Source organism: Stegastes partitus, unplaced genomic scaffold, assembly GCF_000690725.1.
Source record: "Stegastes partitus isolate 25-593 unplaced genomic scaffold, Stegastes_partitus-1.0.2 Scaffold311, whole genome shotgun sequence".
In the NCBI taxonomy this organism is placed as follows: Eukaryota; Metazoa; Chordata; class Actinopteri; family Pomacentridae; genus Stegastes; species Stegastes partitus.
The window spans coordinates 275,651-342,141 of NW_007578042.1; the positions used below are offsets into that span (position 1 = coordinate 275,651).

Genomic DNA, 66,491 nt, shown 5'->3' on the forward strand with positions numbered 1-66,491 from the left:
CAGTAGCAGGAGAGGGCATCTGACAAATCACATACACATTTAAAACACAGGACAGTAAACACAGCACAAACCACAGATATTGACAAGTACTCACAGGCTCACTGAACAAGATTATAAGCAAAGTAAAATAAAAGAACTACTAAAATGCCAATATAAAAACCTGTTAAAAGCATGACACAAAGAGACAATAAATAAGTAAAACCAGGCTGCGCTTCAGTTAAATAGAAATAAGTAATAAGATAGACCTTTAAAAAAAAAAAAAAAAAAAGTACACTAAAACTTATTTAAAAGAGAAAAAAAAAATCAATAGATCACAAGTTACTGTAAGATTTTTTAAATTACAAAAGACATTTAAAAAGGTAATATATCTTTGACTTGTCTTATTAAACCTTCCCTTCATAGGTGAGCTGAAATTTTAAATGGATTCCTGTTCAGGATGCCCCTGACTATCTTCATGTCAACTTTCATTTGATTTTACTGTTTTTGAGAAATCTAATAAATCTACATAAAGCCAGCTCAAATTCTAATGTAATACATTCATGTTATAGTAAATTTATTAACCGTACAGGGAAGCACAGAACAATTGTAACATAAAAAATTCATCTCATTTTTATCCAGATAGTTAATTACATCAGCTGAGATGGCACAATTAACAAATGTGCATTTCAAGGCAATGAGAGGAAGTGGCATTCCACTGATTTACATGAATTTGGTGTCGTCTGGAAAGATAGTCTAAGAACATGTTAAAAAATCCCTGAATAACGACTGTTTTCAGCAGTAACCGGGCTGACGGGGTCACAGCTCTGTTGAGCCTTGAATCCCTTAAACTCTTAGTTTTAATGACTTTATGAGCTTCTTTACATGTGCAATGGTGTCACAATTACGAAGTGATGCTGAAAAACTAGTCCATGCATTTGTAACCTCTAGCCTGAACTGCTGAAATGCTGAACTGGGACTCCTCACACCTTCTCTATAAACTGTTTGAACTGCTACCATCAGGCAAACATTTCCGGTGCATTGAAGGAACAACCTCCAGAATGATGAACAGCTTCATTCCACAAGCTGTCAGAATGGTGAACTGCTGATCCAGATATGCAAACACTTTTTTTTTAAAATTTGCTTTAAGTTATTGAATCCTGAAGAAACACTCTTTCATCTTGCCTGTACTACTGTGTATATACAGCAAAATGACAATAAAAATGATTGGATTCGATTTGATTTGTAACTTTTCATTATCAGGATGTCCCAATAACTCTATAGAAACCTCCAGCTGATGCAAAATGCAGAGTTCTAACAGAAACCAGTAAGAGAGATCATATGTCTCCTCCGTTAGCTTCTCCTTAATGGTTTTGTGGGGGGAAAAAATCCAGACTAGGGTTTAAAATTCCTCTTTTTTAACATACAAAGCTCCATTATATTTTAAATAGACCATTGTGGCATATTAGCCAACAGAGCACTTTACTGTCAGACTCTCCAGGCATTTATATGCCACCATTGTATGTCATTAACTCTGTGTCATCTGTCTTCTGTAGCTTGAGCTTTGCCCTCTCTGTCCTTTCTCTCCTTGTACATTTCTGCAGGTATTCCTGGCTCCAGAACTGTATGTTTCTGATCTGCAGTAGGCCTCACCAACCTGCTCAGTCTTATTTTTCAATAATGTTAATTTTTCATTGTTTCTCACTGCTTAATCTTTTCTCTCTTCGCTCTCCTCCCAACCTGTCGAGGCAGACAGCCGCACCCATCAGTGTGATTCTGTCTGAGGTTTCTTCAAAAATCAAAATCAGTTCTAAAATGTAGCCCTGCAGTGTCATAGCATAATGATATCCATTTTCTTTGTTTCAGTGAAGACTCAAAACTGCATTCTGAACTGTTTTGGCCAACTCCACTTGATGCAGATGTAGTAAAGGGGGAATTACAGCAGTCTACACTGCTGTCTTTGGTTGTATTTCTTAGATTTAGAAAAAACTGTTTTTAATGTTGTGTTTTAACTTGTTAAATAAGAATTAAAATTTTAATCAGTCTAAAACCATTCCCTTCTAAGTTTGTGATTTGTTTGTTAATTAAAAAGTAAGAACTGCAAGTATGAAGTAAAATAATGAGCTCATTATGGAACAAACATCTTTATCTGAGATCATAACAACTGGACCATTTTATTTTCAGATATAGACACAAATGTTTGTGCACACAAACACTGAGAGGAACATATGTGTGCAAGGACACACGCGCATAACTAAATGATGACACCATGAAAGCAATTTGCCCGGAGACAAACAGGCAATTATTGGGTCTGCACTGGAGGAATCCCAGTTTGTGTGTAAAACCAATTACACAAAGTCAAGAGCTAATGCACTGCCAGATTTATATGTGTGTTTGTGTGTGTGCACTTGTATTACTCATGTTGTGGGGACATAAATCTGTTTACAGCATCTCATTGTGGAGCCCTGCCTCCCTTTGGCAATAACAAGCCTCATAACAGATATCACCAAATGTTGCCATTTTATGTGAACATAGAACAGGTTTTACAACTAGATTCAGAAACCTTGGTTTGACTTAACTAATTGATAAACAGCTTTGTGTGATTGTAGTTAGGTTTAGTGAGGTAGAGAACAAAAACAATTCATGGGTATGCTGAACTGGTTTCATAGCACAGGTCTCTGGACTGGACTGATGTCTTAAGGATGCTGGGATCTTTGGGCTGACATATTGCTGTGACTCTGGTTTTTAAAATGAAATAATAAAATTAGTTTTGTGTTAGATCTTTGTGCATTGCATTGTGAGACTGTACTGTCCATTGGCAGCACACTGAAAAAATCAGGTGCACTGAGTCACTAACAATTGTTTTTTTTTGTTAGTGTTTTGTCTATTTTGTACATTTTTTTCCAGTTCAATCAGTCATTTATTCTTTGCTTCTGTTTGCTCTTCAATATCTCCATTAACTGTCCTGACAGTTCAGATTCAACAACTCCCACCTACCGTGCACTGACCCCAGCCCATCACCTGCTCACCTGTTTCCATTTCCTCAGCAGCCTCATAGGAAAGGCCTATCTCCATCCATCCATCCATTATCATCCGCTTATCCGGGGTCGGGCATGGGGGCAGTAGGCGGAGCAGGTCGTCCCAGACTTCCCTCCCCCGGCGACACTTTCCAGCTCTGCCTGGGGGATCCTGAGGCATTCCCAGGCCAGCCGAGAGATGTAATCCCTCCAGCAGGTTCTGGGTTTGCCCCAGGGTCTCCTCCCAGGTGGACGTGTTTGGAAGACCTCCAGAGGAAGCCTCCCCAGAGGCATCTGAATCAGATGTCCATACCACCTCAGCTGGCTCCTTTCAACGTGAAGGAGCAGCAGCTCTACTCCGAGCTCCCTCCGGATGTCCAAGCTCCTCACCGTATCTCTAAGGCTGAGCCCAGCCACCCTGCGGAGGAAACTCATTTCAGCTGCCTGTATCCGCGATCTCCAAAGCTCGTGACCATAGGTGAGGGTTGGGACGTAGACATAAATTGAGAGCTTCGCCTTGCGACTCAGCTCTCTCTTCACCACGACAGTCCAGTACAGCGCCCACATTACTGCTGACGCCGCACCAAGCCGCCTGTCCATCTCGCACTCCATTTTCCCATCACTTGTGAACAAGATCCTAACATACTTAAACTCCGTTGCATGAGGAAGCAACTCCCCCCCCTCCACCCAGAAGTGGCAATCCACCAATTTCCGGCAGAGAATCATGGCCTCGGACTTGGAGGTACTGATCCGCATCCCCGCCGCTTTGCACTTGGCTGCAAACTGCTCCAGTGCATGCTGAAGGTCATGGTCTGACAAAGCCAACAGTACTATGTCGTCTGCAAAAAGCAGAAACACGATCCTGAGGTCCCCAAACCGGACACCCTCTTCACCCTGACTGCGCCTTGAGATCCTGTCCATGAAAACCATGAACAGGATCGGGGACAAGGGGCAGCCCTGGCGGAGTCCAACACCCACTGGGAACATGTCCGACTTATTGCCAAAAATGTGGACGCAACTCGCACTTTGGTTGTACATGGACCGTATGGCTTGTAGCAGCGAGCCCGGTACCCCATACTCCCTCAGTACCCCTCACAGAGTCCCTTGGGGAACACGGTCATAGGCCTTCTCTAGATCCACAAAGCACATGTAGACTGGCAGGTCGAATGCCCATGCCTCCCTCAGCAGCTCCGCAAGGGTAAAGAACTGGTTCATTGTTCCACGCCCAGGACGGAATCCGCATTGCTCCTCCTGAATCCGAGGTTTGACAATTGGTCTGAGCCTCCTTTCCAGCACCCTAGAGGAAACTTTCCCGGGGAGGCTGAGAAGTGTGATACCCCGATAATTGGCACACACTCTCCGGTCCCCCTTTTTGAAAATGGGAACCACCACCCCGGTCTGCCACTCCACAGCCACTGTACCCGATGCTCACACGACATTGAAGAGACGTGTCAGCCATGACAGTCTGACAATGTCCGACAATGGCCTATCTCATTTCTCCAATTTATGCCTCCTTGTTTCTTCAGTCCTCCATCCTCCTGCCTGTGACTCAAAAATCAATCTTAGGTCATCATCTTGAAGGATGTCTTAATTCGTACGATGCATTTAACGAGAGTGAAGCGAGAGAAGAGAAGGTTTGCCAGTGGAACAGTGATTAGGGATGTGCATGTGCATCTCCGAGCAAGTGACCATCAGGCCTTGAAATTGATCTTTGAAGCAGAATGTGCAGCATAGAGATCAGAGAGTCTTTGACAAGGTCAAATTGTGATATGGAGACAACTTGATCAGAGCATCTCCAAATTGGCAGGTTCTGTTCCCACACTCTAAAAGGTAATACCTATGCTTACTTGAATCACATTAGTGTACTTTACTTATTTCTCATTGTCCTGTTCATTTAACTCATGGACTGTGAGTATGTACTCATTTTTCCTTGAAGAGTTATAAAACAAAGTATACTTGAGTAAACTGGCCTTGAAACGTTCTGTTCCTAGAATGAACACAGAGCTCAGCAGTGCACATGTGCAGTAGAGAAGTGCAGAAGTTTCCGGAAACTTTACGGGGAGGCTGTGGCTCACGTGATAGAGCGGGTCGGTCAATGATTGGAAGGTTGCCAGTTTGATTCCGCCCTGTAACCTGTGTCATGGGCAAGACACTTTACCCATGTTACCTGGTGTGAATGCATATGAATGGATTGTTTGAGGTGGTGGTCGAAGGAGCGGAATGGCAGCCACGCCTCTGTCAGTCTGCCCCAGGTGTGGCTACAATCGTAGCTACCACCACCGGAATGAATGCATGTCAATGAATAACTGACAGTGTAAAGCATCTTTAAGTGTCTAGAAAAGCGCTATACAAATCTGATCAATTATTATTTAAGTTTCTAACCTTTGGAAAGATAAAGTTCATTATACTTGCAATTTCTAAGTTCACAAAATTAAGTAAATACAGCAAAATTGTAAGTAAATTTTGCAAGTAGATATGAAGTAAACTGAATTTAAGACTAATGGTTATATTTACTTACCTTTTTTGCAACTGGTTTCCTTGATTCATTTAAGTAAGATCAACTTTTCACATTTTACAGTGCAGTATGCAGCAGTGGGTACCTACAAAAGTAGCCCAAGGAAGGACAAGCAAAGAACTGATAACAAGGTCCAGATCCACAGAGGAGCCACTGCAAAACACATTGCTGAAAACCTTAATACTGCTATGACAGAAAGGCATCAGATCCAACGGTGCATCACAGCTTGCTGCATATGGGGCTGTGTAATTGCAGACCTGTCAGTGCCCATGTTTAACTTTGCCCACTCTTAAAAGTGCCTACAATGAGCATGTGAGTGGAGAAGTGTGAGAGGGTGGCCTGCTCTGATAATTCATATTTTCTTTCACATTATGTGGATGGCGGGGTGCATGTGAGCTGTTAATCTGGAGAAGAGATGGCAGCAGGATGCACTATGGGAAGAAGACAAACCAGTGGGTGTCTTTGTTCCCTTTGTTTAGGTACCACCTACCTAAACATGGTTGCAGACCACATACATCCTTTCATGGCAGCAGTATTCCCTGATGGTAGTGTCCTCTTTCAGCAGCTGGGACCGTGCAACAAAATGCTAAGGAATTGTTTGAGAAATGTTCCCACACTTCAGTCTGATCAAGCATCTCGTGATGTGCTGGAAAAGGTCTGACCCATGGAGGCCCCAACTCACAACTTCCAGGACTTGAAGGACCTGCTGCTCATATCTCAGTGAATTCTGAAGGTGTTCTGTCTTAGTGTCATCGCCCCCACAGGAGGCTTTAAGGTGAAAGTGGTGTTAAACTAAGTAACAGATCAGTTAAGTCTGGGTTTTTCACTTCCTCAGTGATATGAAAGTATGGCAGGTTGAGCAATGTTCACTCTTGCTGTCTTCTTTTCAGTAAATTGCCAAGCATTTTTATATTTCACTATTTACTCTATAGAATACAGGGACCATCAAGTAATATGAAGCAGCAGAATGACCCTCAGAAAAAATCTTCTCAAGCTTCATCAGTGCAGTAACTGACAGTGTCCAGCAGAGGGAGGTACAACCCCAACCACTGGCCTACAGCGTTGATGCCGCAGATATACACCTGCATATGCCAAGTGTTGAGAGAATCAGTGTGGACTAACACAAAATAGGTGTGTACTGGTTGATCTCTCACTTTTAAACTGCTCAATGTAACATTCACTGGTTTTCAAATTTATAATAGTTTCAGATACCAATGAAAAAGCAGAGATTTGTTTCCTGAAACGTTATTTATCTCTCAACGCCTCTGTTTAAGAAGTAACTACACAGACAAGGTGACTATGAGACTGTATAAATAATGACTCAGCAACTGGATCTGGGACCTGGAATGTGCATTTGTTTTAAAGGCTCTGCAGCACCTTTGAATAGCTTTCTATCTTATATCATGTGTGGATGGTGCAAACACATGTTTAACTGACAGAGGACAGAACAACTACACGAGTAATATCAGAAACCACTAAACAGCTTTTTAACAGTGTCTCTTTTTAAGGTGTTCAGAGGAAGACAGGTGAGTAATTCAATGATGAGCAGACCTTCCCATGAACTCTGGAAAAACTTACTCTCTACTTAGCAGTCAGACACTCCTTCCGTCTTGTCTCAGCCTGAGAAAATACAGTATGATAAAGTGGAGTAAAGATTTAGTCTCAATGATAAGTTTTGTTGTTGCTGTTGTTTTTTAAGTTGTGTAAATCTGCTATGTTCCATGAGATTCCTGTAAAAGAGAGTTGTGTCAATCCAACTTTGTTAACCTGCTGCTCATTACCTGTCATTGATCCTATGATTTGCAAAGAGGATGGCAGCAGATTATTAAAGCCTTATTTATTGTCAGATTTCTTTCTTTTGTTTCAAACTCAAACACGTTATGCAATGTTGTGATCTGATACATAGTTTACAACTGCAGTGAACACACCTTTGTGCAATCTTACTTAAATGTCAAATGATTCTAAATCACCTTCTCTGGATCTGGATCACCTTACAATAGTTGGATTGTTTCCAACAGCATTACATATTTATTCACAAGAACAATCATAAACAAATACTTTGCAAAAACTCAAGGGAAAACACAGGCCACAAATTGGACACACCTGTGAACACTGACACACAACTTAGAAAACCTGTGATCACTGAAACCAAATGGAGTTCACCTGTGATTTCGTGTTATTCTAACTGTATGAACATGTTTCTAAAATGAGCTTTGAAGATCAGAATGCTGATCCTGATCCTTGTAAAAATGACCCCATGGACAGTGCACTACTTGGACAATGTAGCTCTGAAAAACAGATGGCAGGAGCTTCATTTGGTACAGGGGCTGCCGGTGGAAATCAGAGGTTCTGTGACAACTCAGACAGTGTGAGGAACATTGCATACCATGAACCTCTATGGACCTCTTCAGCACACAACTGCAAGGAGGAACTTTAGTAAAGAACATATATAGCTTTTTTAACAGCTCTCTCCATGTCTTCGTTCTCCCTGTACAGATTTAAGTCTAAGACGTTAAAACAGGATCATATTTATTTTTATAATTGAATTAAACAACTAAGTCTTCACAACAGTTGGTAGAGGTTCAAAAAATGGCTGAACATGAAGAACATAAAGTTGAAATAAACCCTGATCATGATGGGATCAGTGTATTCTTTTCTAAGGATGAAATGAAGCATGCAATATCACAAGGGTATAATATCAGTCCTGGGAGATGTGGCCTGTGTAAGTATCCAAGTACAAATGAGATGAATAAACAGATAAATGACCTGGCACTGGAGGAGATGATATCCGTCATGAATACAGTACAGCAACAAGGTGTAATCCCAACTGAGTGCAATGGTGATACTGATTTGGAAAACTCTCCATGAAGTCGACAGTCTTGGATCATACAGGCCAACTGCCTGTACAGCAATTATTTTTAAGAAATACTCCATATATAGTTGATCCCCACAAGGTCAACAGCAGAGGACAAGGCTCAGTGACATTCTCAATTTGGACAGGAAACCTGTACAGGAAGCAAGGGAAAAAAGTTCCTAGAGGATGGATTTGACAATCTTATCAGAACAAAGGAAGACAGGACAAAAAAAGCAGATAAAGAAAAGCACACAGACTCAGTCTTATCTGCAATAAATTATATTTAAGATCCTGGTCGGGGAGCAGTGGATTTCTCGCTCCATTAGTGCAAAGCAGAATGCACCGAAGGAGGCCACAACTACATTTGCCTCCACTGTGAGTGACTGGTGGGGGTGAGTAAGTGACTGATTTGTTTTGCCTACTTGTGTTGTTTTTATGATTTTAACAATTATTATTTCTACTAGTTGTGGCCTCCACCTGTGTTATTATTGCTGTTTGTAACTGCTGTCCAATATTTTACAAACTGACCATTAACTGCCGTCATGAATAAAATAAAGTACTGAAGTTGAATGTTGTTGTAGAATGTGAACTTTGTTGAGGTATTTTAAATTTGATATGAATTGGTTTGGCAGCTTTCCAGCATCACAGATGGGTCACAAAATGGCTCTTGTGCTTATTAGCTAATAGTGGAAAATATGACCGATGTATACAGTACACAACAGAAATGAGTGCACTCCTGGTCAGTATCACCTCAATGTCAAATGCCTGAAATGAAATGTTGCTAAAGAACACGAACAGAAGCCTGATGAATATTGGGAGCACATTCTTTGATCACACGAGACCAAGATGGATTCATTTGGCTTAGATGGATTCAGCACGTTTGATGTGAACATGGTCAGGACTACCACAGTGAATGCACAGTCCTAACAATGATACACAGAGGTGAATGTGTGATGATATGGGGCTACATCAGTACAAAATGTTGGAAAGAAAACATGTATACATGGTACCATGAAAAAGGAGACGTCCTGCATGTTACAGACGGCTGTAGTGGAAAAACGCTGCCCCTGGATAGAGGTTGAGGATAGAAAATGTGGATACTGTGGATATACCAAAATACTGGCTGACAAGAGGACTCCTTGTCTGCAGAAGCTTGACAGAGGAGGAATATTCCAGCAAAACTGTGACCTGACCAAGTATGTCACCTGAATTGAATCTAACAGAACACCTTTTGGATATTTTAAAGAGAACAGTAGAGCAACACTAACCCTTCAGGCAAAGAGCAGCTGAAAAAAATGGTCTGTGAAGAATGGTAGAATATCGCAGCAAAGCCTGTTCATATTACATTTTAAATAAGATAAGATTTTAAATAAGATCAAATATTCTAATGTTTAACACACATAGGATCATTTGACATTCAAGGAATATTGCATAGTAGTGTACTCACTGCTGTTGTTTACTGTCGATATAATTATTATTTATTACTTTTAGTAGACAAACAAAGGGAATATAAAAGTAGAGAGCCCTCAGTGGAGGGACATAGTTGCCCAATGTATGCATGTTTACCTAAGTCTGTGTTTTACTGTACACCTACTTGAGGATGAACTTTCCTTGATTTTGCCTTAAATTGATACATAATGTAACAAAAGCTTAGTCTGTCATGTAACACAGATATTTTGCATGGAGGGGAAGTTTCGCTGTAATTTACACCTGTGGCTAAGCACCTAAGATGCATGACCTTTTCATCCAAGGTCAAATGTCACATCACCAGTATGGGTCTGATTGTAATAAGAAACTATGTGTTTATCTTAAACCTTTCCACGTTATAATGGATTTAAAATATGTGATGATATAAGACCTTCAGTGTGACCTTGACCTTTGCCTCAGGTCTATCAGGGCGAAGGCAGGGGACACCCTGGACAGGTCGCCAGTCTATCACAGGGCTACACTTAGAGACACACAACCAAGCACACTCATATTCACACCTACAAACAAGTTAGAATCACCAATTAACCTCAACATGTTTTTGGACTGTGTGGGAGGAAGCCGGAGAACCCAGAGAGAACCCACACTGTAGACTCCACGCAGAAAGATCCCGGGTGTCCTCAAGGACGACCTTCTTGCTGTGAGGCAACCTTACCACTTTGCAGCCCTAGACTGTTAACAGACAAAAAAAAAAGAAAAGAAAAAACACGCACACACACAAACACACGGGCACGATTACGCTATAGTTGCCCATCGATGGGCAACTATGAAAATCTCTTTGGTAAAAAGCAAAAGGTGTTATAATTGTCCTCGGTTTACCTCTTTAAAGACACATATCCAGCTGCAGGTGTCTGAGGCAGCAGTGCGGGTGCTGCTCCAGTGGGGGGCAGCAGAGAGCCCCGCCCAGTCTGCTGCACACAAAAATACGTAGACGATGAGGAAGACGGACAGCATGGCGGCGCCCTGTGTGGACATGGATGGGGCAAAGCTTTAGGAACAGAAACTTTCCCAGTGTCACGACTGACACCTCGGACACATTTTAAAGTGCTGCTATGTGGGGCTGTCGGAGCGCAGGAGTCCGCCTGAAGCTGCTCGGCCTCCTGCAGCCCTGCTGGCTCCGGACTCGGTGCCGAACACGAGTTGTTGTTAACCTGCAGCGGTTCTCTACGTCTCTGGCTTCTTCACCCAGACCTCCGTGGAGGGTCCTGTTTTTGGGCACAGATCAGTTCGCTGTCGAGTCTCTGAAACTTCTCACATCCAACAGGTGCGACTTCTACACAGGGAAGCTACTGGGACCTCCAGGGACACACTCACATCACACCTCACACACAAGGCAGCAGGTAGAACCATCCAGGTGGAGCTGCATCAGAGCAGGTGTTTTACCGCTGCTGACAGTGTGATAGGATCATTGCAGCTTTACATGCTTTTATTTAAATCAGTCATACAAAAATGATCTGTCTTTGTCTCTGCATTATGCTGCTGCTCTGTGCCCTTCATTGTAACCTGTTCTGTCATTTTGAACAGTTCGACTCAGATCATGCACTTGCCACAAAGTGAATGCATTGTGAAATGTTTTAATTGACTTGATTCCGGTCATATAAGTCAAAGTTTAAAGGTCATGCCCCTTCAGATAACTCCAATGTAAAATATAAAAGCCATGTGTGAATTGTGTTAATTACAGTCGAGTATCCAGATATTCAGGATATTAGACGTGTCAAACACATAAAGCATTAAATTCAGCAGCAGACGCTATAGTACTGCTTATAATCACCCTAAAACATCAGGCCTGGTTTGGCTATAAACTGCATTTCTTTGGTCACAATAATTCAGCTGCAACAAATGTTAAAGTTTCACAAAGACACAGTCTTACTGTTACTACAGACATAAAGTTGTGTGTATTTCTGTGTTGTGACTGACCAGATAAAAGTAGCTGGAGACGTTAACAACCTGAATGATATAAACCATGTGCTCCCATCAGGTTTTGGTACTACACCAGTTTTCCTGGTGTTTATGTTACCTGATTGTTGAATGACTGGAGATATTCCTGTGTGGGTGGTTATCAAGGTGATCTTACAGTTAAGCCCAGGATGAGTCATAACTATACCAACTTTAGATTTACAGTGACTTTATTTGACTGATAGATTTCTTCTGGCAAGAAATGACACAAGTCGGTGACAACAACATTAAAGCGTTGTGTTAGAGATGTTATTCATACTATTTCATTGATTTGTTTTGCTTGGGTTTTTTTTTTCTTTCTTTCTTTTTTTGTTTACATTTCTCTCACAGATGTCATATCCAAAATAATTTAAATTGCCTGAACTTGTCGCAAACATTTGAGAAAATGTAGCCTCTACACCATTCCAATTGGTCCTGGTAGGTTCTACCATGTTCTAGAGCAGTCAAATCATGGCAACAGTAGGAATAGTTTTAGGCTTGACTGTAGGTTCTTGTTGAAATCACTGCAAAAGTCAATAGACCATTTGCAAAATGTTTTTGTCAGTGTTCACTTTTTTCTCACATATCACTGCTACTCTGATTTGAAGTCGATTCAGAAGCATTCAGCATATCAGTAAAGCTTACAGTTTAATATTAACGCTCAGAGGGAGTGGAGACAGCACTGATCAGTGTAAAGTGTGATCGTCTCGCCAGGTCTTCTAACCTTCATGTTCTGTTGTAGGAGCTCCAGTAAAAAGATAGTGGAGAACCTTGAAGTTGTTACTTTGAGTGATGACGTCCCAGTGAGGAGGTTTGCTCAGCAGAACCAGCTTCCACTCCACAGCTGGCCCCCTGAAGACGTGGACGGACGGTTTGATGTCGGGGTTGTTGTGTCTTTTGGCGTTTTACTCCCTGAGAGACTGATCAAGAAATTTCCACAGTGAGCATTCATTGAGCGATACGCTAAAACCTGTTGACTGTTGCCCTGCTCTGACTGCGAGGCCACATGACCCAGAACAAGTCATACTATATCTTAGATGTCGTGACATTGGCCTCAGCACACACTGAACCTAAACCCACTGGCAGTCAAATAGAAATCTCATACCTGCCATTTACTAACTTTAAAAACTGCAGTCTGTTACAACAAGGGTTTAGTTTTCTCATCTTTGGCAGCTGATTCTGTCAGTTATTATGTTTGACAGGATTGTAAGGTAATGGCAGAGATCTCTGCATAGCTAAAAGTAGGTCAGACAGGTCAAGAAACATGAACAGTTGTTGAGGAAAATGTATTTGGAGAAAAAAAAATCAAAGGTCAACAGTAAAATGGCTACTGGAACTTTCAGAAATCCCCATCCTAGTTTACAAACCTGCTTCCTGCATCAGCTTTGACCTTGAACAGGAAATAGTACTGGTGGTTGTAGTTGGGTGCACAGTTTTCCATCTGTCTGATAATCTGACTGCTCATACTGCAGGCTGTATGATTTAATAGAGGGCCTGTCCAGATACTTGTTAAACTCCGCAAACAACTTCAGTTACTGCATAAAAGATGCAAAAATTCAAAGTGTTTTGTCACATCAGGCATTTTCAGCTTAGAGGTGGAGAGAAGGTAACTGGTTAAAATAATACAACAGACACAAAGAGAATTTCTGAAAGGATAGTAAACAGAACGAAGGGCACTTTAAAACAGTGTTCAGTGTATATGCAGTATCCCCATGACGACATTTTGATCTCAGCCTCTGTGACATGCAGTTTGGTAAACTCCAAGTGGGCTGTTGTCTGCCTTTCACTCAGAGTAGCTTCTGACTAACTGCTTTACTGTGAAGGCCTAAATGATGGAGGGCTTCTGAGGTGGTTGTCCTTTTAGCATGTTTCTCCATCTCTGCTGATGACTGCTGAGGAGACTATGGACCTTGTTGCTCATTAGTTTGGCTGGACAGCCAAGTCTATGAAGAAGTGGTTTTAAACTTCTTCAATTTCACAGCTTTTATGACCTGTGGGCTCTTAGAAACACTCAAAACTGCCTTGGTCTGTGCCTGTGTGGATCTCTACATAGAGTGTCTTCAACTTAATGACTCCATTGTAAATTACATAAATACATAAATTATATACACACATATGTGTGTCATTCTAAACTATGTCAAGTTCATTCCGTTTTCTAGAGGTAGGCTCAAACAAAGTTCAAACAACATCTCAAGGATTATTAAATGAAACAGAATGCCTGCAACCACAGTTTACAGTTCCATAACAGTCTGAATAGTTTTGATAATAGGTTTCAGTTTTTCATTTTTAAGAAATTTCCAAGAAAAATGTTTTTCTCTTAATCATTAGGGATGTTTGAGTCTGAATTCATGAGAAGAATGTCAGATGTATTCATTTAAATTAGGTTTACAAAGCAGTAAAGTGCAGAAAGTAAATGGGTCTGAATGCTTTATGGAACAACACTATACGTATACACATGTAGACATAATACAATCCACACATTAAGCATGAAATCAGAAACTGTATATAACTGGCACATCTGTTTTCGTGTGCACTGTTCTGTTGCAGCGGGATTTTGAATGTTCACCCCAGCCTGCTGCCAAGGTGGCGAGGTCCAGCACCTGTCTTCCACACCATTCTACATGGTGACACCATGACAGCAGTCAGCATCATCCAGATCCGCCCTCACAGGTAAACAAAAAGGTACATTTCTCACTATTCCTTTTCCTGATTGCAAATGCAATCAATATTAAACATGTATTCACATCCCAGGTTTGATGTAGGCCCCATTCTCAATCAGGAGCTTCATCAGGTCTCTAAGAACTGCACCGCTGAGGAGCTTGGAGCTGCTCTGGCCACGAAAGGAGCACATCTGGTGAGTTGTTAGAACAAGCATGGGAGAAGACGGTGACCTTACCCATTTTAATAACAGCATGGTAACGTTGTTGCTGTATTTGTATTCTTGATTTACAGCTGATTGATACATTGAGTACACTGTCTGAAAGAATAGCAAATAAAAGGGAGCAAGGACAGATAGGTGCCACATTTGGTATGTAGATCTGAACTACAAAGACATAGTCAGTCTAAATAAGAAAGACAAGGATATCTTTCAAATTTGCCCTTAATTTCCTCCAACAGCCCCAAAAATCAATGCATCCATGAGCTGGATTTTGTGGGAGGAACAAACCTGTGACCAAATCGATCGTCTGTATCGTGCCATCGGATCTCGGGTGAGGAGCAGTGGATCACTGATGTCGACTGTTCAGTCTGAGTCATGCAAGACGGCTGAAAATCTCTACAATAATCTTTCTCTCTGCCATCAGATACCTTTAAGGACTACATGGATGGACAGTACAGTAAAACTTATGGATTTTGTAGGAAAATGTTACATTTCATTATCAGGTGAGTTTGTCAAAGTCACATTTAATATTTAACAGTATAATGATGCACACACTACCACTAGAGAGAATACATTTTGGTTTCTCGCTCCAGTTAATTAGGTGACTAGATAGAAAAGCTAAGTGCATCAAAGTCCAGACAGTTAGAATTCAAAATTAGTTTGTAGAGGAATTTTGATGTTGGGGAGCTGAAAAACGTCTCAATAAAGGCACTCAAATAGCAACCTGAAACCTGGATGTTACCATTACCTACAATACACAAAACTATGAATACCCAGTTTGTCCATTGTTCTGTGTAAATATCATATCCTGAATGTAATCAAGACCAGGATGGAAACTTCAATAGTACTGTGCTTGTCAGTATAGGTGGAATCAGGACTGTACACTTTAGAACCAAATAACACTGGGGGTGAAGGCAGGGAGGATCAGGCCTTCTGATTATCAGACATTTATTCTTCCCAATCAGAGTATCGCAAGTTGTTTTAATATTTATTGACTGAACTTGACTATCACAAATAAAATTACAGATATCAACAACATGGTGCTCTAATTAGTCAGAATTCTTTATTCAAGATATCTAGTGTGGAGTATGCTACTCCAGTAATGTATAATCTGAATCTCATGACGCTTAGCTGTCATTTATCACTCATATGCTACATCCAGATCAAAGGACGACAGTGATCCCTGGCTCAGTGAGCTTCCAGAAGGAGTCCAACACTCTGGCTGTCTGCTGTAAGGTTTGTACAACTGCTAGTGACCTTCTTTCCTCCATGCCTGTCACAACATTAATACAGTTTCTTAAATAAGATCTGTGCTAATTTGCAAAAAAGATCACGTAAAGTAAAAGTAATTTAACAGTAAACACTTTTTGACAAACATTGCCAACATGTCTTTATGTCACATCAAAGCAGGAAAAAGACTACAAGGGGACATCTTCATGTTGTAGTCCTTCCACATCCACAAGGAAAGGGTTTGAGAATCGGTATCCATTAATGACAGCACAATGTCAAAAGTGCTGCTTAAATTCTATAGTCAGTGACCGTCTCAGCTTTCACCAAGATGTTGGTGTGTAGGGAAACTGGAAATGGGAAGTGTGCAGCATTGCCACAACTAACTATCCTATAACAAAGTTGAAGCTTCACAACAAATGGTTCAATGTGTGCCTTCATTTTTCCTGAGCAAACTGTAGATGACTCAAAAAGTGTCTCTGCCGAGCAGAATGGCAGCTTCCACTGCCCCCAATCTTGTTCTGGACTGTTGTTTAGTTTTAAAATGTCTTCCTGTGTTATATGCCTCACCTCAGTGACTAACTGTAAATGAAGCAACACACTTCCACTTCGGTTCTGTAACAACTCATTTTGCCATGTGTCTGGATGGTTTTCATTCATCTACTTTTTGCTGTGTTAGTACTAATGTCAAGTCACTGACTACCAAAGCTGCCTCAGCACAGAAAAAGCACACAAGCGAAGTGTCCATAAAGTGATAGTGACACGAAGGAACAGTGTTTTATTTTAGTCAGCCGGCCGAATTTAACTTGCATTTGAAAATGACAAAAAAGCCACATAAATTCACTCTTTTTCTCATTTATTACTGCAATCTAAAGTCCTGCACCTCGACAGAAACGGCACAACCATGGCTACAAGTCTAGAGAACTTGAACATATTTTCTGTGCTGTATGAAACATCGAAATTCCATGAATTATAAAAAGTCTAAGTTAAATTTCTTTGATTTTAATTTTACAACAAACTAGGGGGACAAAACCCTGAAATTGGCATGATTAGTTCAAAAGTTGATAATCCAGGTTCTGGCTCTGATAAATGGTGTAATTTTGGCAGGGTCACAATCCCAGAATATATTTGGTGACTATATTATAAATTGCTAAATTTACAAAGAATTTTCATAATACAATCGTGTATTTTTGTCAGCACTTGAACACTGAACTTACTTACCTTCAACATTAACTCACTTCAGTGAAATCTCTCTGTCTGCTCTGGAACTCACTGGCACACTTTGGAAATGTCCTTCAGACTGCATACTTGTTTTTAGAAAGCTGTATTTCAGACAGCTGGTCCAGATATTTCAGCTATTATTACCTGCTTGCTGTCTACTGCTCTCTGTTTTACGCTCCAGTGTTTGGGTAGTAACATGCAACTGGTATAAGTCATTCTGTTTTAACTTTAGACTGATTTTCAAGAAGCCTTCTTTTTTTTTGAAGATTTTCCAGAAAAAAAATGAAAACAAAATATCAAAAATCTCCACTTGTGGTGATTTTTCTATTTGATTTATTTTTAAAATGACACCTTGGTGTCGAGGGTGAGTCTGTGGTTCACAACATCTCCCACAGACTCACAATTAATGTCATTGCAATATTTCTTGTGGCTCCAACCTTTGTGTTGATATGTGTTTCCTGTTCCAGGATGGCTGGGTGGGATTCAGGACAGTGGTCCTGAAAAAAAGACTGACAGCAGTTGATTTCTATAATGGCTACCTGCATCAGACACTGCAGAGGAACACACCAGGTCAAACAGCTGAAGGACTGTTTGTCAGCAGAAAAGGAAGAACAGAAGCACATCAGATGAGAGACAACTCACCAATGTGAAGCACTTTGATGCAATCACTGGAAACATGACATGATCTAATAGAATTGACTGGTATTATTTTTGCTGTGTTTGCTGTTTCAAGTCATCTACACATGCAGCACATTTATTGTATTAGTGTATTTATACTCTATTCTTGCAGTAAACGAATGTGCTTTGACTGGCAGACACCAGGAAGAATTATGAACTGTTTTTTTTTTTTTTTTAAATTGATTTCCTAAATATTTGCTGAAAGGGATTTTTGTCATAACTGCAAATTTGCTTTATTGGGTCCTAGAAATTGTAACGTGTAGTTGGCTGTCTGTCAATCAGTCCACTGTTCTGTCCACTACTTTGGTACAGAGTGAAATCATTTAACAGCAACTATACTGTACTTCGGACTGAGTGCAAATCACCAGATGGTAGCGTGTTAATATGCTAAACAGACAGAAAACATGGTAAATACGATGCCTGCTAAAGACTGGCATGTTCGTATGTACAACATGTACAGACTAAACATGATGATGGCCAAATCACACAGTCTCTTCAGAGGACTTATGTGGAGACAGAAGCACCAATGTAGACTCTAATCTGAAATGCCTTTAATTGGTCATTTCTGAGGCTGGGAGCCAAAATAAACTTATCCTCTGTGGCAGAGGGAACTCTTGTTTATCCTTTCTTAGGGCAGGTTTGTTCTGCACTGTAGAAAACTGGAGAAAAAAAATAAAGAGAAATCGTTCAGTGAGTAGGTTTATAAAAAATAAGTTTAAACAAAAAAAACAACAACCCATTGTTTTAGACCAAGCATTGCAATCACTCTGTCAAAGACCAGCGGCCTTCTCAGCTCATGGAACCCAACAAACAGCCTGAGGCGTTGACCCAGCCTCCAAACTCGAGAGATCTCAAGCCAAAAAAGCAACTGTGGGATACGCTGGAACAAGCTCAATCCACAGAGACCAACTCTGCAACCCACAGGACCCAACGGATCCATTGCCAACCTTGTTCATGTATTGACAGTTCCAGATCTGTTAAAATTTTGAGGTATTTTACAACCTTTTTATTTGGTTGGGGTTTTTTTTGTTTGTTTTTTTTTAAAGCAACTGAATCACAGACTGAAAGTGTTATAGAGGGCTGGTTGTTCCCATTCCCCACACTATTTTATTTACTATTATAAGTCACTATAGTTTATTGTAAGTCATCCACTGCATTTTTTAGGTAGCCTTCAAAGCTTGTCCAATATTGCTTAAATGTCAAATGATTCAAAAGTGTATCACCTCTAAGTTGACAGGCAGAGTATTTTCTCGAATGAATAATCAAAAACAGAATAGAATAGAAAAGTAAATATACCTGTGATCACTGATATACAAATTAGAAAACCTGTGACCATTTAAACAAAATTGTATACACCTATGATTTCCAAATTGCATAAACGTGGGTATTAAAACATCTGTGAACACTCGAACTTTCAGAATGTTTAACATATGGACTGTGTCCAACTACATGCCTGTGTGATGTCTCCAAATGGGGAAGAAAAAAAAAAGTACTGTAATTTGTGATGAGAGAGACTTCACAATGGCAAGGGATATAGAAAGATGAGTGACCCAAAAATGTCAGAGGAAACATGGCTTCATCTGTAATCAGGAGGTATTAAATTTACCACAGAAAAATAGAAAGACAAAGCCTCAGATTTGGAACAGGGCTCATCAGTAGAAATCAGAGTTTCTGTAACAGCCCAGACTGAGAGGGACGGTGCATCACTACAACCTCTATGGAGAGTGTCCAAAGAAAAAACTTTGCTTGCTCTTTGTTACAAAACTGCACGATTAAAATTTGCTAAAGAACACGAAAAGAAGCCTGATGAATATTGGGAGCATAATCTTTGATCAGATGAAACAAAGAAAACTCCAGTGGAGCCCAGCATGTTTGACATGAACCTGGCCAGGACTGCAACAGTGAATACACAGTCCTGACAGTGGAGCACGGAGGTGTGAGTACATGATGTGGGGTTGCATGAGTGCTCAGGCTGTTAGGGAGATGGCATTTAGAGATGACACCACGAATATACCAAAATACTGGCTGACAAGGTGACTTCCAGTCTGCAGAAGCTTGGCAGAAGAGGAATATCACACAATGATAACAATTCATAGCACACAGGCAAAATCAGTTTCTAAATAAGAACAAATGGCCAAGTACGTTGCCTGACTCTAATACAATAGAACACCTTTGGGGTATTTTAAAGTGATAGGCAGAGGAACACAAAACCTTTTGCAAAGAGCAGCTGAAAAAAAGAGTCTCTGAGGACTAGTTTCAGAATATCTCTTCAGAAATTTGTGGTGAGGAAGATTGAGTCTGTCTTCAAAATAAAAGTTGATTAAACAAAGTCTTGAAAAGTAAAATATATTCTCAGGAATTAAACGATTACTGACATTAGTTGTGTAGAGTTTCTACTGTGAGTTCTGTATTGTCTATCAAGTGCTCGTACATTTAAACAATCTTTAGTTTTTACACAAGTGCAAATACTGTTTAACATAGTGGTGCAATTACTGCAAGTTGACACGATGCTGAGTCATTAGACACTGACGTATTATTGCACAACAGTGTGCTCACCTGTGTTGTGCACTGGATGCTTTTGCTGTTGTACCTGAGACTTGCATGTTTGGCTCGTAAAATGTAGCACATAGGTTTTCTTACTAACAAATTTTAAGTTGATTTATTGTCTACCAATAGCCTTGCTGGTGCTGTAATGAAGTTGTGGGCAGCCTGGGGGTAAATGTGTTGCATCCCTAATTGAATTATTATGTGTGTGTTTGTGAAACTTTAGTCTTTTGAAGTTGTCCTTTTTTTCTGAAGATAACCAATTTTCTACTTTTTAAAATGGATTTTTATTTTTGCATTTTTTTATTCAGCATGTGCTTCATTTCAACTTTCTAAAAACATCTGTCACTGAAGTCAGAGCTAAAATGTAAAAGCATACAGAAGCACTAAAGTGAACGCGCGGACAGTGGAGCTGATATTAGTTCCTCTCTGTGGACCGTACCACGTTACTCTTAACTCAGGGAACTGTCACTGCCACTTCTACTGGCGTTTCCCAGAGCAGCGAGCACTAAAGGCCGCCCTCACATACGCTTTTTTCTCTATTTCAACATACCAGTGTCCGTGCTGCCGTTTAAACAGCCCGTGGAGCTGACCCCCAGCAGGCTCGGTTGTTCCCGGCCGCCCCCCACCCCCCTCCGCCGTGTGGAGTGGAGGCGGTTGGGCAGACAGACTGCCATTTTACACGGCTAACTAGTTCATCACTCCAACTTACTAGCTAGCTAACGTGAACACTACACAGCCTCGGCACTGAAGCTTTGTAAGTACTCGCTAGCTTTGTCATGTAGCTCCGACCGCTGCTCGTCGAGGCTTCATGTAGGATTGACTTTATGGGTTAGACGGGGGTTGGATAACATGACAGGAACAGTTACATGGATTACGCCATGATAGCCTCGGTTCGGTGCGCATCAAAGGGGCTGTGATGAACGTTTCGCATGTCGGTTCGCGGTACTGTCTTGGCTTGAAGGTTTGTAGTTAACGGCGGATATCTGGCACTAACAGTGGGCATGCATGTGATGTCACCCAACACGGAAGTGGCTGCTGTCACTCCTCCCACAGTCATAAGATGAAGAACCCTGTTCAAGCCCTGTTCACACATGGGACACGGAGTGTTGCTGCTGTTCTCACCTTTACCTGAGTGTCCCTCCGTCAGACAAAGCCAGCAGCAGCACCAGAGACAGGGCCATCCAGCCTGTCTGACAATTACAATGCACTATTAACCTACAAATTAAATCTAACTAATAGCAGCCTTATGTTCAACTATCTAATAACCTAGTTTATTTATGATTTCCTAAACACACAAAATTCTGTCTGCATATCAAATCACTGTTATTTATGCAGCACATTTAATATTATAATACATTTAATAGCCATTGAGCCAAAGTGCTTTCCAATTTTCCAAACAAGTTAACCCATATGACCCTATAGTATTATTAATGATATAAATCTGCCTTAAGGAAAACAGAGACAGACAGATGCCCTACTAGAGAACATAAACTGGGCAGATTAGTAAAACCAGTAGCTGCACATCAGACCTGTGCAGCTCCATAAGATACCTGCAGAGAGAACAGAGAGGATGAAACACAAACTACAGGAGAGAGAAGACACACAGTTAGCATGAAATAGTGTACAAAACTGCATGGAGGCAGAGACAAGAATGACATAAACCTCTCGCATAAACACCTGTTGAGACAACCATATGAACAGGATAGCCAAAGTAAAGCATATTGGCTAGATTAAGAAAGAGGCAGAATTATCAAAGTGTGTGATTATAATCTAATAACCACTTGACTGACATTTAAATAGAAATGACCCAACAACTGTGATGGAGCTCAACTTGAGGACGACAGCTATCTAAAAAATGATTTGATTGTAGTTTATAAACTGTGAGTGTGTGATGACTCACCTGTCTTGAAGTGAAGAAAAGTACACAGTGTTGACCAGCTGTTAGATCCTAATCGATTCTGTCTTCCTGTTGGAGATATTTTATCAGTAATTAATGATGTAACTGGATTTTGGTGGCTGTTGTTGTTCAATCGAAGATCAGATGACACTCATTTGGATCCAGCTGCTGCTTTGGATTACATTTAATATTGGTGAGGCTCATTATTCTGATCTGTGACAGTCTCTGTTGTGCAGTGAAGTTTAATTGTTTTGGACATTGTAGTTTGTGTTTAATTTGATGTGAAATTGTAGAGCAAAGTGAACAAGAGAGGCTTTTTTGATTTTTGATAGCAGACTGTGTCCTGTTATGTTTTTGGGCCAACATTGGTGCTTAAATGTAGAAAAAATATTCCCCAAATCCCTTTACACAGTTCACAAAGTACCTCAACAGGCCAGCTTATGTCACTGCTTTGGAAAAGTTAAGTTTACCCCATGCACACTAAATCACCAAGTCAGTTTTTTAAGCTTTGTACACTCTGGATTCCAATCCGTTGTGTTTATTTTAGGTGCCTTAATGTGCATGTAGTCTTCGGTGGATGCTTCCTGCTGGTGTTGGTGGATCTGAAAGGTCAGAATTCACAAATGTCAAAACAAAGATGTTTAGAATAAAAGTAAACTGACTAAAAGTTCAATTTATTTTTTAGTAGGTTTTTCTTTTTTTTTTTTGTCTCAGATATAGCAGTTATGCCAAAATACTATAGTTGGGCAGACCTTTATGCTGTTTTTTTTTCTTAATACCTCTCAAGTCTCTTCAGTTATGCTGTAGGTCAGAGGTGTATACTACAAGTATCACTGTTAATAGAGGAATGTGTATATTTGCCATGATTTACATTTATTTAGGAGAATTACTTCTTGAGCTTTTTTGTGTACAGTGCAGTGAAAAAGCATTTTGATTAGTTCTATTTCAGTGTGCATTTCATACTAAACTGTGTCAGATCTCTAAATTGACCATAAAACGACAGCAGCCTGACTAAATACAAAATACCAGTATTTATCGAAGCAAAAGTGTCATCCAACACTTAAATCACCAATGCGTATTTGTCCCACCGAACTTAATAGCTAGTTGCACAACCTTTAGCAGCAACATTGCAGCCTGCTTCAAACACCCAAACGCATTTTTCCATGCTTTAAGCCCAGCAAGTAGCAAAAAGACAGCAAAAAAACAGAAGTCCTCCAATCAACACAGCAAAAGATAATATGGTTCAAAAAAGTTACTAACAATAATACAACAAGTTTGACAAGAGAATGAGCAGGAGCAGCTGCAATGGTCCGAACACAGAACACATTGATTAGTCATGGAAGGTGAATACTGATTTTCACTTTTTTTTTTTTTTTTTGATGAGGAAAGTGAGAAGTGTGCCAGTTATCCTTTTGTATTTAACAACAAAAAAGTTGCACCATGATGTGTTTGAGCTAGGTTGCCTTACTTCACATTGCACTTTCTGGGATGTGGCTATTGTGCATGAGCAAACTGCAATGTTGATGGTGATACAATCATCATGAAACGCTATTCTGATGCCTTTCTGTGCGCACAGTACTGTTACAACACTGTTTGACGAGGAATTCCTTCTCAGTCGCTACCACTGAGGTTTCTTCCATTTTTATGACATTGTTTCTTTATCTGTATCAAGGGGTTGAGAATATAGCCCCTTGAGGCAAATTTGGGCTTTTGGGTTATAAAAAAAATTTGATTTTCCTTGAAACTACTGGCAGTTTTAAGAATTTGACAGCATTAGATTGAGTATGTAATTCAAAAAGAGGACGAGTTGGCAAGATTTTGGTACAGGCACCATTCTGTTGAACAAAATAAATATATATTAAAACTGAAAAAAAATGATATGCATCAGTGATGGCTTATGTTCAGTCCAGGCAAATGCCTAAAGACAGGTTTACCAATACTGTTGTTGAGGCTCCTGTTACACATTTCCCTGGAGTTTGTCTGTAATCATAGGTGTGGGTGTTTATGTGCATGTAAGTTTGTGTGTGGACTGTGGACTGCACAAAGGACAAAGCCAGCGTTATTTGACATTGGCTTACTTCTGTTTTCACACACAAAAATAACACACAAACCAGTGCAGCATGTAGGGGAGCAGGGCAAACACAGCCCCCCTCAGGCCGGAACCTAATTGTTAGCTCCTGGTGTGGCTAGTCCAGGGATTAGCTACTGGCTGGGGAGTACTATTCACTTCCCCTTTCATTCCCTCTGCCCACTAGGCCTTATCACCATCAATCTGACACCCTGTTTATCTGACGCTGCAGCCAAATCTGCTGTCCTAGGAGAAATGTTCACAAAGGCCGTGGATCATCAGCACTTTGATTGTGGTGGTCCAAATGGGCATTACTCTCTCTGGCCCCAGTTATCCCAGCACCCCTCTGTCTCCATGATCTCCATGCAGTGTTTAGTCCTAGAACCTGGAAAGCCAACCTAAAGGCCTGCTACTTTGTGTCTGTCATTTGTGCGCCTCTTCATTCTGAAACAAGGGTGTTTCCTCAGCCAGATTTTGTTTGTCGTGTCTGTGTTCCAGTGGATGGGTTTTCCATGTGGATTGCTCTGTTGCGACAAACTGTTTCTCTTTTCATTTTGTGCACTGTTGCCTTATTACACCAGTCGCCAGGGACTTAGCAGCAAGTGTACATTCTGGAGTTTACCACCGCCATCTGATCACTGCGTCAGTTTAGCTTCATTGTGTTAAAGAAAGCAGAAAGAAAACGAAACAGATTTCGACATCATGGCTTCTTTTAAGCTGGATTTTCTCCCTGAGATGATGGTGGACCATTGCTCTTTGACTTCTAGCCCTGTGTAAGTAAACTCTTTGGCCAGCTTTGTGAGCTGTTTGTATTTTGTACGATTGCCTTATGTCCCTTGAAATCAGCTGGAAGTGGTTTGTTTTAAGTTCTTTATATTGATGTAGTGTACAGTTACTAAAAAATCATGTGCAGCAGTGTTAGCGTGATAAAAGGCCTAAGGCTGAGGAATACCCTTCTCTTGGTAATTTGTTTTCTTCTTTGAGTTTTGTCTTTCTTAAAGATTCCTGATGTGCAGTATATATAAGTTATTGACATGCCATATGTTGATTTTGTAGGGAGTGGGTTTGATTTGCACAGCGTTGTCTTCTTTAGTAAAAGGCACAGGGTAGATGTCAAATTCTATTAAACCTGAGAACCCAACAGACAAACTTTGCATCCAAGTTCACATCCCCTCTCCCCAGTTGAATTGCTCTGGAAGTATGCCATGCAGCGGGATGTAGTACGTATCAAAGACAACTGCTCAACTTGAGGTTTCCAGCAGTGCTAGTTGCACATCACATTTAGTCATGGTAATAACCTGTATGCAGCTATGCATCCATGTCATTACAATCATTACTCTTGTTGGACTTGCTCGGGAACTTGTCATTGCTATTACTTTTTTTTTTTTTTTTAAATATCTGTGCAATGCAATGTGTTAATATTGTATCCCAAAAGAGAGGGGAACCAGAGCTTTATTTGCTTGTTACTAATTTGTGCATACCAAAATAATTACATGATGAAGACAGTTCAACCTTCTGAAAAGCCATGTTTTTACAAATTTCCTAAATAAGTCACCTTTTATAACACAACACACATTGTAATACACAGCAGACCTTACCCTTTCTCTTCTAAATTTACTTTGGCAGTGTCTCTGACGTAGGCCTGACAATAAATCTGATTTTGTACGGGAAAAATAGAAAATGGAATTGTTTTTCATTGGAATTGATTAAAAAGTTGTCCAAAGACAAGCACATGTCACCTGTGTGTGAAAAGACAGTGGTGGTCCTAGACTCTGGGGGGGTCGAAGGCAAAGAACACATTGGGGGCCCCTTGTTTGAAGTTTCGTGGAGGGTGGGAGGAAGACATTTGCCTGGTTTGCCACCTCCTCAAGTAGGTTGCTGTATGTGAATGCATCGAGGAATAAAATAACAGAAGCTGATTTTTCTAAATATATTAAATTAGCACAAATTCAGACATTATGCTGTTAAATCCAAACACAACTGACAATAACTACAACCAGAAAATAGACTGGAAGTTAAGTTCATTGTAAATGACACCTAAAGACATATTAAGGTGTGATTAAAATGTATTTTTAGTTGCTCAAACTAGGTCGGTCCTAGTAACATTTCTGTATAACTTTAAACGCGGCACAAGTGTGAACTGAGCCGTCACAGTTACTGATAGACAGGCACAAGCAGTGATACTATGAGTTTGTCACATGATTTAAGGAAGGATTTTTCCATATATCAGCAAACAATGTTTGTCCAAAGACATCACAGACACGCTTAATACACAGTTTCTGTGCAAAAAATCACACCATACCATTTTCATGCACTTTGCTCTACAATTTTAAACTTATTAGCCAAAAAAATTTAATTAACACTCACCAACAATGAATGCAGACGAGCTAAAGTGTGTTTCTTCCAGCTGTTTGGAAATGCTGGCTCTGAGTGTGTTTAATACCTGCAGCATCAGACAGCAGCAGGATCCATATATGCGTCTCCAAAGAAAGAGAGTTGTGCATATTTGTACACAGAACAACTGCACCATTAACTAATTAAATTCTTATAACTATAAATTATCACTGAGAGCGGATCAGTCCAGATCCGACGGCAGGTCACACTGCGTAGAGCTACATCTCTTCACATCAGACATATGTGCTGTCACACACAGAATGACAGTTTAGTTTTCAGCTGTTTAGGACTCTTTCTTCGTTGCTTATTAGTTTATTAAATACCAGCAGCACCAGACAGCGGTCGGATCCACAAGTGTCTCCAAACAGAGAGATGTAATTTATCCATGGAGCAACAGTAGTAACTTCATTAATTTGGTTTTAACTACAAATTATGCTAGCAGCATCTAACTGTAGGTCATACCGTGTACTGTTCTTCACCTCAGACAGGTGAGCCGTCACACAGGGTCACAGTTTATCAGCTGAACCCTCACTGTCCACTGCTTCCAGGTGAGCGTGTAGAAAGAGCAGCTGCCTGGCAGCACATCAAGTATATTTATCTTCTGGAGATGCTTCTGCTAGCAAGCATAAGTAGAATAGAATAGAATAGAATAGAATAGAATAGTTCTTTATTGTTACTGTGGAAGCAATGCTAAAAAGACAGTGTTAGAGCAGTGAAATGTTGTAGCATTCTTTTGTGGAAGCAATACACAAGTAAAATAAGATAAAATAACGTGATAGGAAAGATATATATATAAAGTACACAGAACAAACTACAGTATTTAAAGCAGAGAGTATTTACAACAGTGTAAGTGGCATGTGCATGTGAAAATTCTAGTCCAGTGCAAATTTTTGCCCAGAGGTATGTGCGAGGGGGGGATCTGTTCTGGGCTGGTTGAGGAGTTAGGTGCAGTGAAGGGTTGTGTGGGGGGTGAGGGTGGGGGTGGGGCGATGGCTCTTAAAGCCTGCAGGTAGAAGCTGTGCTTGAGACGGTGTGTTTTATTCTTCATTGTTCAATATATTTTACCAGAGGGTTGGGGGGAGAACAGAGGGTGTCCAGGATGAGTGGGGTCCTTTGCAATGAATGTGGCCTCTTCTGAAGTCGGCCGGTGTAAATGTCTTCCAGGAGAGGTAGTGTGGTCCCAACAATTTTCTCAGCTGCCCTCACCACCTGATGCAGGTTCCTCCTGTCCTCTGCAGTGCAGCTGGTGAACCACGCTGTGCAGCAGGATGTCAGGAGGCTCTCAATGGTGCTTCTGTAGAAGTTCACCAACAGGGGTTGAGGGAGGTGAGTCTGCTTTTTAACTTCCTGAGGAAGTAAAGTCTCTGTTGTGCCTTCCCCACCTGGTAGGAGATGTTGTCGGCCCAGGTGAGGTCGGCTGAGATGTTCAGTCCAAGGAACCTGAAGCTCGCCACCCTCTGTACCTCCTCTCCATTGATGCAGAGGGCAGAGTGCTCCATGCATGGTGATCGTCTGAAATCCACAACCAGTTCCTTGGTCTTGTTGGTGTTCAGGTCCAGATTGTTGCTGAGACACCATTCTGCCAAGTGCTGGACCTCCTCCCTGTAGGCTGACTCATTGTTGTTTGTTATCAGTCCTATAATGGTGGTGTCGTCAGCAAACTTGATGATGGTGTTGGTGGTGTGAATGGGGGTACAGTCGTGGGTAAAGAGGGAGTAGAGGAGGGAGCTGAGGACACACCCCTGTGGTGTTCCTGTATTTAGCATGAGAGTGGAGAATGTGCGGCCTCCCATCCTGACATTCTGGGGTCTGTTGCTCAGGAAGTCCAGTATCCACACACACAGTGAGCTGCCCAGGCCCAGGTTGCTCAGTTTCTTGACCAGTTGTGGGGAATGACTGTGTTAAAGGCAGAGCTGAAGTCCACAAACAGCATCCTTACATATGTGTTCTTTTGGTCCAGGTGAGTAAGGGCTGTGTGGAGAGCTGTGATCACAGCATCCTCTGTTGACCTGTTTGCTCACAGGGACAGCACAGCTGATGTGAGAGATGATGAGTCTCTCAAAGCATTTTGAGATGATGGGGGTTAGAGCGACCGGGTGGAAGTCGTTGAGGCAACTCACTCTGTTCTTCAGATGATAGTGGATGACTTGCAGTGTTTCCTCTAGGATTTTTTTCAGAAGCTGGGGCAGGTTGTCTGGGAGCCGTGGCGGCGTAAACAAATGACATTTGACTGCAGATTTTACTTTTGCAATCTATTTACTGAATGGCCAGCTGAAAATGGCTTTTTAAAGGCTGAATGTAAAAATTAAAAGAATTTTTAAAAATTAAATTAAATTAAATGTAAAAATAAAAATAATAAATAATAATTTCTTGATGGAGCTGTAGAATCAATGGCAAGGTTTGCACCCAGGCTCAGAACAAAGATTTTTTTCTGGCTTTTTTATAGACAAGCTCTAAGGCTCTGTTGTAGAGAAATTCTCGTAGAGGCTCAGCAGCATCCAGGCTGCAAGCTGATCCCCTACAGCCTGTTTCTCAAGTCAGTCTTCACCTACAAATAGAAACAATAATGACATTGTTTCTCTCAATTTCCTACACCCTAATCATTTAAAATTGTTACTAGTTTGTGTCTGATGATATATTGTTAAATGTCTGCTGCTGTCCACTATTCCTCCCTGTCTAATGTTACTTGGCTTATACGATTACAGAAATCATTAACGTTGCGTCATTTACACTCACATCACATCTGATTGCAGTGTGAACACTATTTTTTACCTGACCATCATCATTTATGTGTCAGTAAAAGGCTAATGATACCTGGCTAGCGTCATCTCCATCAAGTGTGTTTCTCTTCTTAGAGAAATATTTGAAGCAGCTCATCTGAAGATGCAGTCATCAGTTCCATCATGGCTGGTAGATGTTAGCTTAATGCTATCAGTTAGTTTACTCACGTTAGCGACACTGAGTTAGCCCCGGGCCCAATTAACTGAAGATGCCGATATGTTACCTAACATTAGCTGGCCATCAACATTTTGCGAATGTCTATTTAACTTGTAAAATCTATTATGAGCTATCTTAAGCTGATAAGTCTACCTTTCCTCTGGTAAGTCGCTGCCTTATTCTCCAAGACGAACCTCCTCTGACTCTGACCTAGAACCTGGTGCTGGACGTGATGTCACTCTCCACGCTCTTGCGAGTAATTAGCGTCATATTAACCCCTCAAACAGTAGAGACTGAGCAAGATCGTTATCTGTCACTTACCTTTGTACTCACCAGTAATTAATGTTGTATTAACACCCCAAAGAGTAGATACTGAACAAGAAAGTCATTTACTTTAGTACTTGCAAGTACCCGTCCCAGTGCAGGACTCTGCTGTAAAGGTGGAGACATGCGGCAGTGGTGTATTTGAGACAATGTAAAAAAAAATTTACTTAAGAAAAAAAAAAAATAGAAGGAGCGGCAGCTAAGATTTAGGAATGGCGAGGAAACACTGACTTGAAGAGGAAACTTGAGGCAGGTGGGAACTGCAGACTGTTGCAGCGAAAGGTTAAAGATGGTGGTGAATACCTCTGCTAGCTGGTTTGCGCAGGCCTTAAGAATCTGTCCTGAGATGCCATCTGGACCAGTAGCTTTTCTCGCATTGACTCTGCGCAGGGTGGCCTTCACCTGGTGCTGGTGCAGCTGGATGGGAGCATCGTCCCCTCGTGGTGTAGGTCAGGGATGGCTCCTAAGTCGCTGCTTCGTTGGTCAAAGCGAGAGAAGAACTGGTTCAGTGTGTCTGGATGAATGTTGTCTGTGGGGGCTGTAGATGCGGTGTTGTTCTTATAGTTCTAATGAACTAAATGCATCGTGCATTAGTTTTATTTTTAATGGCAAAATAACTACAACAATAGGAAGATCTTTATTGTTAGCATTGTTAGCACTGCTGCTGCTACTAGTAATACTACTGCTGCCACTACTGATATTTTTGGATGTGTTTTTTTTAAACAATTGATTTAGTGTGTTGTTCCTTTTCAATCTTGTGTTCAGCAATTCATAACGTTTCAACTGTGAAAAAGTAGGACTTCTGACTAGGTTGTAAAGTTATGATCCAGTGAGACACATGTAATTTTGTTTTTGCTGTTTAGATAGTGGAAGTTGACAGAGATTGAAAATAGGAAGTAGGCTGCTGGGTGCTAGGATCTAATGTCAAAGGAACTGATATTGTATACTTTTAAAAGATTATGGTATTTCAAAGGTAATGTTATCTAAGTTTTTAATTTAAGTATGCCATGATGCTATATCTACAGTCCAGCGTGATTTTAATGGTTAAATAATCCATCCTCCTTTTGTTTTGTTTTTTTTTTTACCTCATCACTTAATCAATACTTATATTTGATTTGAAGAACACTGAATATTTTTTATATCAGAATCAGAATGAGAAACAGGTTTATTGCCAGATGTAGTTCACACAATACGAGGAATTTGTTCTGGTGGGTTGATGAAAAAAAAAACAACAATAAAAAGAGTACATAATAAATATACAGTAAAATAAAGTAACTAAAAATAAAAATAACTGTATTATTGCAAGAATCAAAGTAACATTTAAATAAGAACCAAAGAACGGTATTGTTATTTACAAAATATTGAGGGTGCTGATATGTTGTTATTTACATTTATACAGATATTTGGGGGGGCGGCAGTGGCAGTGGGGGACCTGGGCATTGTTTATGAGGCCGGTGGCAGACGGAAAGAAACTGTTTTTGTGGCGTGAGGGGCTGGTCCTGATGGACAGAAGCCTCCTGCCAGAGGAGAGTGTTTGGAAGAGTTTGTGTCCAGGGTGGGAGGGGTCGGCCACAATCTTACCTGCACACCTCAGAGTCCTGGAGGCGTGCAGGTCCTGGAGAGAAGGCAGATTGCAGCCAATCACCTTCTCGACCGAGCGGATGATACGCTGCAGTCTGGCCTTGTCCTTGGCTGTTGCTGCAGCGTATCAGATGATGATGAAGGAGGTGAGGATGGACTCGATGATGGAGTTGTAGAGGTGCACCATCACCTTCATTGGCAGACTGAATTTCTTCAGCTGCCGCAAGAAGTACATCCTTTGTTGTACTTTTTTGATGAGAGAGCTGACGTTCAGCTCCCACTTGAGGTCCTGGGTGATGATGGTGCCCAGGAAGTGGAAAGACTCCACAGGGTCCACTGGGCAGTCACTCAGGGTGATGGGGAGGAGTGGGGCTGTGTTCCTCCTGAAGTCTGAAATCATCTCCACTGTCTTGAGAGCGTTGAGCTCCAGGTCGTTCAGCCTGCACGAGGACACCAGCTGCTCTGTCTTCCTCCTGTAGGCAGACTCATCTCTGTCAGAGATGAGCCCAATGAGTATCGCATTGTCCACAAACTTCAGGAGTTTGACAGACTGGTGGCTGGAGGTGCAGCTGTTTGTGTACAGGGAGAAGAGCAGAGGGGAGAGAACACAGCCCTGAGGGGATCCAGTGCTGATGGTCCGGATGGTTCACTTCAAAATGAAAATGATTTTGAAAGACAATGTAACCCACAAAATGTTTTTGTTCATTTTAACTTTGAAATGAATGTTCAACACTTTTGTCACTAGACGGCACAACAGTGTTCCCTGCTGGTGTGTGTGTGTGTGTGTGTGTGTGTGTGTGTGTGTGTGTGTGCGCACCAAAAAGCCAAGGCGCCATAACTGTGCAGTGAATCAGTGTTGTCAGGGGAATAACGGGGTCATGTCAAGAACACGTAATATTTCTTCAGAAATGTCCTCATGGATCATATCACTTCAGAACAATAAGCCGTAATGTAAGTGACTTAGAGCAGATTTAGAAATCGCCACATATTCTGATTTATATTCCGCTTCAGTCAGTGTTTTTTTTACTTTGCATTACTGCAACTACATGAGCCAAAACAAAGGCGTGCCTGGAGACAACCACACAGTCCATGCACCTCAGACCTCTGGCCTTGTCGTGGTTGTTGCACTTATCCTAAAGATAATGAAAGTGTCACGTACTCCTCCTGCTACTAATTTACATAAGGTGTATTCTTGGTCATATGCAACTTTCCACTCATCTAAGTCTTCACAGTTTTTATAAATCATAAATGGCCACTCTGTTGACACCAGGTTAAATAACTGATTTGTGACCCTTTCTAGGTACTAAACAGTCAAAATATCCTGGTCCATTTTTCCTTGTTTTACACAGTGAAGATGTAAGAAAAGTGGCACCATCAAAAATTGTGCATTTGTTGCATGCAACATGCATTTTATGGCAGTCCTGTTCAGAGGTGCAAAATACAAAAGGACCAAGAGAGAATCTACACAAATGCCCTTCGCATCTGACATATCACAGCAGACTGACGACTGTGGCAGATAATCATCCATCCATCCATCATCCTTCTACCTTAATCCTCACTAGGGTCACAGGGGGGCTGAAGTCTATCCCAGCTGACTCAGGGTGAAGGCAGAGGACACCCTAGACAGGTCACCAGTCTATCACAGGGCTACACTTAGAGACAGACAACCAAGCACACTCACATTCACACCTATGGACAATTTAGGCTAATATAATAATAGTGTCGGAGATTGAATTTGTGCAAAAATTAAGTTCAAAAAGTTTAGATATACAAAGATGGAGAGAGAGAAATGCAAATTCAAAGATGCGTTCTAAAACTACTTTGCTAAAGCTCTCTGCTCAATACCCAAAGGTAACGATTAGATAATCAATCATTTTCACACAGCTTTCCCTTTGTGTTTCTTACAGTTCCCTCCTGCTTGTTTTCCCTGACTGTCAGTGTTTCACAGCAAGTCCACTGCAGTGCAATATGATTGAAGCAGTAAATAATTAAGCTGTTATTATCTTTTTTACCATCTAAAGTAATGACATAGTCAGGAGTTTAAATGTTAAACCAAAGGACATTGTCACTGTGCCTGAGATGATAGCATTAGTCTACACTTTCACATTTCCAATTTATAAAATAAGTTCTCTTCAACCAATACTTCAAGTTGAACAACCTTTCTAAACATGTGCAACATACCGTATGCAGACATAATCCTAGACCAGGGGTTATAGTACACATTACTACATTATATTGTTAATTTATCAGTATACTATTTGGTCTTATATGAAATTTAAAACTTAAAGGTTAAATTTCCCACGCTTGGAACTTATTACAAATCGATGCAAATTACTCAGTGTCCATTACTGAGATATAAGTCTTTTTTTTTCTCAATACTTCAAATGACCACTTTTACTTATTTACTTTACTTACTTTACTGTTACTGTTGTTGCTGATGTTGTGTTGGTGTTGTGTTGTTTTTCCAGTACAACAATTTCCCTGAGGTTTACACCAAAGGGATCAATAAAGTTTTATTCTATTTTATTCTATTCTTTTATTTTTGGTGCCATTCTCCATGGTATGGAGAACAGTAGATGTTCTGCCATTCTTGCAAAGCAGTTTTTTAGCTGCTGTTTGCTGGAGGGGTTGTGTTGCTCTTTCTTTCTCTTTAAAATACCCCAAAGGTGTTCCATAGGATTTTATTCAGGTGACATACTTCTCCAGGTCATAGTTCTTATATTTTTTCCTCCATAGAAACTTGTGCATTTTTTTTCCTTGTGCTTAGGACTATTACGATGCAGGAATGTTCCTCCTCTGACAAGCTCTTGCAGACTGTGAGTCATCTTGTCAGCCAGTATTTAAGTATATCTACAAGCATTAATGGTGCCATCTATAAATATCTCCCCAACACCTTCTGCACTTATGCAGCCTCATATCATTACACTCCCACCTCCATGCTTCACTGTCAGGACTATGCATTCACTGTGGTGGTCCTGGCCAAGTTCACACCAAACATGCTGGACCCCAATTGAGCTGAACTAATTCACTGGGGTCTCGTCTGACCAAATAATGTGCTCCCAATATTCATCAGGCTTCTCTTCATATCGTTAGCAATGTTTCATTTTGCAGTTTTGTTCTGAAGTGTCTTTTGCCCTGTGTGATTTGTCACAGAAACTTGTGTCAAGCTAGATAGGACAAGTGGGCTGCCCATGTCATCCCTTTAGGATGCAGCTCTGATTAGTGTACGACATGTTGCGTACCTTCTGATTACAGCTGCAACTGTGTTTGAACTGATTTTTAGTTGTCAATCTTCCTGTATCCTTTTCAATCTATGTGAAGCCTAACAATCAGATTTTTCAGTTCCTCTGGCAATTCTTTTCCTTGTGAGGCCATGACAGATATGTGGTGTTTACAGGTCATTTTATAATCATGTTCACGTAGTTAAGCTAATTGAAAATGACTCACTTTTGTTTTTAGCGGTCACAAGTCTTGTAACCTGTGAGTGAGTGATCACAGGTGTATTCACTTTTGTTGCACTGAGTTTCTTCAAAATAGTCTTTCCAGTGTTTTGGTTTTTGATTGTTCATAAGAGAAAGTGTTCTACTTGTCAACTTAGAAATGCCAGTATCGAGAGGTGATACCATCCTGAATCATTTGACATTTAAGTGATATGTCACAGGGATAAACTCACTTCTTTTGCTGTCATAATGTAGCTTTGTAATCTTCGAAAGAGAAAAAACTAAAATATACTAAAAGTTATATTTTTGGGTGTGTCTGGGAGTAAAGTGCAGATCAGTTGAGGGGATTTAAGATTACTGGTGTTATCCCAGTAAGGGTTTCAACTATGTGTGCTTTGTTGGATGGCAGGTCTTTCAGTGTTTGGGTTTTAATTATCTTTTTTGATTTCTGTCAGAGTTTAATATTTACATTACCAGATGTCTGCATGTCCTGTCATAAACAACTTTACAACACAAGTGTGCAAATGAACAAAAAAGAAGTGTTTTCAGTGTGAAATACTTGTACCGGTAACAGACTGTGTCTATTAGCCATGCTAGTTAAAACTATAAAAGGTAGAAACAGGAATTTAGAAACAAGAAAAAGATCAGCAGTCTTTCACTGGTTTCACTGTTAGCTGATGAACTGCTGAGGAGTCAGAGGTGACATGAGGAGGTGATAGCGTGACATAATGCAACAGCAGTCATATAAGGCTGGACTTACTGGAGTGTGCTAGAGAAGTGTGCTCTAAAATATTGCAGCTATTTAAATGGGCTTCAGAAACCTTGTTTTGTTGTTATAATGGCAATTTATGTTTCTGACTCAGCATATTGCTACTGTGTGTGTACAACAAACCAAACAAAAAGCAGTAGACCCCAGTTTCTCCTGCTTGTGGAAGTGCTTTAAAAATGCTTGCTTTATTGTGACGTGTCCTTATTCCCAGTATTATTCTATAGAATATGTGATTGTTGTGCTACACACATAATCAGCATCATAAAGAAACTCGAACATGATCAGAACAAGCCTTTTTTCCTACATATCACTTTTATCTTTGTAGTGGGAAGAAGATGAACGGGTCTCTGGACCACCCCGACCAACCAGATGTTGATGCCATTAAGATGTTTGTGGGCCAGATTCCACGGTCCTGGTCAGAGGAGCAGCTTCGTGAGCTGTTTGAGCCTTATGGAGCAGTCTATGAGATTAATGTCCTCCGAGACCGCAGCCAAAATCCACCACAGAGCAAAGGTCAGTGTGCAACACACACACACACACACACACACACACACACACACACACACACACCTCCAACAACAACAAAAAAAGGGGAGGTCCTGATTTGACATCCGTGACTTACCAGTTGAGCTCACCAGAGGGAGCCTTGAGACCACAACTGGAATGAAATAATATTTTAAGAATGTATCTGAAAAAATTCAATACAGCTCCATAGTTTGGTAAATTTGCATCAGATTAGATATCCTGGCTCTGAACCATGTACTTCATATGTAAAAGAACAGATGTATGAGATATAGGGTTTTTCTTGGAGGTTGGCTGGCTAAGTTGTAGTGTTTAATCTTCTTAGGATGATATAGGTCTTTATTTGTGAAGAAAACTTGGACTGGATGTGCATTTTATAGCATATATTGGAAAGTTTGAACATGGCTAAAAGTCGCTATTTAAAAAAGTGGCCCCAGCATGCATTTGCAACAAATTTTAACTCCCTCTTGACAACTGTGTAAAATCTCATGTAATTTGCAGGTTGTCTGGTGAACTTACAGTGTTTTTCCAAAATACCAGTCAAGTATCACAAAACAAAGATGTTTTGAGCAATCGATATACAAAAACAGAAATTTGCTGAATAATTATGAACAAATAAGTTGAACTATTTGACATCAGTCTTGCCACTCTTGAGTGCAAAAAAAAAAAAAAAAAACACTGATAACTTTGAAAAAGTGGGTTTTGCAATATTCTTTGACTTTGTGAATTAAAAAAAGAAATTGGCAGGAATGGGTGTGACCCATATTAGTAGATGCAGCTCCATCTAAGCAACACACTGATGCAGAGCACTTGACTGTGTGATGTACAGTATGCTTCTGGAGTCATTCAAAAAAACCTGTTTACATTTATTGTAGTGCTCCCTTGTGGTTGATGTGAGCCATTTTTTCACAATATTTTTGAGCCATATTGTTTTCTTAAAATTACACTTTTGTGGTGCCTACAGTTTTGTCCCAAGATCTGCTTTTACCAATGTAGTAATATTAACAATAATAAAAATAATAACAATTACTAGAATTGCAAGCTGCACAGTTCAAGCAGCCCCATGCAAGTCCACATCCACCCACAGCGGCATATTGCAAAACTCACTGCCTTTACTTTACGAGGACCTGTCCAGCACAGTCGCCTTTTAAAGGCCCATTCTGAGGCAGGAACGACCCTAAAAAAGGGTCCTTCTTTGTGTAAAAAATTCTCAGACCCTATTACATTCCACTAAAGTATCACCTTGCTTTGCACTTTTCATTACTTGGTCCCCTAATAAACTTTTGAACAAAAACAACAGGATTGCAGCAGGTCTGCTGCTTGGACCCTTACGTACAGCACAAAATAAAGGGTTGTGTCAGGTTTCACTGCTTGGCCCCCTGATAATCCCAAATCTGAATAAAAAACAATAGGGTTTGCTGCAGGTCTCACTGTGTTTGGTTTGGTTTTACCCTTAATATTTCCTTTACATACTACAGGGTCTTCATTTGGTGCTTGGAACTTTCTAATGGTGCCAATATCTGTCTATTCTGGTCAACACAATGCCAGTAGAAGACAACATGCACCTGAATGTTACCAACACCAAACCAACATCAGACAGTGTCCTGTACTCACTGTTTTGTTTCCTTGTGTTGTCTTGTTTATGTATTGTCTTCTGTCTTACAATAAAAAAGACAAGTAATCTAATACACCAAATCTAGTAATTAAGTCAGCTGTGTAACAATTTTCTGTCTGTTTTTATTCCCGGCAGGCTGCTGTTTTATAACGTACTATACACGCAAATCAGCCTTAGAAGCACAGAATGCTCTGCACAACATGAAGATTCTGCCAGGGGTAGGTGACAATCTCCTTAATATGACTTTTCAATGCATGCTGGTTCATAGGCAAGCCTTGAACTGCTTTTCTGCATTTGGCCATTAAAAGCAGTACCAAAGGTGGGTTGCAGCTTGGTTCACTTTTGGTGTAAACATAAGCAGACCATCAAAGTTTAACCTGAACAGGGACGCTCACTCAGCAACCAGATCTCTTGACCTTTGTCAAAACACCATCTGTGTTAGAGCATGGTAAAAAAAGGTTGTGGTTCATAACTCACTAACTGTAGATTACACATGCAAATAAAATGAAATACTGTATCCATATGCAATATATATATTTTCTGGTATATGTCATGTCCTATAATTTTAACTCCTGACACTTGCAGAACTGGCTTTTAGTACCAGTATCATGTATTAACTCAGAGTAGCACACAGCAATTAGTTTTCTTGTCCTTGTCAGGACTCATCAAGCTTTTTATTTATTCTGCCACACTGAATGAAACTGCCTGCTGCATATGCAGAATAAATTCCTGATTCACCAATCAAATTTCATGCAAATGGTCCAAAGAGTGTTGCTGTGGTAACTTTTCAAATATTTAATGATAGTGAATAGTGGCCTATAAATACATACTCCAAGCTGCAGAAAATCTTATTTGTGGTCTCTTGTTCTAGGCTGGTATGTTTCTTTTAAGATTAAAACTAGTAACTCAGGGTTAGCTCAAGTTCAGAGGCTGTCCCTGGACATTCTGTTATGGGTTGATCTTAAGGAATTTTATGCTCAGTTGACCTCCACGTTATTTAGCATAGCATAATAACAGTGCATGCTGATATTGCTTCAGTGCTCTAGTAAGCGCTGCATGAGACCATCTAAAATAACATCTTCGTCATTTACATTAAAAGTGCAAGTCTTACTTGGCATGGCACAAGTCTGACCCAAATGATGAATTGCATCAGATTAGATGTAAAGCCTGCAGCAGCTCAAGGAAACACAGGTAGAGAGCGACAGAGTAATATGTGTCCTGTATTGCCCTTTATGATCACTGTGATTAATTTGTTACCTGAATCATCATCTCTTGTGCAAAGTCCCAATTTAAAAAAAACTGAGAATCAGTGTATTAAAAAGAAAGAAGCTAAAAAGCCATTTTGTTAGGGAATCAATCTTATTAGATCAGTCTGTTTAATTAAAAAAAGTTTTCCAGGACAAAAACTGTCATACAACCACAGACATTCTGACAGACCTGACTGACTGCTGTGAATTGGAAGCTCAGAAGTGGCACGCCAAGCCCTCATCAGTTACTTAGGAAGTAGCTCCATCTCCTGCTTCTTCCCAGAGGGCTTTAATTGATTCTTTCTCCTGTCAGTCTACATCCTGTTTGTTGCCTGGTGCAAGGAGCAGATGGACTATGTAGACACCAGCCTTTGTTATCTGTTTGGAGTAACTCAAGTGGTCTCCTACCTAATTAATGGAGTGTTTGGCATTTAGAAGTGATTAGTCTGGAATGCATCTCACATGAATAAGTTCTGCTCAGAGATATCCTACAACTTCCTGAGAGTATGATGGATAGAGGTCTGAATTGTTTTTTTGAGTATTCTGTTGTTGCCTTTCTAAAGCCGCAGTCTCCCAACGTAATGCATTGGAGAGACAGAATAAAGATGGTTTATGTTACAATGGAGAAAATTACAGCATGATCAGAGTTTAGAACAGACAGGTTACTGGAAAATCACTATTAATACAGGCAATATAAGAACTGTAGTCACCCTTTTTTATATTTCTGTCTTTGTTTTCTGTTACTTTAATTCTGGCATCATTTTTATTTTTGTGTCTGTATTTCTGGTGCAATTGTTTTCTCCATTATTTCTAAAGTAGGAGCCACAAAATATGACAAATACTAAGTCATTAAATTGGTAACTCATTATTTGTATGAGTGATAAGGCATGGACATGTGCTGCTGTTTATGTATGATGAAAAGACGAAGACGAGCTTCTTTTCATCAAAATGTTCAGAACATACATGACAACTGTGGAACTGTGTATGCATCTCTCCCAGGTTGTATATGTTATAAAACATACAATAAAAAGTCCATTTAAAAACAAAAACTTGGCAAGCTAATGTCAGTGACTGACAATTCTACAAATCACTTTAAAGAAGTTGTTCCTGCTGGAGGGCAGTACTAGCTTCTAAAGGAAATAATTCTATGTGTTGATATTTTTGGTGGATTAATTGTTTAAAAAGCCATTTTGCATCAGCTGATGGTTAATCAATAATAATAAAAAGGAAAAACTCCAGGATTTCCATGAAATGTTTAATTCTATTTTTATTATTATTGTTGTTGTTGTTGTTGTTTATTTTTGCATTAATGTGTTATTTGTTGCCTGACTTAGATGCACCATCCAATCCAGATGAAGCCAGCTGACAGTGAGAAAAACAATGGTAAGGATTTTGTCACATTTCAGTCCATCTTCTCTGTCCTTTGCTTTGTTTTTGCTGACAATAACAATGACCCCAATAAAGCTTATTGCTTTAAACAGTCATAATTATATTATTTATCAGATTAAACTGGTGAAACTTTTGAATTCACCTCAGAAATGCTGAAATGCCATTTGTGTGAGCTGTGATGCCACCAACCTGTGACATAATGACTACATGATTAATAGTTGTGGCTCAGTAAGTATCTAGATTGACATTCTGTTTTACATCAGTGACCACTCTGTTGGTTTTGTGACACAACAGGTTGTCTACATCTGCCATTATTTCTTTGATGCCTAGTTGCCTGCTTTAACTCAGTACTGTGATTAGAAATATTCCCCTCTAAAAGCACAAGGACAAAAATGACAGCCATTGTTTTATTCAAAAATGTATGTAAGTGTGACATAAGGCTACAGCTGTCTCAGCTATCAGATCACAGGAATATCCTTTTACACAGAAGGAGAACTGTGGGTCTTGTCCTCATCTCATTACTGTAAGAAGGGATCAGCAAAAACTCAGATGTACAGGAGGAGTTATTGTAGTAAGCAAACTCTATTCTACTGTTGATGCTGGTGCTCGTGCTGGCTGTTTGAAGAAAGACCTAAAAGGAAGAATAACTGAACAGAGCTCAGTTGTTACAGAGGTCAGCTGCCCTAAATGTAACTCATGGCTCTTTGTGGTAAGCTGCAAAAGAGCTCCACTTAAAGAATGGATCATATCCATGTTAAATCCATGTTGTAAAGCACCATCTGTGTAGCCATAATGCAGGTCTGTTTAATGCTGTGTTGTGTTGAATACAGCAGTGGAGGACAGGAAGCTGTTTATTGGAATGATCTCCAAGAAGTGTAACGAGAATGACATCCGACTGATGTTCTCATCATATGGACAGATAGAGGAGTGCCGGATACTTCGAGGCCCTGATGGACTCAGCCGTGGTAAGACATGTTGATGATGAGACTTTAACCAGGTGAAATAATGACATTTTGTGAAGGTCTTTGAACTACTCATCTGTGACCTAACCAAATCTAAGCTTATTATTATGATGTTTCATCAGAACCACTTGTTCTCATTTTCATGTCTAATTAAAAAAAAAAAAAAAAAAAATTCCAAAATACATCATCTGGTCAAAATAGGTCTACACCCCTATGTGCAACTGTGAAGTCAAGAAGTCTCTATTTTTCAGTTTTTGTAAAATAAGTGTTCAAAGAAATTCAGCTTTCACCTCTTTTTTGTATAGACTGCGTAAATGCCACAAATTGCCATATATACAGTCATGGAAAAAACGATTAGACCACCTTGTTTTCTTCAATTTCTTGTTCATTTTAATGCCTGGTACCACTAAAGGTATATTACCTGAAGAATACAATGAACACGACAAAAAATGCATCTGATTACATAATAGTTTGTGTCCTATTTGACATGCTTAAGCTTCATTGTATTCCCAGGTTATATAAGAGGCCATTTCATGTTATAAGCAGCACTGCATATGCAAAGGCCTACAGTGGTTTCCTGCCAACTCAGAAGTTGTCAGTGCTCACAGAATGCCTAAAACAAAAGAATTATGTGAAGCCACAAAGGCAGCCGTCTTGGCACTGCTGGAAATTGGTATGAGTGAGAGACAGGGAGCGAAAAAACTGAAGCTCTCCAAGACAGCCGTTCATTAAACCAAGAAAAAACAAGCCCAACATGGTACTACCAAGTTGCTGGCTGGTCGCGGCAGAAAACATCTTTCTACCCCATGAGATGACTGTGCCCTCATCTGTTCCTGTGTCAGGAATCATCATCAGACCTCCAGGGACCTTAAAAATGAGTGCACAGTGTCGAGAAATGTGACTTGTTTGGCACGGACAGTTGGAAAGCGACTCCTTGAAGCTGGTCTGAAGACACACAGGGCATGGCAGAAGCCTTTCATCAGTGAAAGACAGAGGAAAGCTCTTTTCTGGGATCACAAGGATTAGACTGTTGATGATTGGGCTAAGGTTCTCGAAGTGATGAATCCAATTTTCAGTTGATGCCCACTCCAGCCAACTTACTAGTTAGGAGGAAGCCTGGAGAAGCCTACAAACCAAACTGTGTTGCACCTACAGTAAAACATGGGGGTGGATCAGTGACGATCTGGAGTTGTTTTAGTATTGGTGGAACGGGGCAAATGCAGCTGTGTGAAGGGCGAATGAACCAGGTCATGTACAGGGCTACTCTTGAAAACAGTCTTCTTCCATCAGCTGGAAAACTCTTTCCTGCCTTAAATGACTGCATTTTCCAAAAAGACAATGCCCCTTGCCACACGGCAAGGTCAGTCAAAGCCTGGACGGAGAACCAGAACATTGGAACCATGCCTTGGCCTGCTCAATCACCAGATCTAAATCCAATTGTTTTCCAGTTGAAAACCTGTGGAAAATCATCAAACGCAAAATGGAGAACCACAAGCCCAAAAACAAAGCAAATTTGTTTGAATTTGTGCAACAGGAATGGGCTGCTGTAACAGCAGAACAATGTCAGAAGCTGGTGGAGAACATGTCAAGACGCATGGCTGCAGTCATCAAAAACAATGGTTATGCAATCAAGTACTAACTCCTGTGTTTATCATGTGACTAAAACAGACAGAAAGGAAAACATGGAATGCCTAAAAGCACTGTAGCATTGGCAGTACAATGCCATAGCTATTGATGTAAGAATTTAAGTGACTTTGGTTATTATCAAGAAAACCATCAAAAATGACTAGATATCAGTTCTTAAATTAAACTCTTATGAGCTATTTTGTTGTTATCATTATCTTTGTCCAAACAAATGCACCTTTAGTGGTACCAGGCATTAAAATGAACAAGAAATTGAAGAAAGTGAGAATGATCTAATCATTTTTTTCTATGGCTGTATATGTATGTGTATATACACAGTCATAAAAAATATTCTTCACTGTTCTTCTTGGTTATTTTAATGAAAAAATGAGCCCACAGTGGATAAAAGTGTAATAGGAACAAAACATGCAGAGAAACTGCTTGGACTTTAGAGGGTGAAAGTAGTTATAATCAGTATTTTTCTAACATTGTCAAATGATAGCATGATAACAATATCATGGTTGCTCTCTTTCACTGTACAGAGTTTTATAGAGAGAAAATTGAAAAGGGAACAAGTACAAAGTACAGTACTATTAAGATGGTGACATAATGCAAAATGTCCTCCACTGAATATGTATAGATTAAGCTGTGTATGATACATTGTGATTCTCTCTTTTAGGTTGTGCATTTGTGACATTCACAGCTAGACAAATGGCTCAGTCAGCAATCAAGTCCATGCACCAGTCCCAGACAATGGAGGTGAGGTTCACAATAAAAACAAAATGTGATGTTATTGGGGACATTAACTTCAGAAAAAACTGATTGTTTCTTTTCCAGCACTGAAATATTACCCAATTTGTCATCCTTCAAAGCAACAGCTTTGTAAACTATCTTCAAGGTTCAATTTAATGATGCTAACAAGCCTCTATATTAGTACATAAACTGTCAAATATAGCTGTTAAAGTGCACTGAAGTCTTGTGTCTGTGTTTAGGGCTGTTCATCGCCCATTGTGGTGAAGTTTGCAGACACTCAGAAGGACAAGGAGCAGAAGCGCATGGCCCAACAGCTGCAGCAGCAGATGCAACAACTTAGTGCTGCTTCCATGTGGGGAAATCTCACTGGGCTCAACAATCTTGGGCCACAGTACCTTGCGGTAAGTGTCTGTTTCTTGATTATCTGTGTGTTTGTCCAAATTATAACAATTAGCCTACTGACAGAGTAATGCCATCAGTTTAAGCTTTGCCATTCTCCCATTTTTCTGTCTGTAGCTCTACTTACAGTTGCTGCAGCAGTCAGCCTCCACAGGGAATGCACTCAACAACCTGCACCCTGTCTCAGGTACACACACATGTGAATTCTCTGCACATGAAATATCAAAGAAACGTATTCATCAAAGATGAAAGTTTGAACATGTAGATGCATTGTTTGCTGCGTGATGATCTCAGTCGTGTTCTTTGTTTTTGGAATCACCTCTCTCTGTGTGCTGAGAAAGTTCAGTCCAGCCTCACATTAGTATAGGGCGCAAAGTCCAGTAAAGAAAATGTCCTTATGTACTGTTTTTATTTAGTTGTGTCAGAAGAAGGGGTGAGAGGAGTCTTCAACTTGACTGTGCTTGTGTCTGTCAGGTCTTAATGCCATGCAGAACCTGGCGGCTTTAGCAGCAGCAGCAAGTGCCACGCAGGCCACGCCTACAGGCTCCAGCGCCATGACGACGTCAAGCAGCCCACTAAGTGCACTAACAAGTTCAGGTGAACATTTTTAACCACAGCGCTGAATAAGATACTCAAAGTAGTGCTTAGTGGTGTAGTATCATTCATGTTAATCCAAATATAATATGTCATATAATATCTTCAAGTATTAATCCTGCAAACTCTAGTTTTTCTTAGATTGTCTATCTTACATTTATAGCATAAATTGCTTTTTTTTTTCCTGGTTTTTTTGTGAAGTCAAAAATAGTGTTAAAATACTACTAAGCTCACAACACATCGACTTGTAACACAGTTTTATGTCCAAATTTTTGATTGGTGTTGTAAATTCTGCATCCCTACTTATGACAGTAAATGTCCCCCAAGCAGGCTCCTCCCCCACCTCCAGCAGCAACTCCTCAGTGAACCACATGGCTTCTTTGGGGGCTCTGCAGTCTCTGGCTGCTAGTGCTGGAGCTGGCCTAAACATGGGATCCCTGGCAGGTAAGAACCCCAAGCCAGACCTGCACTTGTTATGTGCACAAACTTACCATTCCACTGATCTTTGTTCTCAAGGTTTGCAGAGCAGATGAGATTTTCTTGGTGTCTAATAGTTGTTCGCCGCCTGTACAACAGCAAGAGCTTACTATTATGAAAACCAAAGAAGTGCCTCTCTGTGTGCATGTCTTTCAGCATGATTGTAATCTAGGTGTTCATAGTGATCACTGCTTCCACTGATTTGGATTAGATTTTCCACAGTGTATTGCTGAGTTGCAGGGGCTTAATGTACACTTGCTGGAGTGAAATAAATCCCAGTGACTGTGTAGAGGACACTTCATGGTTTCTGCAGATAGGCACGTGATTCTATTCATACTACAATAGGTACGTGTCAGTCTGCTATGCAAGTGCTTGCATTGCCCCTCATATCAACCACAGAAAAACACACAGGGCACCACTGGATTTTACTAAAAGGCTGTGACTTGTACTTTTTACAGTGTATAACAGTTAGTTACAGATTGGTGTGTAGTACCATGTCAGTGATTATTCCTGAGGTATGGTGAGCTCAGTGGGTGGACATAGTAAAGTTTTTCTTGTACTGTGTTTGGCATCATCGATGGACTGCATGGACAAATGTGAGCACGTCCATAGTCCAGCAGTGACTTTTTCAAATAAAACACCTAAGAATGACTGAAAAGAGGTGGCTAGAGAATCTCTTTCAACAGTGTCTACTCAAACAAGCATTTGTTTGAAGCACCATTTGTTCCCTTGGTGGTCAACAGTGGGCTGCATGCAGATATCTGCAGAGGGATCCAAGTGGACCCTCACAGACTTGGATGAATGACAAAGTTTACGCCACATATACCCTTGCAAATACACAGAAAGCAATGAATTGGCCTTGATGCCTGTCTGGTATGTAGGCTCAAGTACTATGTTTGAAGTTATTGCATTGTATACCTTGAGGAGTTTTCTGAGTTATTTTATTTATTTTACTGTGAGTATGTTTGAGTGGCTTGATATTATATGAATAAAGTTTATTAATATTTTTCACAAATGGCCGTTTATCAGACAGAGGCTTCAAACACTGTGACACTGACACTGCTGGTTGTATTTTCTGTTGTCATGCTGAACTCAATATCGAGTCATAAGAACTGAATGATAAGAATTTACTTTTTGTGTTTCCTTATAACTGATGCAGGAATGGCAGCGCTAAACGGCAGCCTTAGCTCTGGAGGTCTGTCTAATGGCTCAGGAAATACAATGGAGGCACTGAGCCAGGCCTACTCAGGCATCCAGCAGTATGCTGCTGCTGCCCTTCCCAGCCTGTACAACCAGAGCCTTTTGTCCCAGCAGAACGTCTCAGCTGCAGGCAGCCAAAAAGAAGGTGGGTTCTATAGGCTAGTAGGAGAAAACCAGAGATGACATGGGGGTGGTACAAACTACAGATAATTTAGGAGTTTTAGTGGCTGTGAAGCAAGCAGTGCTGGTGATAGACACATTACTGGAGGAAAACTCTTGTACAGAGATGAATGTATGATCACCTATTGAAAACCAGAATGCCAAACTATTGTGTGAGCATGTTTTAAAGTGTTTCTTTCTTCAATTCAGCCTCATCCAGTTTTTACTTCTATCGACCAAAACCATGTCAGATGATGGGACATTCCACAGTATTTTGTGATACTTCATTGCACCCCATTTTAACGCATGGGTTTAGAGTTAGACTAAGACATGTATTTAAATCATATTGTTTGTAGCCTTTTTAGGGTATGTTATTCACAAGAACAAACTAAAAAAAATATTATTATTTTACATATATTAGTTTAGTTATTTTTATACAAATGTATAGCTGTAAAACCTGGAAACTTTGCCTGGAGAGCTACCTGTAGATTTATAAATTGCATGAGCTGAGGCAAAGCAGTTGAGGTATATATTGTATGTATGATATATTGTATGAGATTACCTACTCAGTCCAAATTTCTTTTGAAACTACTGAGTCATGAATGGCAACTAGTTCTTCATCACCAGTAACTTCAGATGTGTCTTCATTTTCAGAGCTGTTTTTATTAAAACCTTCCGATATCAATAAAAAATGCTGCTCTGAACTAAACTTGTAACCAACTGCAGAGTTATGTTGCTGTGACAAGCCAAATAGACAGATTTGTATATCATTGTGTCTACAAATGTTAGCAGGTTGGCAATGGTGTGTGTGCTATGTTTTAACTCACCTGCTAAGGATTCTGTCTTGTTTTAAATTTGCTGCATCAGCCAGCAGCAGATGCGGCACTGGTAAGATGTCATCACCTTCTCTCTGACATGGTATCAGATCATCAAGTCAGCAGCTTCACTTTAAAACAAGCTCAAGTCCATAAAAGAGTCCTTGTCTGTGTGTTGATGTTAGTTATATTTCTCAGACAGTGTATACATAGGTCATTTGACTGACAAAAAATAAACATATTGTGAAAATCTGCATTGGCAAACTGTGAGCACAGACTGACCTGTGCGACCTCTGCCCTGCCTCAGGTCACTTATTGGGCGATGTGCACCAGGTCTTGTAACTGAACACAAATGTAAAGAAAAGCTTGTTTTTATAAATGACTTCAATTTCAAATTCAATTCAGGATTTAGAACCACAATTTGAACAAGAAGAAATCTACGACAAACGACAGGAGAGAGATGCTAATGGCAGGCCACAGTGGTAAAATGGGTTTCATCACATCAACGATGAAACAGTCATTGCAAGGCTTTAGAAATAAACACAGGCTGGATATAGTGCTATAGCTGCCTAAAATACCTGAATCAAGAGTAGATTTTTGAAGTACACATTTAATTACACCAACCTATAGTCTACAATATGTAGCCTGTTAAGAAAAGATCGCTCAGGTCTAATATGGACATGTTAATCAAAACTACCACCCATGGGTAGACGAATGGGATCGAGTCTAGACCTAAAATGCTCAGTAGAATTACTTACCTAGAATTGCTTTAAATTGTTTTTAAGTGATGCATTTATTTTTTTCAGACGGCTTTTATGTGTAACGAAGGAAGGAGGGAGGGAGATGACCCACTAAGCTTCTGTTCAGTCTCCTGCTATGTGTCAGCACTTACAGTCAGTAATAATGGATGGCATTCACTCTGCAGTGGTTCTCCTTTTTCAATTATATTCTAAATTTTCTGTTTCTTTTCTCAAAAAGAGAATAAAGTTTGATTGCAGCTTTGAAGCACTGTATTGGCCAGCAGTCATTACCAAGCTGCTGTGCTGCAGAAAAAAAATGTTTTGATTGAATAGTTTTATGATATTGACATAGTCAGACATAATGAACACAGGTGGTAGCAGCAACTAGGCTGTGAGACTGGCAGAGTAGGAAGCAAGTACTGCCGATGAAACTGCATTTAACAGAGCTGCAGAGGTCTGCTCATAAAACACAAAAAGCAATGTCAAAACAACTATTATTCCTGGCTGAAACAGTTTGGCAATCTGTGCGCTCAGTTTACCAATCTGCATCAATCGATTAAACCATTTGGTTCATCAAACCCAGATTTTCTTTTGACTACATGAGCTCTTAGGGATCAGTATAGTACATTTACTAATAATAAGTAATTTGCTGAAAATGTAAGAAACCACATTGTGAAGACATTAATTTTGAGAAATTGTTCAAAAATCACTGTGTTTAATGCTTGTACGGTTGGTGAAACCTCCTCATTGATGTGCAGGTCCAGAAGGCGCGAACCTGTTCATTTACCACTTGCCTCAGGAGTTTGGAGACCAGGACCTGCTCCAGATGTTTATGCCTTTTGGAAATGTCATCTCTGCAAAAGTTTTCATTGACAAACAAACAAACCTCAGCAAATGTTTTGGTAAGTTCCTGCAAAACGACGTGTATAAGCCTTTTTATGAACAATAAAGTGTTTAAACAGCTCCCCAGTTTAATTAAACCCCTCTCAACTGGTAGAGATATTTCCATTGGCATTTTAAAAATAATTGTGGAACATTTGTAAACAAGTATCTCTCTATCAGTTCTCGAATACACATGATTATACAGTATCCTGCTGCTTTATCTCCACTGAACTATTGTCATGACTTACTGTGATCGGCTCAGCTGTTTCAGAGCTATTGTACCATAGATCTGACTGGTTAGAGCACATATTTTTATAGCATCTTTACACTGCATTCACTTAACCTGGCAGAGGTGGGTAGAACAGCCACAACAAGAAAAAGTAGTTGCTTTGTAAAAACAAGTTAAAGTAATCATTCCAATAACTACTTGTAAAGTTGCTGCTGGAAAAAAAAATGTTTGAGTAGGGAATAACTTAGCTAAGGAAAGCATATCAACTTCTTTTATTGGATGCAGACAAGAAATGTTTGTAGTTGGTAGAGAAATCAGGCATCACATTTACATTATAGGTAAATCTGTAGTATTATATTTGATGTTTGTGTTGCACATTTGGTATGTCTGACATCCTTGTTTGGAAACGAGACTAATTAACATGATTTCCAGATAAGTTTTAAGATTACATATACAAATGGCCTCTTTTGCAAATATACTGTGACCAAAATTTTGTAGAATATTACCCTCATTGATGAAATTAAGTCAATCTGAGGCATTAATAACTTTGTTGTTGTTTTTTTGTAAAGTGAGAGCTGCAGTCAGAATTTGGCTGGTGAAAGACTTCATTGTTTAAGTGTAATCGGTCCTTTATAGCTATTTGAAGTGTTAAAAAGAAATGGGGTTGCTATAAACCAAGACACAGAGCAGGTAAAGTAATCCAGACATAAGGGGTAATTGTAAAAGCAGTATTTCATATTCCGTTTATTCAATGGTAGTGTAATATACATAACAGTACCAGATGTGTTAAAACATTTCTTAGCCAAACAAGAGTGTAAGGTCAAGAATAAGTTTGTCAGGTTAATGTCAGCACCATTCTCTGATGTCTGATGACCTCAGCCCAGTGTTAACTCATTCTCTCACTGTACTCTGCACTGTGCTCTGTTAATATGAGTTGTCAGCACTGTTTCAAAAACAGAAAGGAAACCATGTCCTCTAAGTCTCCTGCTGTAGTGTTGGGCTTTACTCTGCAGGGAACAGAGTCATGCGAGGACATGGCTGCGATATAATAGGGTAGTATCAACAGACCACCCTCTACACAGTCTGTGCATGAAGGCCCAATTAATTAAAAATAAAGCACTCAAGTACATGCTACAGAGTAAATGTAATTCATTAGTACCCACCTCTGAAACCTGGCAGACAAGTGAAATGTGTGTGGAGGTGACAAATGAGCCTCATGTGCTCTCTGGGTTGTAATGTCCCTGACCAGGACAAACTCATTACAAAAGACCCTCGACTCCACTTCAGACATATATTCTGTCTAAATGTCAAACCTATCGGTTTGTGGACTAGCGTTGTGTGGCGCTAAGGTTGGCACTGGGCTGTTGCCATCTTGCTTTTTTGAAACTCTGATTAAGAACCAGAGGACACTATACACACTGATATGGTAGTGACTTGCCAGTCACAAGGTAGCACTGCCCTAAAACATGCCCTGTTAGCTCACCTGACCCACAGGGGCTGTAGTTCCCCAACCAGTGGTCATGAGTTCAACTCCTTTGCTGTAGGTCCTCCCTCTCTCTTTTCCCCCCTTTCCTGTCGCTCTCTCTCACTGTCCTAACTAATAAAGGCAAAAAGGCCAGAAAAAAAAAATAATAATAATAATTTTAAAGAACATGCCCTGTTTTATCTTTTGCTTTCCTCTAAATGGGACCATCATTTACCAAGTAAATATCATGATGTATTAATACAGTCTTGATACTTGCAATACAGTCAGAACAAAACACGTACTGAGGTAAAACATGAACAGTGAAGTAGACTAATGTTCTCGTAGACTATACAATCAAATTTATTTTTGCAACCAGAGGAGTGGTTATTCATTATTTTGTTACTTTAAGAAGTCTTTCAAATGTGATCACTTCCTTTGTCCTCCTCGTTGGGATGATTGGGAGGGATGTGGGGATTAGTTGGATTTTCATTCATTCTTGTTGTTGCTATTGCAAATTCCTTGAGAGACCATTGTAAACTGCTTTAAACTATCCAGAGCCTTTGTATTTTTCTCTGCAGGCTTTGTGAGCTATGACAACCCAGTGTCATCACAGGCAGCCATCCAGTCAATGAATGGTTTCCAGATCGGTATGAAAAGGCTGAAGGTGCAGCTGAAGCGCTCAAAGAATGACAGCAAGCCCTACTGAAGGTGCTCAGGCACTGCAGACTTAGTTAGGCAGGGTGGTGTTCTGGTAAGTGGAGTATGAATAACCAGCTAGGACTGGTGCACTCAGAAACGTATCTGTGCATTACAGGGCTACTACACTGCACTGCTGCTCATTCATCAAGTCCAGACAAACAGACACATGGAGCTACATGCAAGAGTTTTCAGGATAGACTGGATTCTCCCTGTGTTCTTTTGTGGTTTATGTACTTTGTTTTCCTTTTAACAAATAAGAGAAGCAGGTGTGTTTTATTTAAGTTAAAATATTGTCAGTTTGCTGTGATCGATTATATACATTTGAGTTGATTGTTAAGAGATGTTGCACATTGCCCATCAGGTGCCAAATCCATGTTGCTCTCTGTTCACTTTCCCCTCCACCGCCCAAACTCAGCAGAAAGCTTTTAAAAACATCTTCACAAACTAAATGTGTGTTTTTACCTACGTTTGAACTGGGTCTTTGTATTAATTGCATAGTGATTAGTTATGAAGGCAAGGAAAGGCAAAGAAGCTTAGATTGTTCAAAAGGAGTATCTCCGCAATATATGCAGATGGTACTGAAACATATTTTGTGTTTGTAAACTGTGTGTGTGTGTGTGTGTTTTTGTTTTTTTGTTTTTTTTGGGGGGGGGCGGTTACTGTTTTGAGGGACTAGCAAGTGACTCCTGTGACAGTCAGGAAGAAGCCCGTGCATGCCGTGAACAACGTTTCTGTTCTCTGCTGTTTCAACTGAGCTAAAGTCACTGAGGTTTAAACCACAACCTCCCATCACCTCAGTGATAGGGAAAGAGGAGCTGTTGTGTACAGATGGTTGTGTCTGTTATCCGTTCTCCTTTGGTCTGACAGGACTGTCACCTGTTTCCGAGGTACATCTAATGATGTCACAATAATGCTTGATTGTATTTGACCTGTAGCAGCCGTTGCATGGCTTACATAATTGAAGTGGCCTCAGGTGGGTGGAAACACATTTGCATTTGGTTTGTGGAGTAAACAATCATTGGCTAGAATTGTTTTCTGTAAGACGTGGATATTATACTTCAGTCAATCAATGAACTTATTGCATTTTATTGTGCTTTTCCTTATCTGGAGATTAGTTTTTAATGCAGTTGGAATTGCATGTAAATATAGATGTTTCCTGAGTGACAGTCAGGCTGATGCGGGCTGATGAAGCCCAACTGTCGTCTGCAGCTAGCAGTATGGTGAACTTAGGCAATGAAACCAAACTTCGTATTCTTATTCCACTCACCCACGAATCTGTCTAATGCAGATGTAATGCTTTTTATAAATACGTTTTATGGTTTTAGTTTGTTTCTACTCTGAATCCAGGTGTTTTGTAAAAATTCATCAACAACCCTCACTACTTTCCTGCTGGTTAGCAGATCATCAATAGAGGGCTACACCATTATGTCTCTCACTGAATATCTTTTGTTATTGCAAAGGGCATATAAATTGCTCAAGACAAACCTGGTAGCTGTTTAGACTTCCAGGAAATCATGTTTTTTTTATACAGAACTAGGAAGCAAGAGAATGTTGAGATTTATATTTAAACTGTAATGCCTTTTCTATTTTTATATAGGTTTTATACTTCCCCTGTGTGTTGGGGAGCTATTTATTGCCTAAATTATTTATCACAATTGAAATTACTTGGAAAGACAAATGTGAAGTCTGCAACTGCATTTGATCTCCTGGTGTGTGTCTTTTTCCTGCCTGTTAAGTGTTGTTCCCTTGTGTTGTTGTGTTCTACTTGTCAGTGTGGCATGACTTGTGTATGTAGGATGCATCAGTGCCACTCCAAACTCTATTTCTTACATACCTTCATCTGAACAATTCTCTCGTTTTCCAGCTAGCTTATTCTAAAAGTCAATTTCAGCATGTGTCTGCTGATTTTATCTTTTATATATGAATGAATAAAACAGATAAAGTACTGGCCACATTTCTAGGACTAGAAATAGTTTTAAAATTAATTCTAGATTCAAGTCCAAAGATTGAGTATTCAGTGGTGGGACAGTCATAGTGCAATTCTGTGAGTACATCTAGGATGCTCAGACAGTTTGTCCTTGTTTCAAGGTCTTTACTATCAAAGCAGTTGAAGGTCTCCATGTTTTGTGTGATATAGTCCCGTTTACCTATTGTTAGAAAAGCATCTCTCACAAAATCTTTATTTCAGGCTCATAGCTGATCCAGCTCTCATCTATGAGAACACACTCACATACACACACACTTTCATCACAGACAAAAGAAAAGCAACCTGTATGCACAGTGAAAACCAACTGAGGTCCAACTGTTTAATAGTTCGATAACAGGAAGGTCATGGTCACTGCAGGATTTGGAGGAAAAGATTTGAATTTGCTGAAAGCCAGACATGAAATCAGTTATGAAATCCAGAGGAAACCCTTTTCTCACAGTATAATTATGTAATATGAATGTTTGCACTGAAATTCTTGGCAAAGTGAGATTTAGTTTGTGTTAACTTAAAAGTGAATCTTAAGCTTGTGTGTGAAGATCGTTGTTACGAAGGTCAGTTCCTGCTGTCAGCGTACGAGTCCACAAGGGCACATGTGGCATAAATTTCATTATCCACATTGCTGCTGGAATCAGCAAAATGAATACAGAGACGTGTATTCTGAGCTCATTTAGCTAAATGCATTAAAAGGCATCAAAATTTTCAGCAGGATGACAGTGCTAAACAAATTATAGTGGAGACTTGGCATTTCAGTGTAATATCCGTTATTTTATTTCAAACTGAGTGTCTTGAAGCACAGAGTCTGAATACAGTGTGGACCGTAAAGGAGTGTTACATTGATCGATTTAACTTGAACCTACTGTGGACCTGGTATGCCTTGATGTGAAGCATCATAACTGACTGTTAGTAATCAAGAAACCTGGCTAGGTATACCACTGTTAACGCGTTGTTTGAGGGGAACATTGTGGTGGTACAGTTTGCAAGGTAATGAGGATGGCCTAAATTCACTTTCAGTTTTTGTCTCTGGTTAGATGATCTTATCTTTTGAAGTACCTACCTCCATATGAAGCCTGCCTGAAATGGGAGATGTCTGCCTTAAAATCTTGCACATGAGAGGACAGTGGTGAATGTTTGGCCTGTGACAGAGTCCAGTAGTTCTCTGTGGGCTGGACTTTGCTTAGTTTTTACTGTGGCACACTGGCTGCATGTTTTTAATTGAGGGAGATATATTTTAATGGCCTGTGCCAAAAAATAGAATAAATAAACCAAAAATAACTAAGTTACTGTCTGACTTCCCTCGTTTGTCTATGGCTGTCTGCTAGCTGGACATTGCACCCCTGTTCAGTACCATCACTTAAATGTCAAATTATATAAAACACCTTATCACCTTCCAGATTTTTTTTTCTTTAGCACTTCATCTGCCTCCCTTTGTTTCTGATTGTACACTCAATCTTCCTCAGCATGGAGGATACCACTGTTTCACAAATTTCAGGAGAGGTGATCTTCTTTTTCACTTGCTCTTTGCCTAAGGTGTTGCATTGCCATTTCTCTTTAAAATACCCTTAAGGTGTTCTATTAGATTCAAGTCAGGTGGCACACTTAGAATGTCACTTTGTTCTTCCTTAGAAACTCTTGTGTGCTTTTGATAGTATGCTGTAGATGGTTGTCATGCTGAGATACTCCTCTGCCAAGCTTCTGACTCCTCTGACTGGGAGTCTAGTGCCATCTCTAAATGTCTTCTTCCCAACATCGTTTACACGAATGCAGCCCCATATTATCCCACCTCTGTGCTTTGCTGTCAGGACTATGCATTCACTGTGGAAGTCCAGGCCCAGTTCATGCCAAACATGCTCGACCCATCTGAGCAGTACTAATTTGTCTTGGTCTCATCTGACCAAACAATCTGCTCCCAATATTCATCAGGCCTCTTTTCATGTTCTTTAGCAAAGTTCCCTCTTGCAGCTTTGTGCTGAACAGCAAGCAAGGCTTTTTTTTTCTTGCACACTGTCCACAAAGGTTGATGTTATGTAATGTCCCTCACACTGTCTGACCTGTCGTAGTAATGCCAATTTCCACTGATAACCTGTGTACCAAGTCTGAAGCACTTGGCACTTCAGTATATCTTAATGAGGATGGCCACCGAGGCTATAAGTAGTGGTACTATGGCTCATTACTGCTGCCACTGTGTTACAACTGATTTTAGCTGGTCACTGATCTTCCTCTGTACTTGTCCATATTTGTGAAGTCTCACAGTCAAATTTTTCAGGTTCTCTGGCATTTCTTTTCCACACGCATGCAGATCATAGCATTTTTAATATAGTAAATCTAAACTGTTAGATTTTAATTTCTACAAAAGAACAATTACCTACAGTTTAATTTATCCTAATATAATGACTGTGATGTGATACAATTTAGAATCATTTAAATAATATTGTACTCACTACAGTTGTTCACTGTATTATCAGTCTACATAATGCCATATGTCCACTCCCTACAACTAATGACTTCCATCACTCTCATGGTGCACACCACAGTCGACCAGTTCCAAACATTTTAAAATGGCACTGCACTAGCATGTGATTTGTACTAAACAAGATAAAACGTGCCAAATTGATGCTATGGTATTTTCAAAATCACCTTAGAGTTCCACTGATAAATGTAGTCATTTTAAAGCAGATGAAGTGGTATGTCAAATAGTTTGCATTTTTACCCTAATAGTGGAATAATAGAAATAAATAATGGAGCTCCCTCCCTCAGCACATTAAACGATCGGACTCTCTCTAGATCTTCAAATCACAGCTCAAGACCCACCTGTTCACGCTGGCATTTCCTCCTTGACCACACTCTCTACCATCACACTACGATACTTCATTGTCCATTGTCCTCTGTCCACTGTGTTCCTGTTTGTATGTTTTTTGTAAAGCATCTGAGTTTTTTAAAAAAAGCGCTATGTAAAACTTATTATTAGTCTAATTTAAAGGCCAGTTACTGATTATAACAGGATAAAAACTATTATTATTCCAGGGGCACCCTCCAGCCTCCATATGTGATGAGCTGTATGTAGATATCGTACTAGGCTACAGCTGCTTTTCCAGACCCCTGGAGGCCTGTTGTGACCTGCATGCTGTCACTGATTCTGTGCATTTTATTTAGGCTGTCATGTGTGTGTTGGTGTTGTTGTCATCCACCTCAGTTCTCAGTAGCATGTGGATTGTCCTTACTCTGTCCCTGACACTGTTGAATGTTTAGACTGTAATCTACTCCACACAAAGATGATCATTCTTTTCTCTCTCCTGTCTGTGTTCCATTGCTGTTTAACCCAGGTTTGTCTCCCTGTTGTGTTTTTCTTTTTTGTTTTTTCTAGATCTCTTCCTGTTTGCCCTAGCATGTTGATGTGGCGTCACAGTTCATCGTCCAGTTCTTGTCTTCTGCGCTTCTCTGATGCTTCAAATTTCACATTTGACCTCGTGTTTGACATTGATTACCCAGGAGGTTGTGTTTGTTTTGTTGTTTCCCATATGTCCTGTGTGCTGCCAACACAGGCACTAGAAAGACTGCCACTGAACGTGCTTGTAAGTTAAATGAAAATTATTACAAGGTTAAAGAAAATCTATTTTTCTAGAACTAACTGATGTAACCACTAGATTTTTGCGAAATCAGTTTGACACAAGTCTGACCTTTCACCTTGTTTTTATCTACTGTATTGTGGATCAGTCCTTCCAGTGCCCATATCCTCTGCTTTTGTTGTGTTTTTGTGGGAAAGCAGCTAATCTATCATTAGATAATGTTGTGTGTGAGTGCTGATGTGTGTCTTATAAGTTTAAAAAAAAATTCAAGGAAGCTAGTCATCATATGTTGTTGGACATTTGTAATTTATGCTGGGCTCACAGAAGGTTAATCCTCGGGAGCTCAAAGCACATGATACTGTTGTGCTCTTTTTTTCTGCAGAAAATCAGAGACAAAATCCACAGAGGACAACCTTTTCTCACAGTATATTTAGTATGCATGTTTTTTTATATCTGCACTGAAATTCTTGGCAAAGTGAGATTAGTTTGTGTTAAGTTAAAATTGATTAATAAACTTGTGCCAAATGTTTTGTACAATCAGTATTTCCCCCTTTTATTGGACTTGCTTTGTGGGTCAGACTAATCGTAGAGGCAGGGGTTGATTGGTGTGGCAGGTGGTATCATATACAGCAGGTTTTACTGCAGAACTGATGTAAAGTCGACTGGTTGCAACATTAAATTAGTTTTGTGTGGAACTATACAGACCTGGAGCACTCATACACTGGTATCAAACACAAGTGGCCCACTCATAATCAATGGAGGGTGTTGTGTTTGTGTGTATTCTTTGAATAAAATCCAGAGACCCACACTCATTTTGGCTGCAGTCCTTCTGTTTCCTTGACCAGTGGAGTACTGAGTGTAATCAACCATTCCTATAAAGACCCGTGTAGCGTGACAATAATTCAGGGACAAGTTTAAAGTTTAGTTGATACACTTTCAGTCAGTTAATTGCAGATAACTGCTAGTGTAATGCATAGAGTCCTCCAGTCAGTGCAGAGCAGGTCAGCAGAGCATGAAAATATGAGACGTTTGTCCACAGGCAACACTGCATTTTAAGATATATCAAAGTTGTTGACAGGTGGCTATCTCATTACAATGACACCTGTCAGTGAGTGCAATGTATTAGACAGGACGTGAACAGTCAGTTCTTAAAGGTGGTCTGTTGGAAGGCATGGTAGCATTTGTGAGCTGCTCCTGGTGTGCAGTGGTTAGTATCTACCAAATGTTCCAATGAGGGACAGCAGGCAAACTGACCACAGCATGGACCACAGGTCATGGATGCCCAAGGCTCCAGGCTCATGATCGCACCAGAAGAGCTACTGAAGCACAAACTACTGAAAAACCTAATGCTGGCTGTGATAGAAAGGTGTCGCAACATACAGAGCACCACAGCTTGCTGTGTCGCTGTAAATCAGAGTGCCCATGCTGGCTCCCGTCCAAACATTTCTGATGCAACTCTACCATCCTCCTGACTGCATTGGCCTCTGTTCATAACTTGTGTAATGATAGTAATGATAGCATATCTGGTACTGAAACTGATGGCCATAGAGCCATGCAGGCTAACAAGTTGAAGCTTGTTTTCCCCAGTAAAGTGACAGTACATCAGCAAATCTGTACAGAAAAATTTTTGCATGTTTTATCGAGTTTTAAATTGCATTGCTAGCAAAATATTCTGTTTTATATAATGTATTTATATCATTCAGATAAAATATTTATTTTGCATAAAGTCCAGGCCCATCCAGTGCAACTCACCACCCCTGGAAACACCCCAAAACTTATGAACCAACTGTTGATGTAAAATTATCTAATGACTGATTGATTAAGCAACTGCGTTACTTATTTCTCTCCCTAAATGTTTTTAGGAACACAGTTTGGTGAACTGTTCATGTAATATCCGTAAACATTTCCAGTTTAGACTCAATGTCTAAGGTGGTAGAGCAGTTGTCCACAAATTGTATAGTCAGTGGTTCGATTCTCAGCCCCCCCATGGTACCAAAGTGTCATTGGGCCAGAAACTTAACCCCAACTATTCCTATTTACCATGTTGCTTATTCTGAAATCAGGAAGCAGACAACATACAAGTGAAGCGTCATCCAGTCAGGTGCAGTCAATGTTTGGCAGTTATAGGAGGATATAGCCTGTATTGGTTTCCTGTTGGAGATCACCTGACAGTCATCTTTTCACATCCAATGCTGGGAAGCAGTGTGACCCCTCACAATTAAAAATGCCCATGTGGACACGTACCGTAAGTGTCACTGTATCTTTCAGTAGAGAAATGTCAAAGATATGAGGTCACTTCAACACAGTGTCTCCATTACATAGCATGTCCACCAGTGAGCACTGACAGGTTTATTTTTACTCTGGATCATGTCACTGCATGTTTTGCTCACAGTTCTTTCACCACCAAATTCAAGGGACTTATCAAACATGTGTGTTTATGTTCAATACAATTAACATTTGAACATATTTTTGGTCAGGTTTTTTGAGCTGCTCAGACATGTTTTTCTTAGACAAATTAAGCAACAGTGGAGATAAAGTTCATGTCAGGAGGTGTTTAATTCGTAAATAAACAATCATATAGATAATATGTAATAATATGATGCGTCCACACTTAGAATGATGAATACTGCAGTATTTTGGTTATTCTCCTTTCTGTGCTCTTATTTAGTGTGTGTAGCACCACAGTACCATTTATCCTACAGTCTTCTTGCAGACAGAGCGTCAGTTATCCTGTGAACCACGCCGCCACTGCTTCACAAATGGACTTTGCCAACTCTTGTGAGAGAATTCAGGAATAGGTATTTACCTATTTGTATTGGAAAATGATCAGGACTAAGTTAAGCAGACCTGGTTTGTAACAAATGAGTTAAATTGGTAGAACATTAGACAAACTGCTAATGCAAGTCAAAGCACTCTACTGTTCACACATCAAATGAACCTGAAGGCAGCAGTCCAAATGAATGATGGGTTTTTGCAATAAAGTCTGTGTTCACTGCTGTTAAGCTCCTTCTGCATCAAAGAAGAGCATTGAGATGATCTGTTGGTTTCACTGGGTTTTGCTCTAATGTGACAGTGTAGTGGTGTAAACTGGGTGACAGTGTTTGTTTCTATATTTTCTATTTTGCAACCAACAACCCGTCTCCTTCACCTATGACTGAAACTGTTTAAGATGAAAACTCTGACCAAACTTTGCTCTCAGATGGACAGAGCATGAACTGATGAAGCCTTTTGAAGTATTTCTGTGAACTTGCCTTTTCTCCACATTATTGCATTAAATGAGGGTTTTGTTCTTTTTGTTGTAGTTTTAAAGCAGACACTTCCTAATCACTACAACTAATCCCATGTAAGTTTTTGTTTCCAGTTTCCAGTGTTTGGGTTGTTTTGAAGCTCTGGAGCTTTGCTTTCTGTCCCCAGTGAAGCTGCAGGGCAGTCCATCTGTCCTTGAGCTGTCCCGTTACCTGACTGTGTGATCCTTACTGCTTGGTTGATTGTTTGGTTTCTGTACAAATAAAATGTTTGAGAAACCTTCAAATTCTTGTTTGTTTGTTTGTTTTCTGTCAGAACACCAAACATTGTGCTTTGCACTGTATTTCGCCATACAGTAACCCACACCATGTGTAAATCTCGGATTGTGTGTCATATGAGTCATATGTTCATGTTATTTGTTAAAGCATGTACAATTTCTGAACATTTTCAGAAATGGAGTTAAAACTCCGAATTATATATTTTGCACAATATCTCCTGAACCAGACAAGTTCATTCACATTTATTGGAATACAGCTCAGTTAAATAAATACAGATTCTAATTAGATTATTCAAATTTGCAAATCGGGGCTGGTTAACAGTTATTAAAAAGGTTTGCTTTTTTTTTGTTTGTTTTTTTAACTTGTTAAATTATGACTTGCTTGTTGGGACAATGATAAATGCATCTCCCAGCTGCATCCTACCAAAGCTACCTCTCCTGTGTTGTGTTCCACTACCGGGCCTTGTTTCTCCAATGTCCCTTACAGCTCCACCTTGTATTGCAATAGGATAATAACAATGTAAAAAAGGTCCTTTAAACCTGACTTCTTCTCCCACAACTTGTTTCTAAATTACATTTATTGGTTTTCTTAGATCATTTTCATGTTCTGTAAGTACATTTTTTGGAATTAACATCCATGTCTAGGTATTAAGTAGAGTTGCTACTATTCCAGTTTTGGAGTATTTCCACATTTTTTGTCAGTTAATCTTATAATAATTACAGTAAAATAACCGTACATCAAAGTGGGAGCTCCAGACCTTCATATAGGGGAGCATTGATAAGACGAGCCAGTGGGGAAAATGACCCACCTCATGTATCTGTCCTTTTGTCAAGTGACACCAAGTTTATTTTGCATTCTAGTTTCATCTTGCTGTGGAAGAAAAACTTTGTGGATGAGGTGGTGAGCATGTTTTTTTTTAGTTTCACGTAAAACTGTTTTTTTTTTTTCCTGTCCAAGCTTTTTTTGAATATCTGGGTGCTTTACCAAGCTCTTACTGGAAAGGTGGCTGAGGTGGGAGAAAATGAGCCAGAGCCATGTCGGTGTTTTTACCTGACCCATGTCACCCCTTCAGATTTACCTGAACTGACATAAGTTTTGGGCTTAAATTAGTGTTGCATTGTAACAATGATCATCTGACATATTTCATATTTTAGATGTAGATACAAAGCAGCTGTGCCATGAATTATATCAAGGTGGCATTGATGTAATGTTGAAATTCTATCAGACTCATTCTTTTTGTTGAGGCTGAATGTTTAAGGCTAATTAATATTAAATCATTGCAGACATTTATTTTCTTTTTTTTTTTCAATATTGAAAAGAAACCGATTGAATCAATATTAGTTATTTTTTTATTTCAAGGTCTGATCTGCTATGATGAAACAGTCAGGGGGCCATGGTCATGTGAGACAGTCCTAGTTCTGTTTGACCTCGTTGCCGATGATGTGGAAGTTTCATTTTTGTTTTGTCATTGTGAATAGTTATTTATGTACACATGACTCCAAGGAGCTTCAGCAAAGTGTGACTGGACTTCTCTTTATAGCTTTTGAGGATGTGTCACTTTAGTATTGAGGTAGAACTGAAGAAGCCTTGAGCAGTGTGTCTGAGAATCTCCACAGACCAATATTCAGATCAGTGTGTAATATGTTCATGTTGATCTTATATCTGCTGGCTGTAATGCCAACCATGCAGTTAAGAGTGTAGACTGAAAGTGAAAAACAAATCATCTGTATGTTTGTCAAAACATATACAGACAAGTGAGTTACAGTATTCATTTTATGAACCTCAATAAAAACACAATGTTTTTTTTGTTATATTAATATTTATTTGGGGGCAGAATCCTATTTGATACATAGTTTCATTGTTATTGTTACATTACTGAGGTTATATTGTCACAGAACGGATTTTATTTTTTACTATTAGCAATTTTATTATTATTTACATTTTTTAAGTGGGTTTTAAATTGCCATGATCTTAAATGAGCTAGAAACATGAAACCTGGTCCAATGTTCAAATGCGTTCTAAGAACTATGAGTCTGATCAACCACATGGTGGTGCTGCAATTAAGGCCTACACTGTACAGGCCTCGCCCCTCACAGCACCGGGAGGAGTGATTTAAGATAAACACACTGTTCAGCTCAGTGTAGTCTACAAAAAAAAACACCCTAGGATCACAAAAATCTGCCATGATTATTGCATATTTATAAAATGTTATTGAAAAAATTCACTGTGATTATTTTAATTAACTATTATTGACAGTTAATTGATTAATTTAATAGACTTGGCCATAGCACTATTCCAGAGGTTGTCAATAATAAGTAAAGCAGTGTTAAAACTGGAAAAATTATTTTTTTAGATGTTATGACACAAGATCTTAGAACTGTGTTTTATCGGAAGGCAACCAAGCTGTAGAGCTGTAAGGTCAGCATGTTAAAGAACGGTAACATCTTGGGTTTGTTTCACTACATAGCCTTCGGTATGTAATCACAGTGTGTTTAGAGAACCACAGTGTCAGGCATTTGCTCCTCAAACAGTGAAAGGAGAGATCATTTTTGAGTCGACATTGTATCAACATCAGCTGTATACACTGTAAAAAGCTAAAAAAAAAAAGAAAGACAAAAAGAGGCACCATTTTCCAGCCACTTTTTAGTAGTTTAGTGAACCTCTTGCTTTTTTCATTTACGAAAACTCAAGAATGTGTATTGTACTGTGTTAAAAATGTTTAGTGTCGCCTTGAAGAAAAGCCAAAGAATTTAGTTTAACTAACTTAAAAACAGTCAGTTGTTAACTGCAGCATACTTAATTAAACAAAGTAAAGATTTCTATGTATATTTAAGAAATTGATTTGGACGAATTCATGCACTCAGTCTTATTGATTTTAAATCAAAATTATTTTGCATGTTTTGAAAGTCTAAATTACTTTATAAAATTAGTAAGAAATAACTAATAAAGTCTGTTACATTTAAGAAAGAGAGGTATTTCTGTCCAACATTTATTTATCAAATGCATTTTCTGCAACTTCACAGTTCTTAACTGTTTACAAACAATTTTCTTTTTAAAACTAAAATAGATCAGAGTGACCTGTGACTTGATCTTAAAGTGCTGAATAGAACACCTGAATATTTTAGCATATGTAAATATGCCCAAGGGCATGACAACAAAACAAAGTTTTTGATTTTAAGATGCATATTAGAACATTTCAACAATTTACAGAATACAAATTCTGACCTGCAGCTGATAAAACCTTCACAGTGAAAACATTTGTCAGAAACTCCACCTACACCTGCCTACAAGGACAATTACCAAAATGTCCATTGAGCTCCACAGCTCTCTTTGAAATGTCAATAAGTCTAGACATCCAAGTATGACATTTTTGAACAGGAACTCAAACTGTTTATGGGTAGACCAGCTTAGACAAGAAGCTTGTTTTTGAGTGTCAAGAATTTGACTGTTGGCTTTAGGCACAGCAAGTCTGGTCCAACAAAAAGCCTTTGGAAGACCTCAAATGTCTGAGAGTTTAGGTGGATACTCCAGATTTAGAGCATATGTTAATATGAGGAGTAAGCAGCATGGTCTTGCTAGAGTTTCAAATCAAAATCAAATCAGGTTTATTGTCATTTTGCTGTACATACACAGTAGTACAGGCAAGATGAGAGAGTGTTTCTACAGGATTATTTAACCTGAAAGTTTTACGGAATGCACATCTGGGATAAGACACTAAACGTTCGCTGTCACTGTCTCCTGAAGGGGCCGCTGCGTCCATGCACGCCGGCATCACAAGACCAGTAAACAGTGGGACACCCTTGATGATAATACCAGCAACGTCTTGCTCCTGGCGAGTGTAGATTCTCACACTTTGAGTTTTCAGTTCCTCATGTATATTTCTCTCTGCTGTTCCCTGTACGGCTGCAAGGTGGCTCGGTGGTTAGTGCCGTCGGCTCGCAGCTAGAAGATCCCTGGTTCCTGTCCCGGTGAGGACACCTGGGATTTTTCTGCATGGAGTTTGCATGTTCTCCCCCGTGCAGTGTGGGTTCTCTCCAGGTTCCGCAGCTTCCTCCCACAGTCCAAAACATGTTAAGGTTAATTGGTGATTCTAAATTGTAGGTGTGATTGAATGTGAGTGTGCTTGGTTGTCTGTCTCGAAGTGTAGCCCTGTGATAGACTGGCGACCTGTCCAGGGTGTCCCCTGCCTTCACCCTGAGTCAGCTGGGATAGGCTCCAGCCCCCCACGACCCTAGTGAGGATTAAGCGGTGTATAGATAATGGATGGATGGAATGGATGTTCCCTGTATGACATACAAATAGAACACAATTAGGATGAAATGTCTGATTTGTTGAAATAATAAATAAATAAATAAAAACCAAACCAAACCAACAAAACAAAAACTAAACTTACTGTCATTTGGAAAAGAAACTCCATGTTTGAGTAGTTTTGAGTTTTGAGTGTGGTTTTATGTTTTGGGATATAATAAAAATATATCTGTTCTTTTGCAGGTCAACATATTACACTGTGTCTGGTCGATTTACTTAAGGATTTAAACTGCTGTACCTGATGTTGACACAGAGATTCTGGGTTGAATTTCTCTGATCCAAAGGTCTTCTGAAGGAGCAACAAAAACATCAAAAGGGATTTCAATGCAAAGAACCAACTGATCAAAAAATATTTATATATTAAAAATCTACTCGTGCATCTCAATAAATAATAATATTGTGAAAAGTTCATTAGTTTAATAATTTGTTAATAATGACACACTTTTATATATTATATGTTCATTAGATGGAAATTAAAATACTTCAAGCCTGTTTTTGAGTACATTTTAATGATTATTGGTCATACAAATCTGACATCCAGTATCTCAAAGTATTAGAATATTTCCCCCCCAAAAAAAACAAGGTCTATAGAGACCACACTACCTATCATGTCTATTGTATACGATAGCTGTTTTTACCTGCTGTTAAGTAATTTACGTTGCCATAACAGCAACAAGTAATAGGTGTGTGAGTGTGTGAGTGTGTGAGTGTGTTCAGCCGTTCTGCGGCCCCAGCGATTTAGGAGAGATGATCTGGGTTCAGGCCTCCGGTCACCACGCACCACTAACATTAGCTGCACTAACGAATATCTGGAGCTCCAAAAATGGTGTTTCACAAACCCTAGAATTTGATTCTGTATGGCCATCCGTACAGAATCGAACAGGGACTACAAATAGTGCTGATAATGATTAGCTAGCATGTTAGCATTCGCCCCACGCACGTGTCTGCTCGCTGGAATTACGACAGTAGCAGTAAAAACTAAATAACAGTAGCAGAATAAAATAATTCTAATCCCACAAGAAAACGATCATGAAGACAACATTTGTAGACAATATAAAGTAGAAACTGCATTAGTCAAAAGAAATAAGCTTTGTAAGGTTAGCTGTTTTGCACTACAGCGCATTAAGCGATGTTATGGACCTTGTGGCCGATAATACTGGCAAACATAGTGGGAAAGAACAAGCCATGCTTCTGCATTAAAGTTAGGATTAAATATTGCAGCACACTCATGTCCATTCGGCTAAAACCTAATTTTGAGCAATGAAAACGGTTAATTACTGAAGGCGCCAGTGTTTGAACTATGTCCGGACAAGTTTGTGCTGCAGTATGTGGACGCTTCAGAAAGTTTTAGCTTCGGTAAATGCTCAAAAATTGAGTTTGTTAAATCAATTTTAGGACATAAAATTATAAGTCACTTAAATATTGACAATTAGTACTTATCTGCAACTTTCACAAAAGCAAAAAGAAATTGAAATGATTGATTATTGGAGCAGATATGCTTCGTAAAATAAAGTAATATGAACTACATCACTGAAGAACTTTTTACAGTGTATACAGCATTGTAGGACTGAGCTGAACAATTTTACTCTTTCTCTC

At 39.7% G+C, this 66,491-nt stretch overlaps 2 protein-coding genes across 5 annotated transcripts; both read left to right on the forward strand.

Moving 5' to 3' along the window:
* Nucleotides 1-10,817: 10,817 nt before the first annotated feature.
* mtfmt (mitochondrial methionyl-tRNA formyltransferase) lies at nt 10,818-19,192 on the forward strand. The gene is made up of 9 exons (XM_008283424.1): nt 10,818-11,111; nt 12,525-12,722; nt 14,330-14,452; nt 14,534-14,636; nt 14,735-14,810; nt 14,900-14,991; nt 15,085-15,163; nt 15,823-15,896; nt 17,576-19,192. The coding sequence occupies exons 1-9, from the start codon at nt 10,900-10,902 to the stop codon at nt 17,756-17,758; spliced, it is 1,140 nt and encodes a 379-aa protein (XP_008281646.1). The 5' UTR covers nt 10,818-10,899; the 3' UTR covers nt 17,759-19,192.
* Nucleotides 19,193-21,008: 1,816 nt separating this feature from the next.
* LOC103358447 (cugbp, Elav-like family member 1) lies at nt 21,009-60,595 on the forward strand. Of its 4 annotated transcripts, none has more exons than XM_008283425.1 (13): nt 21,009-21,087; nt 36,069-36,256; nt 38,016-38,098; nt 40,462-40,510; nt 41,347-41,481; nt 43,781-43,860; nt 44,094-44,255; nt 44,371-44,440; nt 44,728-44,850; nt 45,175-45,291; nt 46,484-46,669; nt 48,997-49,140; nt 51,393-60,595. In XM_008283425.1, exons 2-13 carry the CDS (start codon nt 36,079-36,081, stop codon nt 51,518-51,520), a joined length of 1,455 nt encoding a protein of 484 aa, XP_008281647.1. In that variant the 5' UTR covers nt 21,009-21,087; nt 36,069-36,078; the 3' UTR covers nt 51,521-60,595. The 4 variants fall into 4 exon arrangements, with proteins under 4 accessions (XP_008281647.1, XP_008281648.1, XP_008281649.1 ...); XM_008283426.1 differs by having other exon boundaries at nt 45,178-45,291; XM_008283427.1 differs by having other exon boundaries at nt 41,350-41,481.
* The last annotated feature ends 5,896 nt before the right edge of the window (nt 60,596-66,491 follow it).

Excerpts from the sequence above, each read along its gene's own strand:
- mtfmt (XM_008283424.1), top strand. The coding sequence starts at position 10,900 with ATGTGGGGCTGTCGGAGCGCAGGAGTCCGCCTGAAGCTGCTCGGCCTC. Across the intron at positions 12,723-14,329 it reads CTGATCAAGAAATTTCCACA|CGGGATTTTGAATGTTCACC; the intron begins GTGAGCATTCAT and ends GTTCTGTTGCAG. Across the intron at positions 14,453-14,533 it reads ATCCAGATCCGCCCTCACAG|GTTTGATGTAGGCCCCATTC; the intron begins GTAAACAAAAAG and ends TTCACATCCCAG.
- LOC103358447 (XM_008283425.1), top strand. The coding sequence starts at position 36,079 with ATGAACGGGTCTCTGGACCACCCCGACCAACCAGATGTTGATGCCATT. Across the intron at positions 36,257-38,015 it reads AAATCCACCACAGAGCAAAG|GCTGCTGTTTTATAACGTAC; the intron begins GTCAGTGTGCAA and ends TATTCCCGGCAG. Across the intron at positions 49,141-51,392 it reads AAACCTCAGCAAATGTTTTG|GCTTTGTGAGCTATGACAAC; the intron begins GTAAGTTCCTGC and ends TTTTCTCTGCAG.